General features: G+C 43.5%; 4 non-coding genes across 4 annotated transcripts; all 4 read left to right on the top strand.

Annotated features, from left to right (window-relative positions):
• Positions 1 to 21,190: 21,190 nt before the first annotated feature.
• Positions 21,191 to 21,272, top strand: trnas-uga (transfer RNA serine (anticodon UGA)). Its single transcript has one exon. It is a non-coding gene; the product is annotated as a tRNA-Ser (tRNA).
• A 22,811-nt stretch (positions 21,273 to 44,083) lies between these two features.
• On the top strand, positions 44,084 to 44,165 carry trnaf-aaa (transfer RNA phenylalanine (anticodon AAA)). The gene has a single exon. It is a non-coding gene; the product is annotated as a tRNA-Phe (tRNA).
• Positions 44,166 to 45,865: 1,700 nt separating this feature from the next.
• Positions 45,866 to 45,938, top strand: trnar-ucg (transfer RNA arginine (anticodon UCG)). Its single transcript has one exon. It is a non-coding gene; the product is annotated as a tRNA-Arg (tRNA).
• A 1,411-nt stretch (positions 45,939 to 47,349) lies between these two features.
• On the top strand, positions 47,350 to 47,431 carry trnas-aga (transfer RNA serine (anticodon AGA)). Its single transcript has one exon. It is a non-coding gene; the product is annotated as a tRNA-Ser (tRNA).
• Positions 47,432 to 72,089: the final 24,658 nt, after the last annotated feature.

Below are 72,089 nucleotides of genomic sequence, written 5' to 3'. Positions count from 1 at the left end.
GTCCACAAGAAACACGTGAAATTTATATAATGTTTAACATGAAAATACTTAGCTCTTATCGTAATAATCAGAAATATAGAAATGTTAGCATTGAAATGAAATACAATCAATACTAGAACGCAAAAAACTGTGGATACTGGAAACAAAAATAGCTGATAACAAATTTAAGAATGATGAGAAAACTCTTATTGCAATGTAATGGTGCAATATGTTTGAAAGAACTGAAATATTGATGTGAAAACTAGTTAGCCATCTCTTAATTGATAAGACTGATTAATAATCCTTTAATTAACATGAGAATTCAAATGAAAGAGAATGAGATAGTTACTATGAGTGTTGGGTGAGAAAACTTTGCTGGATCGCAGGTGTGTTGACCTGAAACGAGTGTAAATATTTCATCATAATACTGACACTAAGAAATAATAGATTCAACTCTCATAATGATGTGATAATTGAAATTACAATTAAAGAATAATTAATGTTAGAACTCAACACTTAAAATGATTCAATATTTTCAAAGCAGTTTGTACTGGATATTCATTAAGATCAGTAAACTGAGAATTAAAATATTGGGTTAATTTCAAAACAAAAATCACACCTTCAGAGATTATTCATCAGAATAGTTTTGTCATTGAAAGAAACCTCATTTATTCAAGAATCATGCATTTTCCTCATTTTCTGTCTTTTTCCCACAGGGATCTGCACTGGAACCCTTCTGATGCGGGACAAATACATGTAAGTGACATGGATTAAAATGTAATTTGGTGAGTTAATAAATTGGCAGACGATACAAAGTTCAGTGCAGTTGTGGATAATGTAGAGGGTTGTCAAAGACTGCAGCAAGAAAAAAGATAAATTGCAGATATGGGCAGATGAATTAAAGGCAAAGTTTAATCCATACAACTGTGAGGTATTTCACTTTGGGAGCTCAAATATTAAGGAGAAGTAGGTAATGGCAGGATCCTGAACAGCTTTGTTGTTCGAAGGGATCTTGGCGTTCAAGACCATGGCTCCCTGAAAGTGACCATGCAAGTAGATACGGTGGGAAGGAAGGCAAATGGCATACTTGCCTTTATTGGTCAGGGAACTGGTTACAAGAGTCAGGATGGCATGTTGCAACTTTATAAGACTTTGGTTAAGGCATACTTAAAGTATTGTATACACTTCTGTTCGCCACATTATAGGAAGAGTAAGGAGGCTTTGGAGAGGGTACGGCGGGCGTTTACCAGGATACTGCCTGGATTTGGAGACGTGCAAAAACTCAGGTTGCTTTTTTGTGGAGTGGCGGAAGATGGAGGAAGAATTGATGTAAGTCGATACAATCAGGAGATACGTAAATAGGGTTGACAGTCAGAATGTTTTTCCCAGAGTTGAAACGTCAAAAGTATGTGACATGCGTTTAAGGTTAGGGGAGACAGTTCAAGGGGCATGTGAGGGGCAATTTGTTTTTTACAAAGGGTGTGGTAGGTGTCTGGAATGAACTTCCAGGGTTGGTGGTAGAGGCAGATACATTAGGACTTTTTAAATGTTAATTTAGATAATTTGGAAGGATATGGACCAAGGGTAGACAGAAGGGGTGAGTTTATTTTGCATCATGTTCAGCTCAACGTTATGGGCCAAAGGGCCCATTCCTGTGTTGCACAGATCTTTGAGAGAAAACTCATGTCTAACACATATGACATTTAATCTAATCAATATTTAGTCACTGGTGTCAAAAATAGGAATAAAATAACTAGAGAATGAACTTGACTCTAATCTAAAGATATAGTTTGACATTTACACAGGTAATACTTTGGTATTTTTTTCTGAATTATCAGATTTGATGGAGATGTGTTAAAAATGTTTGCAGTTACTGATCTGCTGAACCAAAATTACCCCTTTTAAACTGATGATTGGACTAGAAACCTTTTCGAAAACTTGAAAATATTTGGTAAAGTGAGATGCACATCATAATTTAATCCTATATTTCTTATTGCCAATACTCCAATAAAAAAATTTTTCACGGCTATACCAAAAAGATTGATTTTCCATCCAATGTTCATTGGAAATATCTGAATGCCACTCATTTCAACAATCAAAGTAACCATAGCCTCATCGAGTAATAGATATCTAATGACATTTCACCAATAATTACTGTTTATTTCGGCACTTTGTATGTTCAAACAGCTATTGCTAATATCTAATAACTGATCAATCCAGTAAGGGATATAAAAGTGGAATTATGGCTCAGTACATCAGCTGATGGAAAGATATTGCAGTGTTCAATCTTCCAATTATTGTGAATATCGATGTACATTTTGATTTGATTTGATTATATTTTTCTTCCACGTGAAGGTTTATTGTATTTCTGATCTCAGCAAGTGTTAAATATTTTAAAGCTAAAAAAATTCAAATTTGTGACTTTTTTTGTTAACACGAGAAAAAACTTACATGTGTTTGTTCTTCCCTTTATCAATCAGAGTACATTTTGAATTGTTGAAAGTTGTACATTTGTGTAAGGAAGGGGAGCTGCCTGCAGCTGAATTTTCACAGTGAATAACTTTTTTTTTTGGTGATTACATCTGCTGCTAAGCATTGTAATTATCTTTTCATTATCAGAAAAATTGCTTTAAACATATTCAGCTGTTGTATTTTTCATGAATTTAAAATAAGCGCATGATATGTCTGTTTATTTTTCCTTCAATTGTCACGATATTAATTTTTACATAAGAGCCTATATACTTTGTACCATCATTATTGTGAATTACCATTTCATTCTCAGTCAATTGCATAGAAACAGACGAGTTAATTCCCAGCCCAATTATCAGAGTGAACACTGGTTAGTTTTCATTTGAGTAATCACAATTAATTATAATCCCACCCTTCCTTGGTGGGATGAAAAAAACCTTTGGAGCTCCAGTAGAGTGTCTCCCACGAGACCAGGAAGTGTGGGTTGAGTTCCCATCTTCAACAGAGATGCGCCAAAGCAGCTTAGAATGGTGATTAGAAAATATCTAAGCAGAGTTTGAATTGCTTTTCAATCCAATTTTGGATTTGCTCTGTCTGTTGTTCATTCCAATAATCACAGAATCTGCAATTTATTATCTTCAGGTCATTAATAAATGTATGTATCACATTACATTGTCTCTAAATTTTAGATTTGAGGACACTGTAGTTTTTCAAATTTAAAATATCTAAATAATGACATTCATTTTATTTAATCAAAATACCTTGCTACTTCCACTTTGTGTATAATGGCTTCAATGCATTTTGATAAGCAATTCTACTAAACATAAAGATTTTGTTGACTTTGAATAGTATCTTTAGCACTCGCTTATCAATCTATTCCTAAACCAAAGAATCATAGAGTCATAGAATCCCTACAGTGTTGAAACAGGCTACTTGGCTCAACAAGTCCACACCGACCCTCCAAAGAGTAACCCACTCAGACACATTCCCTTGCTCTATTACTCGACATTTCCCCTGACTAATGCACCTAACCTAAACATTCATGAACACTATGGGAAATTTTGCATGGCCAACTCACCTAACCTGCAGACTTGTAGACTACCAGAATGTTATTGAAATCAATGCTCACACAAAACACTATTCATAAAGCCAGGCAATGGTCTCATGATCATTTAATTACTGTTCAGTGGAATAATCTGAGTAACTGTCTTATTGTTCCTGAGATCAATCACCACAGTAAGCATCTGATTATCATCCCCTCCAGTAAATACAATGAGTGTCTTCTGAGATTTCTGTTCTGTAATTATCCAAGATACGTATTGCTCACAGCAGTGTTTATTCTTCATTACGAGTAGCCAAGGATTCTAACAGCCATTGATCTTGATCTTATTGTTACTGAGTGCAGTAACCACAGTAAACATTTGGTTACCATTCTTGCCAATAAATACAAGAGCTATCCTCTTACTTTTCAGCCCAGCAATTACACATGATAGTTGTTACTCAAAGTAGTATTTATTCTTTATTACGATTGGCCAAGAGCACTAACAGCCAGACTTGTCGATAGTCCTGATTTGTTCATGTTTTCAAACAGGTTTTCAGTCTAATTATTTCAAAAAAAGAGTCATTTGACTTAGTTCAAATGTAGATGTAAACATTTTCGGATCATTTCCATTCAAAGTACTTATTTGCTTATTCGGATCAAACTTGAATTTGCTTCTGTAAATTCAATTTACTGTGTTTTCCATTCATGGAAGTACTCGTTAATTGGTCCTTATTTTCATCTTAAATCTGATGCAAATTTGAAATACTGATTACAGTGAAAATTATATGAATTGTGGGTGGCATGGTGGTACTGCTGTCTCACAGCGCCAGGGGCCCTGGTTCAATTTCCACCTCAGGCAACTGTCTGTGTAAAATTTGCACATTCTCCCCCGTGTCTGTCTGGTTTTCTTCCGGGTGCTCCGGTTTCCTCCCGCAATCCGAAAAATGTACAGGTTAGGTGAATTGACCATACTAAATTGCCCGTAGTGTTAGGTGAAGGGGTAAATGTAGGGAAATGCGTCTGGGTGGGTTGCTCTTCGGAGGGTCAGTGTGGACTTGTTGGGCCAAAGGGCCTGTTTCCACACTGTAAGTAATCTAATCTAATCTAATCTCTAAGTGTGTGGTCTCTAAAGGAAAACCATGGAAGGCTAGATAGAATTCTTGAACAGCCTGTATATTTGAATGAAAAAAACAATTCCTTCCAAAAAACAAAGTTAAAAAATCACACAAAAGCAGATTATAGTCCAACAGGTTTATTTGGAAGCGCTGGCTTTCAGAGTGCTGCTCCTTCAACCAACTGATGAAGGAGCAGCGCTCTGAAAGCTAGTTCTTCAAAATAAACCTGTTGGTTCATAACCTGGTGGTGCTTGTTTTTTTGAACTTTGTACAGCTCAATCCAACACTGGCACCACCAAATCATTCCAAAAACACTCCACGTATGCACCTTTTAACAATTCAACAATCCTGCAACTGGATTACAATTCTCAGTTTATCTATTTTAATAAATATCTAATCAATATCTAACAACTACTGGAAAACATAAATCATTTTATTTGTTAAAACACAAAATTTAATTATCAATTCATTGTTATCACTGTATGTGAACTATATTTTCACTCTCCAGTGATGTGAAGTGACCCTTGGGCAGAAATTGTACGTTCTAAACTCACCTACAACCAGATAAATCGGGACAAACACAAAATTAATCAAACTAAGTCAAACAGCTGCGAGAATCAATCAGTTCCAGGATGACCCAAATTTTCTTACACCTTGACTTCCAGCCAATGCCTGAGCATTATATACCTCTCTTGGAAATGTCAACAATGACGGGTTTTTGCACCAACACATTGAATGCTTTGAATCCAGCTATTGACCACATGTAGACATTTGTCACAAAGCTATCATTCATTGGGCGGCACGGTGGCACAGTGGTTAGCACTGCTGCCTCACAGCGCCAGAGACCCGCGTTCAGTGCCCGCCTCAAGTGACTGACTGTGTGAAGCTTGCACATTCGTCCCGTGTCTGCGTGGGTTTCCTTCGGGTGCTGCGTTTTCTTCGCACAATTGTTTCCTGATACACTTCCTCCACATATGGCTTTCCTGCACCAAAGTTTTTTTTTTTCATTTCTTGGTGGGCGGACTCGAATCTCGACTTTACTGCTGCCTGCAAAATTGTTCCTTCTCAATGATTCCCTGCCCCTATTCTTCCAATTCGAGGTGTACTGCTCAAATTCTTTAATGAACAGGCAATTTGTACTAATTTTCCAATGTAATGCCACTGTGCAACAATTCTCCCATTTACTGATACCCAACAATTCTCCCACTGCCTGACACCCTGACACCTGTCATGGAAATTTAATCGACTCTAATCAACTGCTAGCAAGAGCAAAGGAAAGGCTTTATTTTTCAACCTCTGCATGCAGGGCGGCCAACATACTTGGCAAAAGTGCCTTATGTAAGAGCTGTGAGCAAAATTCACATATTCTTTTTATACTATTCTTATCTCATGCTCAATGACAAGTGTTGTGAAACATTCGAGCTCATATTTTCTCATTCCCATGCCTTGGACATAATTGTCTTTATGATTTCCAAAGCTTTTTTTATGAACTCGGCTGCTCGCAAGGCCAGGTGAAATGTTTGCAAAGTTCCACAAAGACAAGCTGACTCCTCGACGCAGAATTCAGCAAAGTATTTGCATATTTCAGCGAAGTATTAAATTTTGCAAATCATTCTCTGACAGATTCCACAGTAAATGTTAATTTTGTTAATTTTCCATTACATTTTCCAATTTTTTGTCATTTTTCAAAAAGGACAGCAACCAGAAAAAAAGCCAGATCGTCATACATCAAAAATAATTTATGAACACCAGGCATTTCCTCAGACACTCTAACAAAGCTTTGTGGTGGTTTTGCCACTTCCCTGGTTTGCCCGATACACCAGCCCATCTTCACACGTCACATTCGTCAACGTCGCTGTAGGGTGTGGACAAGCAATCGGATCTTCCTTCTTTCGGGCCACAATAGTTTAACATTTCGTATCCTACTGCATTCATAAGCAAGTGGTGTCGGCAGGTACACAACTAGGTTCTTATTCAAAGCAGTATGAGTAAGACCAGTCCAACAACGAGTAGAATGATATGCGTCCAATACCCCCATCCTCCATAAGGGACGTGAACCATCGGGGGCAGGAGTCATCTGCTCGTGGAGGCGGTCATATAGCTGCCTTCATATCATTTATTAAACCAGTAATATTTTGGGACGCATCAGAAACATTAATACAGCATGAGGTACCTAACGTTTTGCAGACGCCCCCTCTCTCAGCCGGCAGGATGACTCGTACTAATCGATTTTGTGTCACTGCTTCCTAACCACCATTAACTCAGTGTTAATGAGTGCTAGGTCTTCGTCCGTCTCATTTGCGAATACACCATATGAGAGGATGTTCTGCGAGTGTGTACCCATTCCAATGCAGAGGGATGCCCCTTCGAGTTCGGCAATTGCTGCCTTTTAGGGAGAACACTGTTGTGTTGGTGGACTGTATCGCGTTGTAGCAACACCCCTTTCTCCCCGGGAGAGTGGTGGTACCCTTTCTCGCCACCTGGCCAGTTTATACCTGCCATCCTGATTAGATTAGATTACTTACAGTGTGGAAACAGGCTTTTCGGCCCAACAAGTCCACACACACCAGCCGAAGCGCAACCCACCCATACATTTACCTAACACCTAACACTACGGGCAATTTAGCATGGCCCATTCACCCGACCTGCACATCTTGGTGACTGTGGGAGGAAACTCACGCAGACACAGGGAGAATGTGCAAACTGCACACTGTCAGTCGCCTGAGGCGGGAATTAAACAGGGGTCTCTGGCGCTGTGAGGCAGCAATGCTAACCACTGTGCCACCGTGCCGCTCATGGTCTGACCATTGATAAAGGAAAAAGCAATGTTTATGGTCGTATCATTTGCATATGTTGCTGTACAAGAATCATTGTTCAAATACAGCATCAAGGTACACTGGGAGACACCCAACATGAGTCGCCCCCGATTGGTGCAAATATACGTTTCTCCCCTGCAATCCACTGTCTGGAATACTGTGGTCAGTAGCGTGTCAGGCGTGGGGCTGTAGATATCCTGGAGTTCGGGTGGTGATACGAGATTTGCCGAAATTGCCCCCCACTATCAGGGCCAGGCTAGTCGCCTCCCGTGGAAGCAGACAGCTGGCATTTCTCGCCAGGCTCTCAGTAATTTGCTGGGCAGTCTATCTTTGAGCTGTGTGCAAACATCCAACAAGTGTAGCCAACGTCTAATCTCTCGTTTTGTCTTATGACCAAAGCACATGCTCTGTTCCCTTCACATCTAGCAATGACTCTTCGCAGCTCCCAACCTACTCGCGTCGCATTTATGCCATTTATCTCCAGCAGGCAAATTCCCCTCCTGCGTTAAATTCGGTCTCTCGCCACGCCCGTCTCCCTTCGGGTTCGGGTGTGTCATTAATGACCTTTTCCCGGCTTGGGGTTAGGTCCATGATCTTGTACGATTGGTTGCCATGCCCCATTGCTCCTATGATCTGTAATACATTCTGCACTGCATCTCGGAGGGCGGGGTGGGGCGACTGCTCCACTATATTCACCTGTCTACTGATGTCGGAGAAGGATATATCTATTCCACACCTCGAGACTCCCTCATTGCTCTTCTGAGTCTTACTATGATCATAGAATATGTATTTCCCATGACAGGTGCCCCTTTTGCCGTGGTGGCTACTACTAAGTGCCAGTCACCGGCGCACCATGGATCCCTGCATAAATCTTAATTATCGAATTTATAGTCGTCCTTGTTACTGAACGGCTATGGGTCGCATGCAAAGATCCACTTCGTCCTATCAGTTAAGATTACCGTCAGCTGCTGCATCCCAGACGCCCCTGCCCTTATGAATAGTCCTACCAGGGCGCTTGCCAACAGTTTGAACTGGGGCAGTCCCACATTTGCTTAAGTCTTCTAATAAATACTTGCTCTAAATTGGTTTTGGTGTTGTGCGATGTCTCCTCAGTCCCAGCTGCAAGTTTGTAATGGCTGGCGTGTATCCATGTGGCTGTTCCGGCGATCTTAACAGCTGTCTGTGCTGAAAGGCGTACTTGCAACGTTCCCAGCCACCTCTTCGCCTTTCTGTTTTCCCTCCTGAAGTCTTTCACCACTATTCAGGCTCCAGGTTATAGATAGTACATCTACTACAAACCAACCGACTCCCACAGCTACCTGGACTACACCTCCTCCCATCCTGCCCCCTGTAAAAACGCCATCCCATTCTCCCAATTCCTTCGTCTCCACCGCATCTGCTCCCAGGAGGACCAGTTCAAAATACGTACAACACAGATGGCCTCCTTCTTCAAGAACCGCAATTTCCCCCCCCGACGTGGTCGACGGTGCCCTCCACCGCATCTCCTCCACTTCCCGCTCCTCCGCCCTTGAGCCCCGCCCCTCCAACCGCCACCAGGACAGAACCCCACTGGTCCTCACCTACCACCCCACCAATCTCCATGTACAGCGCATCATCCGCCGTCACTTCCGCCACCTCCAAACAGACCCCAGCACCAAGGATATATTTCCCTCCCCTCCCCTATCAGCTTTCCGTAGAGACCACTCCCTCCGCGACTCCCTTGTCAGATCCACACCCCCCACCGACCCAACCTCCACTCCCGGCACCTTCCCTTGCAACCGCAGGAGGTGCAACACTTGCACCCACACCTCCCCCCTCACTTCTCTCCAAGGCCCCAAAGGAAACTTCCATATCCGCCACAGATTCACCTGCACCTCCACCCACATCATCTACTGCATCCGCTGCAGCCGGTGTGGCCTCCTCTATATTGGGGAAACAGGCCGCCTACTTGCGGAGCGATTCAGAGAGCACCTCTGGGCCACCCGGACGAACCAACCCAAACAACCTGTAGCACAGCATTTCAACTCCCCCTCCCACTCCACCGAGGATATGCAGGTCATTGGACTCATCCACCGCCAAACCACAACAACCCGACGGTCGGAGGAGGAGCGTCTTATCTTTCGACTGGGAACCCTCCAACCGCAGGGGATGAACTTGGACTTCACCAGTTTCTTCATCCCCCCTCCCCCCACCTTGTCTCAGCCGGATCCCTCCAGCCCGGCACCGCCTTCCTGACCTGCAGTCTTCTTCTTGACCTCTCCGCCTCCATCCTACTCCGATCTATCACCCTCACCTTGACCTCTTTCCACCTATCACATTTCCAACGCCCCTCCTCCAAGTCCCTCCTCCCTACTTTTTATCTTCTCCTGCTGAACACTCTCTGCTCATTCCTGAAGAAGGGCCTGTGCCCGAAACGTCGAATCTCCTGTTCCCTGGATGCTGCCTGACCTGCTGTGCTGTTGCAGCAATAAAGTTTCAACTTTGATCTCCAGCATCTGCAGACCTCACTTTCTCCTTATAGATAGTACATCTTCCCTTCTGCTGATTGGGGTAGTGCTGTCTTCACTTGATTCTGTATTTGGGACAGAAGAGTTTCATGCAGTAACACAACATCTCATCCTCACAGTGGCCTGTTATTTGGCTTCCCTTCCATCTCGGGACAATTCCTGTGTTTGGGGCCAACCAAACAAAATCTCAAACGGGCTAAGATGAGCTCTCCCTCTCCTCCTAGATCTCATACACATTAGCACAACTGGAAGTGCCTTTGTCCATGCCATCCCTAGTTCCTCACAGCATTTTGTCAATTTATTTTTTAAGGTAGAATTTTCTCTTTCCGCTGCCCTACCGCTCGTTTGGTGGTAGGCACAGTGTTATCTCATGTTTATTCCCAAATACTCACTAATCTGCTGTAGGGCATTATGGAAAAATGGTGTCCCACTGTCACGACTAAGCCTAGAGTGCAGGTTTGCTCGCTGAGCTGTAGGTTTGACATCCAGACGTTTCATTACCTGGCATATGGAGGTTGGTGGGCTAGTGTAGTTTAGGTGGGCTTGGATCAGTGCAACATCGAGGGCCAAAGGGCCTGTACTGCGCTGTATTTTTCTATGTTCTTTGTTCTAGGTAACATCATCAGTGATGAACTCCAAGTGAAGAGAAGCTGTTATCTCCTGCTTTCTAGTTATATGTTTGTCCAGGATGGGGTTCCTGGGTTTTGCGGTGATGCCATTTCCTATTCGTTTTCTGAGGGGTTGATCGATACTATCTAGATATATGTCTTTTTTATGGCGTTGTGGTTGGAGTGCTATGTCTCAAAGAATTCTCTGGCATGTCTTTGCTTAGCCTGTCCCAGGATAGATGTGTTGTCCCAGACGAAATGGTGTTTTCTTTCATCCGTGTAAAGGGCTACGAGGGAGAGAGGGTCGTGTCTTTTTGTGGCTCGCTGGTGTTCTGTATCCTGGTGGCTAACTTTCTTCCTGTTTGTCCTATGTAGTGTTTGTAGCAGTTATTGCATGGAATTTTGTATATGAGGTTGATTTTGTCCATGGGTTGTACTGGGTCTTTTAAATTTGTTAGTTTTGTTTGAGACTGTTGGTGGGATTCCGAGGGGACTTAGTAGTCTGGCTGCCACTTCTGAGACTTCATTGATGTATGGAAACGTCGATAGGGTTTCTGGCTGTGTTAGGCCTACTTGTCATGGTTTGTTCCTGAGGAATCTGTGGACTGTATTTTTGAAGTATCCATTCTTCTTGAATACGTTGTATAGGTGGTTCTCCTCTGTTTTCCGAAATTTGTCTGTGCTGAAATGTGTGGTGGTTCGTTGGAATAGTGTTCTGATACAGCTTCCTTTTTGCGTGTTGGTTTGGTTGCTGGTGTAGTTAAGTATTTGGTCAGTGTTTGTCGGTTTGCTGTATATGCAGACACACCAGAGAATTCCGAGAGGCCTCACACTCCAAACACAACGCCATAAACAAACACATAAATCGATTTACCATCTGTCAACCCCTCAGAAACGAATAGGAAATGACATCACCACGAACCCCAGGAACCCCATCCAGGACAAACATATAAATAAAAAGCAGGAGACAACATCTTCACTTCTCTTGGAGGTCGCCACTGATGATGTTACCTAGCCAGGTAATGAAACGTGTGGATAACAAACGTACAGCTCAGCGAGCAAACCTACACCCTAAACCTCAACCGGAGCTATAAACCTTCACAAACCTTGGGACTACTAAGCCTCTCAGGGATGCTCCATCTCGGAAGTATTTCAGTTAGGAAAGCTTTGGTTACGGCACTGGCATTCTGTTTTTCCGTGAGGAACGCTTGCACCCATTTGGAAAACATATCAACTATTACCAGACAATACCTTTTTCCTTCGCAGGGTGTTAGTTTGGTAAAATCCAGTTGTAAATGTTCAAATTGTTTTTGGGGTTTCGGAAGTGCTACATGACTCATCTGTACTCCCCTCCCCACATTATTGTGTCACAGATAACACATCGTTCACAATATTTCTGGAAGTAATGAGTAAATCCCTCAATGGACCACTGTGCTGAAATGCTGTCATATCTCCCCTCTTTTGACACATGTTCCTTACCGTGTGTCAGTTTGGCATTGAATGGAAATAATGATCGTGGTAGAAAAGGTTTAACATTGGGGCCACACCATACCCCTTACCTCAAACTGCACTCTGCCTTTTCCCACTCAAACGTGTCTTCAAGCCTGGACTTCGACTGTGACTCCCGTACGTCTGCTGTTGGGGTAAGGATTTTTGTCATTCCCATGTCAAACCGATCATTTACCGGCTGCTGGGCTGCCGTCCTTGCCAATGAGTCTGCCCTTGCATTTCCTTGAGAAACGGAATCGTTATTTTTCCTGTGGGCATCATATTTACACACAGCGATTGATTTAGGCAATACGGCTGCTTCCAAGAGGTCAGAAATCTGACCACGGTGTGTGATGGGCTTTCCGGTGAAGGTCAAGATGTCCCTGTATTTCCACAGGGTTCCAACATCATGTGCAACTCCGAATCCGTATCTGCTATCGGTTAAATATTTGCTGTGTTTCCCTTAGCCAATTTACATGCCTCAGTCAAGGTAATCAGCTCCGCTGCTTGCGCTGACAGTTGAGAAGCGAGTGATCCCGCTTTGAATACCTCATGGGAAGTTACGACAGCATGCCCAATAAAATTCTGGCCTATCTCCTTGCTCCTGAATGATGACCCATCCACAAAAAACACCATATTTAGATTCTGAAGTGGTGAATTCTGCAAGTCTTGTCTAGGCAGCACATTTCATTAATTACAGCGATACAATCATGTGGGTCTCTGTCTCCTTCTCTAGTGAGAGGATTAGCAGCATTCAGGACGTTACATCGTTTTATTGCAATGTTAGGCTTCTCCAATAACACAGTATTGTATCTGAGTCAACGTGCTGCCGACGTATGTGCTGTCTTTTGCTCGGAAAGCAGTAAGGATACTGCATGTGTGATCAGTTTGGTTAAGTCGCCATAGCCGATTATATCCCTGGACACTGCAACAGCCTTTTCAGCTGCAACCACAGCTCACAGGCATTTACGCAATACTGCCGCTACGAGGTCTCGCTTAGCCGAAAAATAAGCTGCCAGCCGGAATTTTCCCCCATGATCCTGCAACAACACAGATGTCATGCAGCCATGTTTCGCATGTACTGTTTGACAGAAGGCTTGTTTGGATTCGGAATCCCCAGTAGAGGTGTACTTTGAAACGTCTTTTTCAATTCAACTCGGCCGCTGGGATCCATTGCAACGGACCTTGGTTCTGCTACCCTTTTCATGGGCCATGTCACTTCAGGGCGCCTCAAGATTTGTGTAATGTGGGATAAACGTCCTTCAGTAGGAGCGTATGCCCAAAAAGGATAGTAATTGTTTCTTCATGTGAGGCCTTGGAATTTGAGGAACTACTTGCACTCTGTCTTGACCAATGGCCTTCCCTTGTTCAGATATTAAGTGACTGAAGAACTTCACCTGTTGTTGCTTAAATCGGAGCTTTGCGAGACTGACTTTGTGCCCTTCCCTCGTGCAATGCAAGGGAATCCTTCTCACATTGTTCCTCTGTCGGTGCTACTGTTAAGTAATCGTCTACAGATTGCAGAAGCGCAGACCCAAGGGTTAAAACAAGAGTCTCAGACTCCTGCGTAGAGCCTCATTATATATAGTGGGTGACTCACAGTAACATTGACATAGTAGTGTGAACTCATAAGATTTCCCTTTGAATGAAAAAGCGAACCAGAATTGACTATCTGGATGACCGTTACACTAAAGAATGTATTTGCTAAATCCACAGCAGGGAGCCATTTACTGTACGGTGGAAATTGAACTAATACAGAATAGGGTTTGGGAACGTTTGATACGTGCGGGACAACACTGTTATTGACTGCCTGCAGGTCTTGAACAAACCTCCATTCCTCCGGTTCACTTGCAATTTTTGCCTTTTTGAGCAGAAAAATAGGAGTTCTCACCGGTGAGTTTACATAGGGGATTATCTCTCTCGCCTTTGGGAAGGATGGAAAGACTGGAGTAACTACGTCCATGGCCTCGGGTTTTAACGGGTATTGTGACCTGCAAGGACGATACTCCGACTTCGTGGTTACTCGTATTGGTTCACAACTTCGTATAAGCCCCAAATCATGTTTGCCTTTTACGCATAATTCAGTAGGGACCGTTATTAATCTTGGGTCTGAGAAGTTTATCTTAGGGAAACGCCAGGTCAGCCTTCTCGGCTCTTCATCGTCCCAGAACACCCAACATTTCGTTCTTTATGCCTTTAGTACCCATGGCCCCAAATCCTGCCACCAGTCACTGGACACCTTCGCCAGTGACACATGAGGAGCGTAGCCTTCCACATCAAAAATATAGAGTTTACTTGCCATCACAGGTACTTGACATAAGTTCACACTGACTGCACATCTGCCATCCCTTCAATAAAATTCGCACAATAACAACTGACCTGGTTTAACCAATCTCCTGAACCAATACATCTCTTATTGTTCCTCAGGGCCATCGTGGTGTATATGCGCTGTGCAGTGCAGCATATTCCCGCAAACAAAATCGGTGTTAATAGGATTAACATGGCTACCTGCTTCCAGGGCGAGTGAATTGCTCAATGAACTCATTGCTCTCTGGCTTAATCGCCACTCACAGACATACACCAGGGGTCGTGGATTGTATTTTGCAGTTTACACTTGTGAATCTTCCCTTTGAATTCGCTGAAAGCCCGTCGGAGTACTGAGAAAATACAACCCCAGTCTCACTATGAGATCGCGAGCCATCAAATGTAAAGGACAGAATTCCGCTAACAAAATTGAGAATTAGAATGTATACACATTACTGATATCACACAATATGCATGCGGTAAAAGTCTCTCATATCACGATGCCTGATGCCTCCATTGAGTTCAGGAACATTCCACTCATCTTTATTGGCGTCAACTCTCTGAACTGTCTTGATTTGAGGAGTGAATGTGCTGGCCATGTATCTACCAAAAAGGTAACTGGTGTACCTTCCATATATAACATAGAGGTAGGCATCGACATATACGCATCATTGTTATATTGAATATATTGTCCACATTTCGCAATCTCAATGTTCAATATAGAGTTGGGACACATCTCAGTGCCCGTTAGGTTAGTACAAGTGATTAGCATAAGGGATTCTTCGTTGCCAAGTATAAAGGAAAGAGGTTTACCTGTACCTTGTGGCCTGCCCACCTTAACCTCAGTCGTCCCCTGTCAGTCACTATGCTGTCCAGCCTCCAGGACCGATTGAGGCTGTCTGTGCGGGCACTGTCTCGACCAGTGTTCCATTGCTCCGCAAACAAAGCACCAGCCAGATCTATCTGGGCAAGCGCACTTCCGCGATCCCTTCCTCTTTTGCGAACTCCACCTGTGCCTCTCGCTTGTCCCGCAGTTCCTCCCTCGAACGGCTGAACGACCATTTGCATCATAATAAGCTGAGGTATTTGTGATTGCTGTTCCATCTTTAATTTCCGGTTATGGTTCTCTTGAGCCAGCAATTTTTCAGCATGTATCACATATTGTTCTATCTAATTCAGCTTTCCTGTGTCCCAGGTAATACACGGATATTATTACCTATTTTGTTGTTTCGTACTTCATTCCATTGATGAAGCTGCTCCTCAGGTGTGCCTCATACGGTGTGATCTCTGCCATCGTTATGTCCTTGCATGGTATCAGTCCACAATAGACGTTATCGACTTTCGTGAGGCGCTTAAGGTACTGGGACATTGTCTCGACTTCTTTAGGGATTCTTTTCAATTGATTGTGGGTACGATATGCTATTGGGGATTCAGCAGAACCTGAGGCGTCGACCGTTGACTTGGAATCTTCGCGAAATGGATCTTGAAGGGGGGCTGGAGCTCTTCGAGGGCACCCATTAAGGTCAGGATCTGATCCAGTCTTAAGACACTGTACAGCTTCATTAGGTTGTTTTCCGTGTGTGTGTGTGCATGTGCGCTGGTGTTTGTACCTGTACTTGATCTATCTTTTATTCGAGATTTTCTTTCCCTTAAATCAGGCTCAGCCTTCAACATGTTATAAGCACTCCAATTCACAGGTTCTATTTTACCCTTCCGTTTCTCCTTCTCTCTCTCTCCTCCAACTGTGACCTCAACATTTGCAACTGCATGTTACTAAAACTTCCTTCCTCCAGAAAAACACATTCCTTGATTTACATTTTTAACTGCTTTACAGAAACTGGGCCATAATTATTTAGCATATATTGTATTTTTTCTTGACCATTCTGAGTTGTCTGTCGACCCTCTTTTTGTTCGCTCTTGCTGGAGCCAATTTTCATGGATATTGGAAAAGTGTTCATCTCTCTCTGTCTGTCTCTCTGTCTGTATATCTGTCTATCTCTCTCTCTCTCTCTCTCTCACACGATACCATAATCTTCTCTTTGCCAATATAACTTGTTTTTACCTCAGGAGGTCCCCTCTCATTGGGCGCGACGTCTCATTGCCTTGGTTTTCACAAACCAAGAACCCACGTAACAGGTACAGCTTTGGCGACTCCAACGCTGCCCATGGTGGCTCCAAGTCTCAAACCACTGTTAATCTTGCTACCTCTTAAACCCTCGAGAGACGGCAATCCTTTCCCTTGAGTTTTACTCGAATACCGCGCGAGAGTTCACTGGTCCCTCTTCCTGCTTCATTTATTCTCTTCGAACGAGTCTCTATGTCGGATTACTTTAGCCACAACTTTTACCTTGACCCTATTCGATTCGGAACGCGACTCTGGGGCGATCCATTTACCCCAGTCCTCTCACGCAAAGGGGCCAATTCAGCGCTGGAGATGAAGTGAAAGACATTCAAGGCAGTGGCGCGTACACCTCCTGGGAATCTTCGAAATCTTACCCAGTCGCAGGGTCCCAGGCGAGCCCCCTAGTTTACTGCCGTGGAATTTCAATCGACTCAACGCAAATGCTACCAAGAGCAAAGAAAAAGTTTATTTTTGAAATTTGCAGAGTGGACCCGACACATTTGCAAGACGCCTCATGAAATGGACGCCTGACGGTTTTCATATATTCCCTTTATACTGTATATTGCCTTGCCTTATCACACCTCAAGCCAGGAACCTGGATCAGTCGAGTTCCTTTCCACACATGGAGTTGCTTTTCCTAATTCATTGACTGCTGATATAATAGATTATTGGCCTTGAGAGTCAGCTGTAAATTAGTTTGAACTTTACATTTTTTCTGTCTTTTTGCAAAGTTAGGTCCATACTTCTTTGTTTCAACCATGGTTTCATAGATTTCACAATAAATGATAATTTTCAATTACAGGGGATCAGGCTGACAGTGACTCAATAAGTGTGATGGAGTGAAGATGATAGTGACACAATGAGGGTGAGGTGTCAGCGTGGTAGTGACGCAGACTGTGTGAGTGGATCAGTCCGATAGTTACGCAGTGAGGGGGGTCAGAGTGATAGTGATGCAGTAAGTGTGAAGTGGTCAAGGTGACAGTGAAACACTTCGTGTGAGGGGTCAGTGTGACAGTGACGCAATAAGAGTGAGTGGTCAGGCTGATAGTGACGCAGTAATTGGAAGGAGATCAGGCTGATAGTGATGCAGTAAGTGTTACTGTGTCAGACTAATCCTGACGCATAAGGTGGAAGGGGCCATGGTGACAGTGACGCAGTAAGTGTGATGGGATCAGGCAGAGACTGACGCAGTGAGTGTGAGACAGTCAGGGTGATAGTGAGGGAGTAAGTGTGTGCGTTCAGGCTGGTAGTGACACAGTAAGTTGAGACCGTCAGCCTGATCGTGGCCAATAAAAGTGAGGTGTTAGGGGAATAGTGACGCAGTAAGTGTGAGATGTCAGGCTGTTAGGGATGCGGTAAGTGTGAGGGGTTAGTCTGATAGTGAAGCAGTAGGTGTGAGGGGGTCAGGCTGATAGAGACGCAGCAGGTGTGGTGGGGTCAGGCTGTTAGGGATGTCTGGCTGTTAGGGATGCGGTAAGTGTGAGGGGTCAGTCTGATAGTGTCACAGTATGTGTGAGGGGTCAGGCTGATAGTGATGCAGTAAGTGTCCGTGAGTGAGAGTGATCCTAATGCAGGAAGTGAGAGGGGACAGGGTGATAGTGACGCAGTGAGTGTGAGGGGGTCAGCGTGATGGTGACGGAGTAAGTGTGAGTGTTTAGGCTGATATTGATGCAGTAAGTTGAGGTCGTCAGGCTAATACTGGCCAGTAAGTGTTAAGTGACAGGGTGACAGTGATGCAGGAAATGTGAGGAGTCAGACTGATAGACACGGTGAAATTGTGAGGGGTCAGGCTGATAGTGATGCGGGAATTTTGCGAGTGTCAGGGTGATAGTGATGCAGTGAGTGTGTTGGGAGCAGAGTGACAGGAACGCAATAAGTGTGAGCGGCTCTAGATGATAGTGACAGGTCAGTATGAGGGGGAGGATGGTAGTGATGCAGTGAGTGTTAGGTGTCATGATGACACTGAAGCAGACTGTGTGAATGTGTCATTGTGATGGTGACATGGCAAGTGTGATGGGGTCAGGGTGACAGTGACGCAGATGTTTTCAGGGGGTCAGGTTGTAGTGATGCAGTAAATGTGAGGGGTCAGGGTGATAGTGACGCAGTGAGTGTGAAATGTCAGTGTGATAGTGAATCAGAACATTTGAGGGGCCAGGCTTATAGTGACGCAGTATGGGCAAGGGGTCAGGGTAACAGTGATATAGATGCACTCACAGGGCCAGGTTGTAGTAAACCTGTAAGTATGAGTGTCTCAGGCTGATAGTGATGAAGTAAATGCGAGGGGCTAAGGCGGATAGGGATGTAGTAAGTGGGCAGGGGTAGTGTTAGAAGTGACGCAGTAAATGTGAGAGTTGAAGCTGATAGTGACGCATTACGTTTGAGGGGATCAGGCTGATCTTGACGCAGTAAGTGTGACGTTGTCAGGATGGTAGTTACGCTGTAAGTATATGGGGGCACAATGATCTTGACGCAGTAAGAGTGGGGAGTCAGGGTGATAGTGACGCAGTAAGCATGAGTGGGTAAGTCTGATAGTGACGCAGTATATGTGAGAGAGTCAGCCTGGTAGTGGCGCAGTATGTGTGAGATGGTCAGGCTGATATTGATGCAGTTCGTGTGTTGGGGTCAAAGTGATAGTGACGCAATAGGTGTAAGCGGTTCAGGATGATAGTGACACAGTGGGTGTGAGACCACAGTGTGATAGTGACACAGTAAGTGTAAGGGGTCAGGATGACAGTGACACTAAGTGTAAGGCCCTCAATGTGATAGTGCCGCAGCAAGTCTGGGGTGTCAGGGTGTAAATGACGTCATAAGTGAGAGAGGGGCATTGCGATAGAAAAGCAGTAAGTGTGAGGGGGTCAGCCTGATAGTGACACAGTCAATGTGACGGGACAGTGTTTTTGTGACAAGATAAGAGTGAGGCGTCAGTCTGATACTGACACGATAAATGTGATGGAGTCAGGCTGATAGTGACACAGTAAGTGTAAGGAGTCAGGGTGATAGTAACATAGGAAGTGTAAGGGCGTGACTTATAGTGACAAAGTAAGTGTTTGGCAGTCAGGCTGATAGTGACACAGTCAAAATGAGGGTATCGAAATGAAAGTGGCGCAGTAAATGTGAGGGCGCCAGATGGATAGTGATGCAGTAAGTTTGAGGGGTTCACGCTGATATTAAGGTGGGAAGTGTGAGGGGTCAGGTCTATAGTGATGCAGTAAGTGTCGGCGGGTCAGGCTGATAGTGATGCATTCAAAGTCCAAATATCCAAGTCTCACTGTCGTGCTGAATAGCGAGACTCCTCAAGGCTAAGACAAAAATCAATAGTTCTCATCCTGGTCATAAATCACAGTGCTTCATTTTAAAATTGTCCTCTACTGCTTCTAGATTCACCAATGAGGGAACAAAATTTAATTGCACCACCCTGTTTATCTCTTCAAATATTTTGCAACTCTCAATGAGATTACCTCTCTTGTTTTGAAACTGTTAAAAAAATTTCAATTCAGAGGACTAACGTTCATCCATGATATCAAGGCTAATCACGATTCGTGGTATTCCTCATATGGCATTAGTATCTTTCCTAAATTGAGGATTATAATTCCTCATACTGTAGTCCAAGTGCGGTCGAACTGAGCCACCATACATTGGAAATAATGCTTCGTTCTCGTGCCCTGAAATCCTTCTGCAGCTTTCACAACAGACTTCTACATCTGCTACTAGACTTCAATGACTTGTTAAAAACTTCTCCAAGATGCATTTCTAAACATCTGTACATTAGACTTTCTACTTCAAACCTTCGACAAATAATCTCCACATATTTCCCTCCTGACAACTATGATAAAGTCAAATCGTTGCTATTTATTAATCATGAGGAACATGGATAGGTTCATTCGTCAAGGTGTTTTTCGGCTGGTGAGGAAGTCAAAATTTAGAAAACATCGGTTTAAAATTAATGGGTAAGGAATTAAAAGGGACGTCAGGGGCAACTTTTTCAGACGCGTCCAGAATGAGCTGCCAGAGAAATTGTTGGAGACTGGTACAACTGTAACATTTAATGGAATCTGGATGGATATATGAGTAACAAGGTTTAGAGGGATGTGGGTCAAATGTTGGCAAATGGGACCTATTAATTTAGGACCTATTAATTGGCCCTTCTTTCCAACCATGGTCATGTTGGAAAGAAGGGCCAATTTCCGTGTTGTATTTTTCAAGGACTTGATGACTCTAGAACTACCGCAAAAGCCTTGCAAATAATTCCGTCAAGACGATTTCAAGTTCCAAATCTTCGGTTAATCTTCCTCTCTTGTGCTCACAAGTTCATTACCTGATGTCAGAACATACGGATTAGTTGCTGGATCCATTCCTGTAAATTGGTTCTGCATTCTTTCTAATTATGATATTTTTTTTTACGAATGTAGCTGGTGTTTATGGACTATGAATATTAAAACACAACAGCACATCTAATTTGGCATCAGATGATGAGCAATTGAGTCAAAATCGATCGGACGCAGTGAGACAATGACCCTGTGTTCGTGGTGTACATCCGTGACTCTATAATTCGACGAAGAATCATTCCCACAACTTCAGCTGTGTCAGAATCTCGTTTGCGGTGAAAGCCTGTCAATCTGCTAAGGTAACGTTCGTCTGGGTCTCTGCAAAGGAGTTGGCGAAATCTTTGGGTCTTGACAATTTGTTCTTCCAACAAATGAATTCAGTTGTTTTACTATTAAAATTGACCAAATTCCCGCAACTGTGATGGCCGAGAGGTTAAGGCGTTGGATATGAAATCCAATGGGGTTTCCCTGCGCAGGTTCGAATCCTGTTCACAGCGCAGAATCTCTTGAAAGTCATTGATTGTTTTGCAGGATTTGGATTTCGTGGAGCTTGAGCTTTGCATTCAATCGAAAGTAAATTTTCAACAGTGAAGAATCCGAAGTAGTTTCAAGACTGACTCAGTCATCTAATTGAATAAATTATATGTCGAGACACAAAAAGCTACCAACTTCCAACACGAATCAGTTTCAACACATTTGTCGAACTATCGTGAAATTTGGATGTTTGGGGTGGGGAGGGGGGGGGGGGGTGGAATTAAGTAAAACAAGAAGCAATGCAATACATTTACCTGCAGGTGATGAATTTTCTTTAGGATCAGTTGAAAGTCAAGCTGAGAAAGTTCGACCTAATTTACAGCTGACTCTCAAGGCCAATAATCTTTTATATCAGCAGTCAATGAATTAGAAAAAAACAACTCCATGTGTGGAAAGGAACTCGACTGATCCAGGTTCCTGGCTTGCGATGTGAAAAGGCAAGGCGATATCAGCGGAGTAGAATTTTCTGGAAATATTAGAAATGGAATGTTTACGGTCTTCTGCTGTCCACATTCGTTAGAAACTGTGCATTAAGAACTGAAATTGAAAATTAACGATGAAAATCAGACTTAGCCCTCTGCTTGTGGTGTAGCATTGTTCAGAACAAAAGGTTGTTGTTGAGGTTAAAATTGACCAAAATAATCGATGGGGATCTTATCCACGGCCTTCGTTGGGGCAGTTGGTGTGGAGAGCTCAGCTTGAAAAACCAAATGCCAATTATTCATCCTGGCTGTCTGAATTGCTTAGTTAAACATACTCCCAGTTTAATGAAAAAAACCTTTGCTATCAGAGTTAGATGTTTTCATGTCAGCATGTTCCGATATGCGAAGACCCTTATGAGTAGATGTGACTTACATTTTGACTCTAACGTCAGAGATGTTGACACATTTCTGCACCAAAATAAGCACTACCATTGGTATCAAATCAAACTGAACAAAGGACTAGTCACTTAGACATTTCCTGTCTGCAGACTCTGCCAATGGATCGTTCAGGCCCGATGTAGGAATAGGGCGTGGTGACATCTGTTCACAAGTGGATCACTTTATTCTTGCTCACGATCCATAAACCGTAATTCATTTTGAACTTCTTAGCCATCAGCATGATAAGTGGTACATAATGCACAGGTTTGCTTCACGAAACAAAGAGCGAAATCTTATTCAATGCAGACGCAAATTCAAGTTGTCCCTAGTCGAGCCAGAAGACAGATATCGCGAAACAAAGTGAATACAGAAAACAATCAATGTGTTCTTGGAGTCAAAAAGATGTACTGGAAGAACGGAAACATATATTTGGAACTAAAGTCACATACCACTTCCACAGACTAAATGTTCTTGAACCGTTATCTTAATTTGACCTTCATGTCCACCATTGCTGCAAAAATTATCTTAACAACTCAGAACTTTGTGTTCTTTGATATTCTCTCCTTCACGTTTCTCTTGATTTTGAAACTAAAACCGAGCAATAGTAATGCACCCTATTTCACTTGCAAAGATCAGAAGAAGATCAATTTATAAAAGAACAGAAATAAACCTACGTCTGTCTTTCGAGAGAAAACACAGTTACCATTTCGACTCCAAAAAGTCTTCTTCAGAAGTCTGCGCAATGAATTCGAAATAGTAGACTGAAAATTAAAAAAAAGAAGCCAAAATGCCGCGAATACACCACCCGCAAGTGCCTCAAGTCCTACTCGAATATGCCGGATTACTACTATCCACATCAGTGGAGAACGGAACAAAGCTCATTCTGCAGTTGTCAACCTGTTATGGCATAGTTTGTAAAGTCAGAAATATGATTAGGTAAGAATCGGGATGAAAGCGGGATATAGGAAGTCTGAAAAAAGCAAGTGCGTGCTTTGCTTTGAAGAAGGTTGGCAGTGATGAAAATGGAAATTAACTACAGTAAGGGGGGCTTAATTAATACTCAGAATCGTTGCAACACACAGGGACGCAATTCCTTTTGCTAGGTTTCTGTTCTGCCATTTTATAATCACGACTGCTGTCGGGTTTGTTTTCCATTCCAGGCTTAGGTGAGTGCCTGATGGAAGTTTGCACATTCACCCAATTTCTGTGTGGTTGCTTTGGTTTTCTGCCACATTCTAAACATTTGCAGGTTATTTGGAATCGCCATTGAACGCACACGGTTACAGAGACAGTGATGTCTCTTTCATAGGAGTGTCTGGATAGGACGTACTTCAGAGGGTTTTTGAGAACTTAAATAGACAGAGTGGGGTTAGTCTGCTGTTTCCTGGGTGAGCTACATGGACAGAGAGGGGTCAGGTTATTCTTCCCTGAGGGAGATACATTGACAGAGTTTGGTTAGTTGCTCTTACCCGTGTCAGTCACGCAGATACAGTAGGGTCAGTCTGCCCTTCCCTGGGCGAATTTCTTTCACAGAGTGGTGACAGTCTGCTCTTCCCTGCCTGAGTGAAACAGAAAGAGAGGGTTCAGTATTCTCTTCCCTAGATAATTTATATTGACAGTCTGGCTTCAGTCTGCTCTTCCCTGGCGAGTTACATTGGTAGAGTGGGGTTAGTGTTCATTCATTGGGTGAGTGCCATAGACAGAATGGGATCAGTCTGCTATTCCCTGAGTGAATAACATTTACAGAGTGGGGTCAGACTGCTCTTCAGTCAATGACTTCTTTTGACCGTGTGGGATCAGTCTGCTGAGTGACACTGAGAGTGTGGGGTCAGTCTGCCTTTCCCTGGGTGAGTAACACTGACTGAGTGGCGTCAGTTTTCTCTTCCCTCGGTGAGTTACATTGACAGAGTGGCGCCAGTCTACTCTTTCCTGTGCGAGTTACATTGGCAGAGTGGCGTCAGTCTGCTGTTCACGGAGTGAGTTTTTTGGATAGTGTGGGATCAGTCTGTTCTTCCCTGGGTGAGTTGCATTGACAGAATGCGGTCAGTCTGCAATTTCCAAGTTGTGTTAAAGTGATGGCGCGAAGTCAGAGTGCTCTTCCCTGACTGAGTCACATTGACAGATTGGGCTTCATCTGCTCTTCCCTGGGAGAGTCATATTAACAGAATGGGGTCAGTCTGCTCCTTTCTGAGTGAGTAATATCACAGAGTGCACTCAGTCTGCTCTTCCCTGGGTGAGCTACGTTAAGAGAGTGGTGTCAGTCTGCTCCTCCACGGGCGTGTTACTTTCTCAGAGTCGTGACAGTCTGCTCTTCTCTGTCTGAGTTTAACAGCAAGTATGGTTTCATTACTGTCTTCGCTGAATGATTCACATAGACAGAATGGAATAAGTCTTCTCTTCTCTGAGTGAGTTACTTTGACAGAGTGGGGTCAGGCTTGTCTTCCTGCTTGTGTTTCATTGACAGAATCAGATCAGTCTGCTCTTTCCTGGATGAGTGACAGAGACAGAATGGGTACAGCCTGCTCTTCTCTGAGTGAGTTACGTTGACAGAGTGGCATCAGTCTGCTCTTTCTTGGGTAAATTATACTGACTGAGTGGTGTCAGTCTGGCAAATGCTGGGTGAGTTACATAAAAAGTGTTGGGTCAGTCTGCTCTTCCCTGGATGACTAACATTGACAGAGTGGCGTCAGTCTACTCTTCCCTGGGTGAGTTACATTAACAGAGTGCGGTCAGGTCATAATTTCCTCGTTGAGTTACATTGATCGTGTGCTGTCAGACTTCTGTCCCCTGGTTGAGTAACATTGACAGAGTGGGGTACATCTGTTCTTCCCTGGGTGAGTTATGTCAGCAATTTGGGGTCGGTCTGCTTTCCGCAATCCAGGAACTGCATCTCTCGCGGTTTCTTGTCAGTACCTCCATACTAAGGATTTGAGGAGTTAACAAAAGTAACTCGTCCCCTACATCCTTGGGATAATTAGGGATGGGCAGTGAATCTTATGTCATTGAATGACAACTGTGTCCCAGAAATGCATTTCTAATAATTGCATGCACTAATTCGACACTGAAAGCGGTCGGGAATAATTTGAGGAGAGGTGCAGGTAGAATAATTAAAGTCAAATGCACTGATGCCGAGGAGACATGACACAAGATGTGAGTGTGGAGCTGATGGTGCAAGGCTCAGTGTCAGTGCTATTGGTTCAGCATTTATTTCTCACTGTTCGCAATGACTCACACACCACTGCTGTCAATTCACAACAATGAGCCTGTTCATCTTGGTTTGAAAATCCCTGCGTGTGTATTAACGTGGTTAATGGGACGCGAGAGGAGATGAGCACATCCTCTTTCTTCTGTCAGTTTAAACAGATGAAAATATCTGTTGGATGTCAATGCAAGAGGATACTGTCTTTTTCTGTGCCTTTTCAGTGGGGCATGCTCAGCATTGAAATGTCTGTTTTTGCACAAGCAGAGTTTGATTGCCATTCATACTGAGCAATGCTAATACAGAAAACGCGTTTTCGAATTCCTGTGATCAAGTGGTTCAGACATTGCACATATGGACGACAAATCTGGCTTTTATCGTGGCGCCGTGGATTAGCTGGTGAAAGCAGCTCCCATCACACTTGTGCCTGCTCATTGTATTGAAAGCTCGTTATTTCTCGCAAGTATTGTGTTGCTGATCGAGAAACTCAGTGTCCTGTTTGAATTGCTTTATATTCTGATTTCTCGTTCAGGCTTCATTTTCCAGGTTTAAATCCAGTAGCGTATGTTGCTCTATTTAACTACTATTTTAACCTGGAGATTCTTCCCGCAGTTCCACAAGCACTTCTGCTTCCCATTATCTTCTTCTCATTCCTTAATTTCCAGTTTTCTGGAAATTAAGTGGTGAGGCAGAAGACACTGCAGCGTTCCCGGGAATGTTGTGGTAATGGCACTGACACCACGACATGATCACCCTCATTCTCTGCTGTCACCATTCATTCGTTGTATTCCAACAGTAAATGCATCCTTGTTCTTCTTCAGCTATCATGTAATTACTTTCTTTTTCTGTTGGATAAGGAATTCAACTTTAACTTCGAAAGGGTCTTGAGATTTTGAGGAAGAAATGTCTCCTTGCCTCAGGTCGAAGTGACAGACGCATTATCCAGAGAATGTGAGACTACTTCGACCGACTCCAGTCAGGCGTCAGAAAGCCTCTCAGCAGTTCGAATCTCAAACTGTCTCTGAATGTCACGCTTTTCAAGAGCAGAAATGGGAAATGAGGGATATGGAGAGCCAGAGAGTCGGAGAATGTGAAAAAGGCCTAGGAGGATACAGAGACAAATATAGAAAAAACAAAGACACATATTGAGGCAGACACTAAAAGAAATAATTCTCCATTCGGCGTGACTGCTAAGTAACAGAAAGCAAAAGGAAATGTAGCCATTAAAACATAGCCTTCTACCAGCTCAGGAAAATGAAAGTAGCATGACAGCTGATTAACTCCTTTTAAGATTGTAAATTCGACGTTTGTAAGCTCAAGAGTGAATTTGATAAATATCCTGATTCGACAGGTAAGATTATCATTTTCCCAACAGTATAATCTAGAAATCTATAACTAACCTGTTTGCTGTCCATCGAAAAAAATCTGTTTCTCTCCACAGATGTTGCCAGGTGTAGCGGGTTTCTCTATCAATTCTCGTTTTTAGTTCAGATTACCAAAACCTGCATCTTTTTGATTTTTGATAACCTGGCACAAAACCAAGCATTACCAGGTTCGGACCAGTGGTCAGAAATACTGCTACCACGATATACTTGCACTATAAAACAGTCATTCCCTGTCCGAAAATAGAACTAATGCATGGCAGTTCTAGTTCCAAATCCTACCTACGAGATTACACTGAATGAAGACAGACGCTCTTGCACTTATTCTCAATGAAATGGCTTTTCCCTTTCATTTCTGATCAGTTTCACTGCAGATTGTTTTCTACTCGTCTTCAAGTTTTGCAGAATGGAAAATCCCATTTGGCCCATGGTGCAGTCTGGTTTAAAGACATTCATCTATTCTATTCCCAGTTTCCAGCTTTGGTCCATAATCCTATGTGTTCTGATGTTTCCAGTGCAAATGGCAGTGAAGTTCTCGCTTTGATCTTAGATGACACAACAATGGGATTGAAGTTTGACATAGTCACACTGTGTTATTACCCACATCGTGTCTCCCACAGAAAGAGACGCACAGACTCATTCCCAGAGAGTGGCAGAGTTCTCAGGATTTGACCAGCTCCTTGTGCTTCACTTCAGCTGTCCGCTCTAACATGCAAGTTCAACCGCCAAAAGGCAGCTTTTGGTTAAACCAAAGCCAGTTCTACAGACAATGAGAGACGTTGCTCTGAGCTAGATTTGAAGTGGACGAAAGAAACTGTAAATTCGAAAACCCATTTCCTTCCGTTCCTGACAGACAACAGGAATGCACTAGCACGCTGCATCCTCATGATTTTAAATGCGAACCGACAATCCCCTAACTCGACATAAGGCGTGTTACCAATTCCGTCACTGACCCAAAGAACAGGTTTGGCTTTGACAGTTTGTCTATAGGTAATGTAAACGTCCACATCAGGGAAATAGCATCCACAAGGTGAAAAATCAGCAAATATAATCACCGTCACTGTTTCACTTGGAATTCCACACTCTGTGAACCATTTCCTTTCATTGTACTTTCATATTTGAAGTTTATTACATTCCAGAGCCTGCACGAATTCAGCGAGAAACCACTGGTCATTTCGAGCCCGTCATCCGGAATGAGGTGAGTTGAACGATGCCTTTCTTGCTGCCAACACATCAGCGCAGCTCAAAACGAGCTCGTGTTAGCATCAGTCTTCACTTAACTTGCTGCAGTATATCTGCTCAACAACATCAGATTATCACAGCATTGCATTCTTCACATTGAAACCAAGGGTGATAATATGAACCGACTTGGAAACTTGGAGAGAGAAATACTGCTGACGAAGACGATTATGACGTGAAGAGCAGGCTCTAGAGTTTTGGCAGGTCCCAAAGGCTACTGCAGTATCAATGGACATCCTTGCATACGAGTCTGATTTTGCAATGCCCAGAACAGGCTTTCATTCCCAGTCAGGAGATGTAGATTTAATTCTCTTCTTGTGAATTATCCGAATGAAAACTAAATCCTGGCTGCACCCAGAACACACACACGGATCCTGCCAGAACAATTCAGTGATCGATCAGCATCTGTCTGGATGGACAATGGCAGCAAATACAAGCGAAATCCATCACCGCAATTACCCCTCCAAGGTTCTCGCGTTTCCCAGTTGAAAATGTTTCGCTGTTCCTTCAATGTCACGAGGTCTAAATCCTTGCCTCATGGCATCATGCCTGTACCCCGCTATTGAGGGCATCCAGGGTTCTGCGGAGTAACTCAAAACCTCAATCTCTCGAGTAATTAGGGATTGACGGTGCATCCCATCACATTGAGTAATGACTTTATCCCAGTAATACGTTTCCTAAAGCTGCAGTTTCTAAGGGAACACGTGAAAGCTGTCGGGAATAAGTTGAGAAGTGGAACGGACGAGAGGAAAATGTGAAAGGCAATGATGACTGGGAGGCATGAGACAGCAAGTGAGTGAGGAGCTGGTGTTGCAACGTTCAATGTCAGTGTCAGTATTTAATGTCCACTATTCACTCTGACTCTCACACCGCTCTTTAACAATTCATCACAATGAGCCCACTCCTCTTAGTGTGAGTTTACCTTTTCGATTATTAACGCGGTTAAAGGTGCCCAAGAGGATGGATGGATCCGCGTTATCCTGTCACTTAAAACAGTCTAAGTTATCAGTTTACAACAAAAGCAATAAGAGATTGCCTCTTCCTGTGCATTTTCAGTGGAGAATATCCAGCTTTGAACTCTTCTGCACAACCAGAGGCTGTTTTAAATTTACACCGAGTAAGTGTGAAACACACAAAAAATGAGTCCGAGTTCCTGTATTCGAATAGCCAAGTAAATGCACGCATGGTTTTGAATCGTTGAGCTTGGGCAGTCCCTCAGCCTTAGTTAGTGAAAGTTCCTGTGAAAAAACAGCCGAATATGGGATCAAATCCTGACATCTCACTGATTATAGGTCTTTCATGAAAAACAGAGTTCACCTGTGGTTCTGGACGTGGTGGGAATTCAAATCAATGACTGGATCGAGGTTATAGTTTAAAGACAGCTCCTTCGACACCTCTGCCACGCTGCCACACAAACCCCCGCAACCACGTTTTTCATGATTAGTGTTTCAGCATCGCCTCACTTCAGGCACTTACCCACACGCACTTTCAATGGCGAACTTGGCGTAAGTTTGATAATATTTATGAGGATGTTGCAAGGCATGCAGTGTTTGGACTTGCGCGTAAAGCTGAATAGGATGTGAAAATTTTCCCTGGAGCTTGAGGGCTGATGGATGGGCTTACAGAGGTTTATATCAATATGAAGGAGACGGTAGAGTAAATGGTCAATGAATATTTCTTCCCAAGGCAGGCAAGTTCGAAACAAGGGAAGAATGTTTTAAGGGGAGAGTGGTAAAATTTAAAAGGGATCTGAAGGACATTTTTTTTTTAACACAGAAAAGTTTGCGTGTTTGGAATGAATTGTCAGATTTAGTGGTGGAGTCTGGTATACTCTCAACATTTCAAAGGCATATGGATCTGTATACAGACAGGAAAGTTGTAAAAGAATAAACGTGAAAATTTGGCAAATAGAGCGTTTGTTTACGGGCTCAGCCCCTCTGAGATGCTGCAGTGGCGAACACCAGTTTGAATAGGCACTCATCACTTGGTCAGTGCGTTGGGCTAGTTTTCTGGAAGATGGTTAGATTAGATTCCCTACAGTATGGAAACAGGCCCTTCAGCGCAACTAGTCCACACCGACCCTGCAAAGAGTAACCCACCCAGACCAATTTCCCTCGAACTAAAGCACTGATCATTATGGGCAAATTAGCATGTCAAATTCACCTGCCCTGCACGTCTTTGGAGTGTGAGAAGAAACCCAAACAGACGCAGGGAGAATGTGCAAACTACGCATAGGAATCAAACGTGGAACACTTGTGCTGTGAGGCAGCAGTGCTAACCACTAGCCACGGTGCCGCCCTAAAAGCGGATGGAGAACGCAGCTCGCAACCCCGCAATCTCTCGCATGCAAAGCGAGTACTCTCCCATTTGAGATAACTCCCATAGGCTGCTTCGGTTAAAACCAGCAACGAATCATTTTTTTCTGGTCTTAGGCTGCCAATGACCATCCTTCTTGACACATTCCCAACTTCTCAGTGGGAGGTTTTGGCTGCGGAAAATACCTCACAAATCATGTTGCCCGCGCAGCTCTCCAGCGAAACCAAAACCTGACATCTCAAGAACAGAAGCAGAACTGACAAAGAGAACCTATTTTCAGACACACCGACTCATGAATGCTGTCTGTGAGGCAGAGCGAGTCATCTGCGTCATGAGCTGCTCACACAAATTGCAGCGAGGCAATTCCAAATGGTGCTTTCAACGTACTGGCGCCTTAGTGCACCAATACTTCCAGGAAGGGCTCAAGTAACATGAATCAGAACTGACTAACAATGAACCATGAAAAGTGAAGATTACCAATGACAGTCTCGATTAGATGAGGTTAACAATTGGGCTGATGTCTCCACCGGATCGAGAGGACCAATCACCAGCCTCTCTCATCAGGACAGAAATTAAGGAAATTAGGGAAAAGTCACCAAGTTTTATATCGCAATTTCCGTCCTTTTTGCAACAAGAACAGAAAACTGCGAGCAGATTCAATGTAGAACCTAATTTCACATAAACAGGGAAATAAACATCTCCATTCACTTTCAGAGAAACGGTGAAAAATGCAAATTGTCTGGAATATGAAAGATTGGCGCAGCCTGTTTTTGAGTCGCATATTATGCTGGTGGCCTTTCGAGCTGGAGGGGAACGTGACAACTGCAGCAGAAGGGGAAAACATGGGCACTGACATGTTGGTTGTTTTCTGCTGTGCCACATCACAGCCGGGTTAGAAGAAATGACTGCTTTTTTTTCTGTTCAACTTACACAAAACTCATCCCTGCAAAACGTTGCCAGCTTGATCCATTAGCACACGTGGCCGCGCAGGGATGCAAACACAAGCCTTCTTAAGAAGTGGAATCTGAAATCAGAGTCTCAGGTTGCTCAGCCACGCGAGCACACAGGTCAAAACCGTAAACCCAAGAGCATGTACCTGATGATACCCTGCAGCATACTCACAGCAACTGCACCAGTTCTGCAGAATAAGCGGTGGGAAGGAATTGCTCTATCTGAGCGGTCGTGCTTGTTGTTCTCATCAGCAAATCTGGCTTTGAATTTGCTAGCCCATACCTTCTACCATGCTGAAACGGAATGCAATTCCGATTAGTCGCTGTGTGAAACTTTGTTCATTTTCTCTCCGCAGATGAAGTGATCACTGGAGATGATGAATTCTGCTCCTGCCAGAAATGCCGACTCTCCCGCATCTCGGATGAACTGAAAAACTGGTTTGGCACTGGAATCCGAGAATGGCAGAACACGTAGCAAGATTATTCGAAACCCAGACCCAATAAGAGTTCCAACTTTCCTTTTCTTTCTCCATAATAGTGCATTATCCAGCAGAGCCATGAGCAACTGCCACCTGGCTGCAAGCTGAGTTGGAAACCTATGTGGCAATCAAGGACATGCGACTCACTTATTGTCGGTAAATCCATCACTTCTCACTTTGAGGTGTACAAAAATTAGTTTCTATGCATATTCAGGGAAGGTCAAAGGTGATCTGAGATGTCAAAGAGGTGGTCACTGTTCGTGATTGCTCTTTGTTCGAGTTGTGAAAAAGTTTCCCGCTTTAGTCGCATTCACGTTTCTTGTTGATGACTGAATCAGACAGAAGGTGTTTCACCAGAGCAGCACTTGACTTGCATTCCTTTCCCTCGCTGTCATACTTTCCTGGAACTCTGTGAGAACAAGAAAATGCAATACATATTGTGTCATTCGGCAGCCTGAATGTGATTTCCTCATTTTCAGTTACAACATGGCTTAGACTTCAGGCCACACGGTAATATTAATAACAGTATGAAAACAAGAGTCGATAGTTCATCTGTGCCTGTAAATCTTTTCATTCCTGTTGTTGACTGAATGAAGTGTATCCGTGTCTGCTGCTTCGAAACTCGAATATGTGAACTGCTCCAAACTATGATTGAGGATTTCTGGTTTTGGTTGACACACGTTGAGAAACGCCAGACAGCGTTCAAATGAAGCTTTCAGAGCACATTTTCGGAAGCATTTGACAGAGACTAACATCATGAATCCAGTGTTCGCTGTGACAGAAGGAAATGAATGCTCTCCTTGTTACTAATCCAGGCCACCTTCGCTTGTCAAGCAAATGTGGTACTGTTGTTACAGAAAGGATCAGTGCCCGGTAACTGTGTCCTTAAAGAGGACATGATTGGAAAAATAAAGAATACCATGTTGAAATATCCAGAAATATTGGCTGAAAAGGCGCAGACAATTTTCCCTGCAGCGCCAAGACAGAGGAACACATGTAACGACACTCTTAAACAGGATGGCCAGCAGTGATATAGATATCGCCACATATGAAGGACCACTGCGAATAGAAATTTGAAAATGAATTTCACGCAGCAGGTATTCGGAATTATATTCTTTTCACCGCTACAGTAGTATTGGGCGAGTAAATTCAAAACAAGGTTTGCTGATGAGAATGCAATAAAACCCCATCGATCATGATATGAAAGACTGTCGTCCGGAAAGAGGGAACAACAATGTTTCTTCTAAGCTTTGTACTGGGCCACTTTCGCACAAACTGATACTGCTACTCTACAGAAAAGATCAGGGCCCGCGGCATGCACTCTTATAAATGGTGACCATCAGTGCTGGAAACATCCGTGCATATTTAAAACAAGGAAGAATACATATCGAATAAAAGCGTAGATGGCAATTAATTGGACTTGTGTTCCCTTTCACCACGACAGCGAGAATTTGCGGCGACATACGGAGTAAGGTTTACTGACCAGGTCAGAAAGCAATTACCTCCACATATCTTGACACACAAGCCTATCTTTCTTTCGGTCCTTTTTTTTTGAAGCGCCGATCCTTTCCGTAGGAGATGAAGATGATTACTGCTCCCACGCAGGATCACGGTGGGGCCAGAGACCCGATCGAGCTGCTCAGAACAGTTCGTGTTTGCTGAGAATCACTGAAACTGAGATTGATGACACGTAGACATGGTGTAATAGCTGCCAACACATGTGGAGGGTTTTGGGACGGATTAGGACCCACTCTGGGAAAAAGACTGGATCCTAAGACTGGGGAGTAAGTGTTCAGGTAGAGGACTGGAGAATGGGATTAAGAACGATATTAGCCAAGATCGAATGGCGAAGCAGACTAGATATTCTGAAAGTGCTAACCGCTCCTATGTCTTCCTATCTCTGGCCATCTGGTATCTAAGGAAATAGAAACAGAGTTATTTGTTCAGTTGGAAGTCCTGGGCAAAGTGAGATATAGAACAAGCATGATACAATTTTAGAGACTGGGAAAATGTTTGGAGAGGAAGCAATAGAAGTGAAGCTGAATATAAAGTTTGAAGTCAGGACATATTCAATAAAAAAGGAAGTTTGTAGAAAGGCAGAGAGACATGAAGATGGAAAAAGAAGTGTCACTAGTCCCGAAATCTCATTCGGTTTTTATTTTCAAGATGCAACCGGACCTGCTGAGATTTTCCAGCAATTTCATTTGTTGATTCTGAAACAGAAGATGGGAGTGATACTGGACCAATCAGCTCTCCCATGTTCTGGGAATATTTGACTTACCCGTTCGATCAGATCACGTCTGTCCCACACTGAAACCTCAGAATCCTTCCCCACCCCCATCCTCGTGACTGGCACTAAACTGTTCATTACATAAACTTACATGAGGACACAACAAGAACAATTGCAAAATGTACATCGAGAGCTCCGTTCTGTTCCATCAGCCCATTCTGAATCAGTTAATTTTTGTTCAGGACCCATGAGACATTAAGCCATCCCTGTCAGACCACTAACAAATTGCCATTCGCGTTCTGTGTCTTTGAACACTTTGGTTGGTGCACGGATGAAGTAGAATCTCACGTTTTGAAATGGACATCATTCATAGTATTTTCAGCTGCACTGATAAAGTTGTATCTGGCGCTTCCAGTAAAGTGCAGGCAGTTTTCACTCAGAAACCGACATGTGATCAAAGCAGGAGGACATATGTTTCAGCGAAAGCAACAAGAATGCTCCACCAGCGTTGGCTTGCAATTCTGCATGTGGAACGAAGAGCTGGAACTCTATTAAACAGTGAAAACGACTATTATGGGGCTTGGACGCACAACTCTCTGATTAAACAACTCACATTGCACCGAACTGAGATATCCAGGCTTGGCACACGATGAATTAGTTTGCAATTCCATTCTGAGCATAATTCACCTGGCACAGCAATTTGCAAAGATCCAGCTCATTCCTCCCAATCACAAAGAACATCATTCACATCTTTCACTTTTGTTATTTCTTCAAAACATTACAATCTATTTAACACTGGTCCCGGCATTTAAGATTCAACCCGAATATTTTCATATGAAGTGATTTCCAGTCACTCTGGCAGCAGTAAATCAGTCGGAAAATTACCTTAGGAAACCCAACCATTTCTGTTTACAGTATTGGGAATTTCCCATCTGCTGACAAGGCAGAGTCCTCACAATCAACATTTTCTTTGTTCTTCCGGCCTAAAACGTTTACCACTTCTTATTTTCAAGACAGGAGTTTTGTTTATACCACGTTCCAAGAACAGAAACAACCTTCCAATCTCCTGAATTTTCAATTTAAAATTTAAAATGGAAGTTTTGTTCCTTTCCCACGGGAAGAGCAGTTAATGAGAAAGGAGTTTCCACGAGCTGTGTCCCAGGGTTTGGCAGGAAGCCCTGATTGAAGCTGCAGTGGCCGCTTTCAGTTGGCATCGGTGGTTTGGAGAACATGGTGTCGTATTCTGCTGCGTGTAAGCGTCTTGCTCCCTGTGGACTCGGGGTGAATCATGGATGAGATTTCGGAACTACACTGCCTTCTAGTCTCTGGTCATCTGCTATCTAAGGAAATAGAAACAGAGTTATTTGTTCAGTTCGAAGTCCTGGGCAATGTGAAAGATGGAACAGTTCTGATACAAAATCGGAGATTGGGAAAATGGTTGGAGAGGAAGTATTAAAAGAGAAGCTGAATATAAAGTTGGAAGTCAGGAGACATTCAATAAAAAGGAAGAGTGTGCAAACGCAGGTGGAGATGCACATGGAAAAGGAGTGTCACTAGTCCCGAAGTCTTAAATCGATTTATATTTCCAAGATGCTACCAGCATTTTCCAATAATGTCATTTGTTGGTTTAGTAAGAGAGGATGGCAGTGATCCTGGACCAAACAGCTCTCCCGTGCTCTGGGGATATTTGACTTACTGTGTCTATGTCCCACAATGGAACCTCACGATCCTGCCGCACCTCCACCCTCGTTACTGACAATATATTGTTCATTACGTTAAACACAAGAAGAACAATTGCAAAACGTTGAGGGAGAGTTCCCTTCGGTTTCCATCAGAACAATCTGAATCACTAAAAATTGGTTCAGTACCCATGTGACATTGATCCGTTTCTGTCAGACCCCTAGCAAGTGCCCATTCGCTTTCCGTGCCTTTGAACACTTTGGGTGGTGCACGGTTGGTTTGGAACCTCACGTTTTGAAACGGACATCATTCATCGTATTTTCGGCTGCACTGATAAAGTTGTCTCTGGTGTCTCCAGTAAAATGGAAACAGTGTTCACTCAGAAACCGACGTGTGATCAAAAGCAGGCGGACAGATGTGTCAAAGAAAGCAGCAAGAACATTCCCCTGCGAAGGGTTGCAATACTGCACGTGGAACGAAGAGCCGGAATTGTATTAAGCAGTGAAAGCGCCCATTGTGAGGCTTGCACCCACCACCCTCAGATTAAGCATCTCACACTGCACCGACTGAGCTAACCAAGCACGGTGCACTGTGGATTAGTTTGATATTACATTGCGAGCATAATTCATCAGCACTTTGTTCGGATCCAGTTCATTCCTCTTAATCACAATATCATTCACACCTTTCACTTCAGTTGTTCCTTCAAAGCATTACAATCTATTCAGCACTTGTCCCGGGATTTAAGGTTCAACCTTAATATCTTCATATTTTTACCCTCATCTTTATATCGCTGATGTGATTTCCAATCACTCTGGCAGGCCGTAAATCAGTCGGGACGTTACCTAAGGAAATCCAATCATTTCCGTTTACAGTGTTGGGCATTTCCTATCTGCTGACGAGACAGAGTCGTCTCAATCAACACTTTCTTTGTTCTTTCTACCTAAAACGTTTTACCACTTCCTATTTTCAAGGCAGGAGTTTTATTTATAACACGTTCCAAGAACTGGAGCAACATTCCAATGTCCTGAAGCCCTTTCCAATTTAAAGTGAAAGTTTTTCTCCTTTCTCACGGAAAGAGCTGTTACTAAGGAAGGAGTTTGCACGAGTTGTTTCCCGTGGCTTGGCAGAAAGTCGCTGATTGAAGCTGCAGTGGCCGCTCTCTGTTGGCATCGGGAGCTTGGAGAAAGTGATGTCGTATTCTGCTGCGTGTAAACGTCTCACTCCCTGCGGACTTGGGGTGAATCATGGATGAGTTTACCCGGTTCCAATGTCAATATATGGTCGGGGTGAATGCTTGTGCTGAAATATTTGAGGCTTATTCCCTGGGTGGGCTCGAACCACCAACATTTCAGCCAACTGCGCTAATCATTTGAGATACAGAAACTGGCAACGCAGATATCCAAAAGCAAAGCTATCGACGGGATATGAGGATACTCGGACAGCAGGAACTTGCGTTGTTTTCAGAGACGGTCGCTGATTTTATCACCGAGAGGGTAAGCACACTGAGGAGCTGCAAACACTCAAATTAAAAGGCATCCACACATGCGCAGTTCTCTCGCATACATCTCCACATAGTAGCTCACTTACGATGCTGGTATTTGAAACCACGATTCGATAGAAACTGAAGCTTAAAATCCAGCATCTTAAAACCCTCGATCCCGCTACCACACAAAAGCCCACACTCAGAATTTTTATGACTAGTGTTTCAGCATCGATTCACTTCAGTCACTTAGACCTCAGATTATGTAATGAAATTGGCGTAATTTAAGAAGAAAGATCAAAGAAAATGTACAGACAAGGAACAGGCCCTTCATCCATTCAATCCTGAGCCGATCCAAATCTACTGTTTAAACCTGTCACCCAATTCCTAAGCACCTGTATCCCTCTGCTCCCCACCTACTCATGCATCTGTCCAGACGCATCTTAAATGTATCTACTGTGATTACCTCTCCCGTCTCTGCTGGGAACGCGTTCCAGACACCCACCACCCACTGTATCCCTCTTAAACTTTTCACCACTTATCTTGAAAGCGTGACCTCTCGGTATTTAATCCTTCAATCTGGGACATAAAACTTTTCTCTATCTATCCTGTCTGTACCCTTCATGATTTTGTAAACCTCAAAAAGGTCCCACTCAAACTCCTTTTTTCTAATGAAAACAAAACAACTCAACCTCTCTTCCTAGATTGCACCTTCCATACGAGGCAACATTCGCTTAAACCTTTTACGCGCCCTCTCCAAAGTGTCCACGTCCTTTTGGTAATGTGGCGACCAGAAATTTGCACAGTATTCTAAGTGTGGCCAGACCAATGTATTGTTCAATTTTAACATGACCTGCCAGCCATTTTATTCAATACCCCATCCAATGAAGCCAAGCATACTATATGCCTGCTTGACCACTCTATCCACCTGTGCAGCGATCTTCAGTGTATAATGGACCTGCACTCAAAGATCTCTCTGTCCATCAACTTTTTTTCCGGAAGCTCTTCCTTCATTGTATAACCCCATCTAGAATTAGACTGACCGAAATGCGTCACCTCACATTTGTTTGGTTTGAACTCCAGCTACCACTTTTCCGCCCAACTTACCAGCATCCTCCTGTATTCTTTAACAGTCACTTATACTTTTTGTTAGTCCAGAAATCTTCGTGTCATCTGCAAACTTTCTGATAATTCCAACAGTGCTCTCTTCCAGAACATTTATCTATATCACAAACAACAGTGGCCACAACATTGACCCCTGTGGAGCACTACTGGTCATCTTTCTCCATTTCCAGTACTCCATTCAACTGCCACTCTCTGTCTCCTATTGCTCAACTAATTCTTTATCCACCTGTCTAGAACACCCTGCACACCATGTTACTTTACGTTCTGTATTTGGTTACCATGGGGAACCCTATCTAACTCCTTACTGTAGTGCATGTATATGACATCAACAGCCTTTCCTTCATCTATCAACTTGGGCACTTTCCCAAAAAACTGTATGCCGCTCACTGATATGCACATTATTTTCTAAATATGAATAGATCCTATCTCTCAGTACCTTCTCCAGCAACTTTCCCAACACTGATGTTAGGCCCATTGTTCTGTAGTTATCCGGAATATCCCTATTATCCTTCTTGTACAGTGGACAATATGAGTAACGTTCCAGTCGGCCAGAACCTCAGCTGTGCTGAAGTTCGCCATGAAGATATCTGTCAGGGCCCCAGCTATTTCCTCTCTCACCTCACTCAGGAACCAGGGATAGATCCCATTCGTTCCTGGGGATTTGTCCACATTAATTACCCCTAGCCTGCCCAACACAGCTTCCCTACTTAAGTCAACATGATCCCGACTAATCAAATGTCTTACTCTAGACTCAATGTTCATCATATTCCTCTCTTCAGTGAACACTGATGCAAAATAATCATTCAGAATCATACCCAGTCTCTCAGATTCGACATACACCCTTCCTTCATTTTCCTTTAGTAGACCAATCCTTTCTCTGGTTACCCGCTTGCTTCTTATATATGAATAATAGGCTTTAGGATTCTCCATAATTGTGCTAGCGTGAAGTTGTTTAATGACCCCTTTTAACCCCATTGATTCCTCATTTAAGACTTGTCCTACTCTTCTCATGTTCCTCGAGAGACCATTATGTTCTTAGCTGCCGAGGCATTATGTATGCTTCCCTTTTCCTCTTGGCGAGTCGTACAATTGTCCTGTCATCAACAGTTCACGAATATTGTCTTTGAAATCCTATGCCTTCAACTGGACATGCCTATCCTGCACTATATTTAACCTATCTTTGAAAGCCTGCCACATATGAACTGTGGACTTTCCTACAAATAGCTGTGTCCAATCCACATTTCCGATCTCTTGCATAATTTTGATATAATTAGCTTTGGCCCAGGATAGTACTCTTTCCTCAGGACCACTCTCATCTTTGTCAATGAGTATTCTAAAACTTACAGAATATTGGACACTTCCCAAAGAAATCACCCACGGCAACTGCTATCACCAGCCCTGGCTTATTCCCCAATATCAGTCCCAATATGGCCTATTCCCTCGTCGGACTGTTGATATACCGCCGCAGAAAACTCACCTGGAGGCTTCTTACAAATGGTATACCATCCGGACCTCTGACGCTAAGAGTATCCCGGAAATCTCCAATCAACACTAATTAATTGCCTCTACGTCTTTCCATGATCTGTTTAACTATGTTTTTCTTACACCTCACACTCACACAAAAATCTAACCTCACCCTTCTTATTTCACTGCTCCATCCATAGTGTGTCACGACCCAAGCCTTACATGGTGTCTTCCTTTCGCACAGCCATGATATCATCCCTGACCAGCAATGCAATTCCTTCCCCTTTTTCTTCCCTCCCTGTCCCGTCTGAAGCTTCTATATCCTAGAAAATGTGGTTGCCAACCATGCCCTTCCTTCAACAAAATCTCTGTGATCGCAATAACGTCATATTCCGCGGCACCAACCTAAACCCTAAGTTCATCTGTCTATACTCCATGCATGTAAGTAGATGCATTTCAGCCCACCAGTTCTTTTGCATTCATCTGCTCTCTGCCTTCTCTTCCCATTTTTAATGTTATCTTCCTGATTCTTAGCGTTTCCAGTTTCCACCGCACTGCCGACTTGTTTAATCTTGTGGTTCCCAGCCCCCTGCCACATTCGTATAAAACCTCCCCAACAGCAGTAGCAAAAACTCCAGAAAGGACGTTCGTTCGCGTCTGGTTCAGATGTAGATCGTCAATTTTCTTATAGCCCTACATTGCCCAGATCTGGTCGCACAGTCCAACAAATCTGAAACCCGCCCTGCAGCACCTTTACGCAAGTCACGTGTTCATCGTGCCTTTTTTGTATTCATTTCTACGCTGGCAGTCACATGGCACCGGCAGTAATCCCGAGATTACTACCTTTGAGATCCTTTCTTTAATTTCTCTCCGAGCTCCCTGAATTCTCCCTGCAGGTCCTCATCTCCTTTTTTTTCGTTGGTGCCTGTATGCACCAAGACAACTGGCTGTTCACGATCCCCTTTTCGAACGATCTTCAACCGATGGATGACATCCCTGGCCTGAGCACCTGGGAGGCAACATAACTCTCCAGAATTGCTGATGCTCCACAGTGAGTCCACCCGCAGCTCCAGTGACCACGCGGTGAAACAAGTGCTGCAGCTTGACACACTTCTTGCAAGTGTAGGTTTAGAAAACCTTTACAAGGATTTGCAAGGTTTGCACTGCTTGGAAATGAGAACGAAACTGAATAGGCTTCGTCAGATTCCCAGGAGCTTCAGGGCTTAGATATGGCCTCACAGAAGCTTATAAAATCATGAGGAAGACAGACAAAGTAAATAGTCAGGGAGCACTTTTTCACAAGACACGCGAGTTCAAATCTACATAGCAAACATTTAATGTGAGAGAGGAAAAATTTAAAAGGGATGTGAGGGACACATGTTTTTCACACAGAACTTTTCTGTGTGTGGAATGAATTGCCACATTTAGTGGCAGAGTCTGGTGCACTCACAACATTTCAAAGGCATCTGAATGGGTGTATAGACAGGAAGACCTCGGAGAGACAAGGCACAAATATTGGCAGATATGTATGGATTAATTTCGATTATCTATTTAGCAAGGGCAAGTTGGATCGCGGGATTTGTTTCCATGCTCGACAACTCTGAGATGCTCCAGCCACCGGCAACGGTTTGAATACATCATTTGCAAAAAAAACGCATGATGTTTGTTACTCAGTCAGCGAGTTTGGCTATTTTGTTTGGAGGGTGGATGGGCCCAACCGATCCAGAGATGAAGGTTTTCCGGATATTTGCTGCCAATGACCATTCTTCTTGACACTTTCCCAAGTTCGCCATCAAAGATTTTGGCTAAAGAAAAATACCTCACGTATCGCATTACCCACTTTGCTCTCCAGCGAATCCAAAACCTGACAGCTCTTAACGTGGAACAGAATCAGAACTGAAAAGGCAGTACCATGATCAGACACACCGAAGCTTAAGTCCTGTCTGTGAGGCACTGTGAGTCGTCTCTGACATGAACTGCTCGCACAAATAATGCGCGAGGCAATTGCAAACCTACTGGAGATTTAGTTTATTGCCAAGTCCCAGAAAGTGCTCAAGTATCATAAAGCAAAACAGAACAACAACGAACCAATAAAAGTGAACATTTCCAATTGTATCCGTGATTAGATTAGGCCATCAATGCCCCGGTGATCACCTTTCTCCCTCGCCAGGACAGTAATGAAGGAAATGAAAGTATAGCAACGTTTCATATCGCGATTGCCCACCTTTTCGCCACAGCATCAAAAAACGGCGAACAGATTCAATGCAGGATCTTCTTTCGAAATAACGGTGAAATAACTATGTCTATTCACTTTCAGAGTAAACGGGGAACAACACAAGTTGTCTGGAATATGAATAGCCAACATAGACTACTTGGGTCCCAGATTCTACTGATGCACAGACTTTCATATGAAAAGGTACCTTGGGTGATTGTCCTACACCCAGAAATCTTCTGGCTGCCTTCTGTTTGCCCTGTCACATTAACCTTGTGCTGCTCTAACCGAATTTGTAGTTCTTGCCATTTGTCCGTATTGTGTACTAGGGATAGCTGGTCGTGGCAACTCGTGACTGCCACACAAATTCTTTGCCAAAATTGGATAGTCCCGCAAAGTGATTCGCAGTGCACGAACTTCGCAACGAGGATATGCCACGTGGCAAGTTAAAAAGCACGCTTCCATTTATTAAAGTAAGTTTCTGGGAACTGACAACCAGATTTCTCCTTACACTCGGACTTATGACAACACATAAACCAACAGCCTCTCTTAGAGACAAGTGACCAATGCCCATCTTGTGCTGGACAAACGTAGTTGACAAGATTGCACGCAGGGACCGCACAGAAAACTATAGAGGAGAAGCAGACAGACGACCATCGAGCTGCATTCATGCAGTTCAGTTACCCTGTAAACCCCATGCACAGCTGTTCCTTCTCGGTACACACAGGGCACTGAGTCTCTCTGACTCCGGGACTTGGGACTCGGATTATATGACCGTCTGCAGCACTGATTACTTCCTTGTGTGAGGAACTCCCGATGGAACATATGTAAAACACGATAGCTCATTGAGAAATACGTCCAAAATAGTACCCAAGAGACGTATTTCTGTTGTGTTTCTGGTCCTGTTCCTGACATGACATCCAGCATTGTACTTATTATGTGCTTCCTGACGGTTCGGAGCATGCTTCCGTGATCGCATTGTGTGCAGAAATCTGCGTTTTAGCTGCAATTACGTGCGTTTGAAACCCAGTACCACCTGCCTCTATTCTGTTTTCTTCTTCTCATGCTCAATTGCAACACAGTAAACTATCAATTAATATTGGAAAATGACATACACAGGCGTGTGAAAAGCCCAGTTTCCGTGGCAATTATGCAATGGTAAGAGATTACATTGATTCAGGAGATAAGGATGGAAAATGTGTTTGTGTAGAGATGAGGAACATTGAGGAAAGAGGAAACCAGCCGGTGTAGCTTACAAGAACGCTAACAGTAACCACAGTGTAAAAAAAAAGTACAGGAAAAATACCGCCTGTGAATGCTAAAAGAAGGCAAGAATTATGGGAGACATTCATTTCCCTTCTTACACTCCCGTTTGAATTGTAAAGAAACTTTGAAGAAAAACAATCGAAAAGTCATATATGCACCATCGAACAACGTGCGCCATACCTTGGCCATTGATTACCGTAGATTAGAATACTTACAATATGTAAACAGATCCTTCTGCCCAGCAACTCCACACCGACCCGCCCCAGCCCAAATGCATTCCTCTCCATTCACCCCGTCAATTTAGCACGGCCATTTCACCTAACCGGTACATTTTTGGACTATGGGAGAAAACCAGAGCAAGTGCACGCAGCCACGGGGAGAATGTGCAAACTACACACATTCAGTTGCATGAGGCGGGAATTGACCCTGACTCTGTGGCATTGTGAAACAGCAGCGCTCACGATGGTGTCAGGGTGAGATGGGACTTATTTGCCGTCTTTTATTGGGAAAAATCTCTTTCATTGTGAGCATCTGGAAAGACCAGCTCCTTCGCCAGAAAAAGAAATAAATATGTCACTAACCTTGGATTGTTTCATCTCCAAGAACACTCAGGTCAATACCTCTCTTGATCAACTCTGCTGATCATGTTCGCAAAGAGATCTAGCAAATTGCCAAAGTGGGATTGTCCTTTCAATCAATAATTTTGACTCAGTTTGGCTGCAAATGTCTTTTCCTAACTTTGTGTTTTTCTTCCTTTACATTGGTGTCTCGCACCTAACAATTGACAGCAGAGGTGGGAGAGGACATGGAAGCATTTCGCTCATCAAGTCAACGGTAGCTTTCAATGAGATCACGGCTGATTTGGTCAATGCTCAACACACCTGAGCTGTTTGTAGTCATGGCCGAGTGGTTAAGGCGATGGATTAAAAATCCATTGGGGTTTCACCATGTAGGTTCGAATCCTGCTGACTACGTTATGAATGCATTCCTGCTGGTACAAATTCCGCTCAAAGTTCAGAAAACCTGCTTTATGAACCAGGCTGGTAATTTGATTAGACTTGGGAAACTCGAGTTCTTCATCAGAAATGTTCCATATTTAAAGCATTATCTCTGTTTCTCTTTCCAGATACACTGCTCGACACATCGGGTTTCTGCAGCTGTTATTGAACATCCTGAGCAGAAGTGCTGCTTTTCATTAGATTCCTTTCATCCCTGTCCACTGTTCTCTGACTCGGGTCAGTGGCAACACTTCCTCCTGCTCGTCAAAGTGCTCATTCCCCACCGCTCCCTCTCCCACCATTAGAAACAACCGCAGGAAATCGCCACTATAGATGAGTCAGTTTTTGCCCAGTGTGTGCAGGAGGGCTTCCTGACACAGTACGTAGACATGCCTTCAAGGGACGAAGTCACTTTCGATTTAGTAATGGGTAACGAGCCTGGCCAGGTTTTAGATTCGGAAGTAGGTGAGCACTTTGGAGACAGCGATCACAATTCTCTCAGGTTTACTTTCGTGATTGAAAGGGATAGGTGTACTGCACGGAGCAAGAGTTTCAGCTGGTGGAAGGGAAATTACGATACAATGAGGTAAGATTTAGGAAGCGTAGAATGGGGTAGGAAACTGCAGGGGGTGAGCACATTAAAATGTGGAGCTTTTTCAATGAAAAGCTCCTGTATGTCCTAGATAAGTATGTAACTGTCAGGCAGGGACGAAGATATAGAACGCGTGAGCCGTGGTTTACTAAGGAAGTGGAATCCCTGGTCAAGAAGAACAAGAAGTCTTATGTTAGGACAAAATGTGAAAACTCAGTTAGAGCGCTCGAGGGTTCCAACGATATCAGGAGACACCTACAAAGAGAGCTGAGAAGATCTAGGAGGAGACATGAGAAGTTGTTGGCAGATAGGATCAGGGTTAACCCTAAGGCTTTCCATAGGTATGTCAGGAATAAAAGAATGACGAGAGTTAAATTTAGGACAATCAAGGATAATAGTGGGAAGTTGTGTGTGGAGTCAGAGGAGATAGGGGAAGCACTAAATAAATATTTTTCGACAGTGTTCGCTATAGAAAATGAAAATGTTGGCGAGGAAGATACAGAGCTACTTGCGTCTAGACGAGAAGAGATTGAGGTTCACAAGAAAGAGATATTAGAAATACTGCAGAGTGTGAAAATAGATAAGTCAGCTGGGCCGGATGGGAGCGATCTGATTTTGTTTAGCAAATGCACTGCAGGAAGGTACAAATCAAGCTGATGCTTACAACGGCTCGTTTTGAGCCGCTAATTTCAGTGAAGTGGCGGCGCCAATAAAAGGTGTCACGCATCTCGTCTAATTCCACATCCTGAGCTCGAAATGACCAGAGGTTTCTCGCTGAGTTTTTGCAGGGTCTTGTCTGGACGACACCATGACACTTTTTCACTGGAGTGGATCATGAAATCGCGTCATGACTATGAATAAAACGATGGAAACGTCCAGCCGAGAAGGACGCGACCCTGAAGCAGGCAACTGAGGACAAATGTTTCTCCTTTGCCAGTGAAAAGCACTGCTTCACAAATTGGAAACTTCGAAGTGAAGCAATGTTGGTGATTATCTTCGGTGCTTGTTCACCTTTTTAATTCTGATTCCGTGAAAGCCCATGGCATTACATATCGACATTCTGCCAGGTGCAGGCTTGTCTCTTGGGCCAGTGGCGTAATGGATAACGCGTCTGACTTCGGATCAGAAGATTGTAGGTTCGAGTCCTACCTGGCTGGAGGGGGGATGTTTCGCTTTAACCGTGGTATACGTTGACGCTCCCCTGTAAAGTTCTCTCGGGACATCTCCTCTGTGCTTCCGCATGTAAAGCTTGCATTTGTCCTATTGTCCATTTCAAATTTCAGTTTGGCGGTATCTTCTGGTGTGTCTCCCTCTGTGGGTGAAAATGAGCATGAGTTCCTCAAAAGAGTTACAATTCGTTATACTTCTGTCCCATTATTGTGCAATGTAAGAACATAGGATAACCTCATTGACATTTGACCTGGAAACATTAGAACACACGAGGCTTTGGGCCAAAGTTCAAAACTGCGACTGGAATACATGGCTCTCTGATTAGCCGCAATGCACACGGGCGGAATGGCCTTTTCCCACTTTGTAAATCTTCGAAGACAATTTGAAAAAAATCTGCAACGAAAATGTTCAGAAAGGGTGTTTTAGTTACACCAAATACGATAGTATCTATCGCCTTGTCTTGTTATTTACTTGTGAGGATTCGGTACTCTCAGCACCGTGGCCCGGATCGTATTCCTGCTCATGGAATGGTTGTATTGTTCAGCAAACATACCGGTGTACCAGTACTTCTGCCGATTTTCCGATGCTGGCAGGTCATTGGTTTTGTCTAAAACATTATGAAGGTTAACATAAAACAAATAGCTGCAGGTGCTGGAAATCTGAGCCATAAACGAAAATTGTTTGTGCAGCGGAGCATGACTGGCAACAGAAACGTCGACTCTCCTGCTCCTCGGATGCAGCCTGACCTGCTGTGCTTTTCCAGCATCACTCTGATCTAAAGTCAGGTTTCCAGCATCTGCAGTCCTCACTTTTGCCTAGTTTCTTCAGTGTCTCTGGTTCCCAATTCAAGAAGTCCATCTCTAGCGGTTTCATGTTTGTACCTCCGTGCTGAGGAGTTGAAGAGTGAAGAAAAGTAACTCACCTCCTCCATCTCTGGGGTAATTAGGGACTGAAAATGAATCGTGTCACATTGAAATATATCTACATGCGAATTAATCTCTGTCTTTTATTGGGAACCATCTCTTTCATTGTAACCATCAGGAAAGATCATTTCGTTCGCCAGAAAAATAAATGAATATGTTACTAAACTTTGTTTGCTTCAGGTCCGAGAATACTCAGATCAATAGCTCCCTTGCTTACTTCTGCTGGTCATGTTCGCAAAGAGATATGGCAAATTGCCAAGTGTGATTTTCCTTTCAATAAATAATTTTGACTCAGTTTGCCTGCAAATATCTTTTCCTACCTTTGTGCTTTTCTTCTTTTACATTGGTGTCTCGCAGCTTACAAATGACAGCAAAGGTATGAAAGGAGATGGGAGCATTTCGCTCATCAAGTCAACGGTAGCTTTCAATGAGATCACGGCTGATTTGGTCAATGCTCAACGCACGTGAGCCGTCTGTAGTCATGGCCGAGTGGTTAAGGCGATGGATTAGAAATCCATTGGGGTTTCCCCACGTAGGTTCGAATCCTGCTGACTACGTTATGAATGCTTTCCTGCTGGTACAATTTTCGCTCAAAGTTCAGAAAAACTATTTTGTGAACCAGGCCGGTAATTTGATTAGACTTGGGAAACTCGAGTTCTACATCAGAAATGTTCCATATTTAAAGCATTATCTCTGTTTCTCTTTCCAGATACACTGCTCGACACATCGGGTTTCTGCAGCTGTTATTGAACGTCCTGAGCAGAAGTGCTGCTTTTCATTAGATTCCTTTAATCCCTGTCCACTGTTCTCTGACTCGGGTCAGTGGCAACACTTCCTCCTGCTCGTCAAAGTGCTCATTCCCCACCGCTCCCTCTCCCATCATTAGAAACAACCGCAGGAAATCGCCACTTAACCATCTTTGTTCCAAAGTGAAACTCATCAGCCTCGGGAATCTCTCCACCAAACGGGACTTCTCATCCCTGGACATGGTGCAAGCCAGAGGATTGTGAAGATACTGTGAAAATATTGTCAGTTGGCAGTTGAAAAAATGTTTTGGAAGCAAACCATATAATTTAGGCTCCAGCTTTGTAAATCTTGAGAAACTCTTTGGGAAATGGAATCAGAGGAGAATGAAGAAGTGTGAACTGTCGGACCGAGTAGAGGACGGGACATTGACTCTGATGTTCTCGGGACAGGAACTGATTTGAGACATTGAAATCATTCTCTCTCACGTACGTGAGGAATGCAAACTTCATCTGGACTCTGGGACAATGAAAAACTCTGGAACACTCAAGACAATGATGTGTTTCTGTTCGCCGAGCTGGAAGGTTTTGTTGGAAATGTCCCCTGTCTCGGTGGCATCCTCAGTGCTTGGGAGCCTCCTGTGAAGCGCTTCTGTGTTGTTTCCTGCGTCATTTATAGTGGCCTGTCCTTGCCGCTTCCTGTTGTCAGTTTCAGCTCTCCGCTGCAGTGGCTGGTATATTGGGTCCAAGTCGATGTGGTTGTTGATGGAGTTTGTGGATGACTGCCATGCTTCTCGGAATTCCCTGGCTGTTCTTTGTTTGGCTTGCCCTATAATAGTAGTGTTGTCCCACTCGAATTCATGTTGCTTGTCGTCTGTGTGTGTGGCGATTACGCATAGTTGGTCGCATCGTTTCGTGGCTAGTTGGTGTTCCTGGATGCGGATCGTTAGCTGTCTTCCTGTTTGTCCTATATAGTGTTTTGTGCAGTCCTTGCATGGGATTTTGTATACTACATTAGTTTTTCTCATGTTGGGTATCGGGTCCATAGTTCTGGTAAGCTGTTGTCTGAGTGTGGCTGTTGGTTTGTGTGCTGTTAAGAGTCCTAGTGGTCGCAGTATTCTGGCTGTCAGTTCGGAGATGTTCTTGATGTGTGGTAGTGTGGCTAGTCCTTTGGGTTGTGGCATGTCCTCATTCCGTGGTCTATCCCTTAGGCATCTGTTGATAAAATTGCGAGGATATCCGTTTTCGGCGAATACCTTGTATAGGTGTTCCTCTTCCTCTTTTTGCAGTTCTGGTGTGCTACAGTGTGTTGTGCCCCTTTTGAATAGTGTCTTGATGCAACTTCGTTTGTGTATGTTGGGGTGGTTGCTCTCATAATTCAGGACTTGGTCTGTGTGTGTGGCTTTCTTGTGTACCTTTGTGGTGAATTCTCCGTTAGTTGTTCTCTGTACCATCACGATTAGGAATGGGAGTTGGTTGCCCTATTCTTCCTCTCTGGTGAATCGGATTCCTGTGAGTGTGGAGTTGATGATCCTGTGTGTTTTCTCTATTTCCGTGTTTTTAATGATTACAAAGGTGTCATCCACGTATCTGAACCAGTGTTTGAGTTGAATTTGCGATAAGACTGCTCTGTCCTTTGCTTTACTGCTTCTGCTATGAGTCCCGAGATCGGTAAGCCCATGGGTGTTCCGTTGATTTGTTCGTATATCTGGTTGTTGAATGTGAAGTGTGTTGTGAGGCACAAGTCCCAAGATTTAGGAAGATTAGGTAAGATTTAGGAAGCGTAGAATGGGGTAGGAAACTGCAGGGGGTGAGCACATTAAAATGTGGAGCTTATTCAAGGAAAAGCTCCTGTGTGTCCAAGATAAGTATGTACCTGTCAGGCAGGGAGGAAGATATAGAACGCATGAGCCGTGGTTTACTAAGGAAGTGGAATCCCTGGTCAAGAAGAACAAGAAGTCTTATGTTAGGACAAAATGTGAAAACTCAGTTAGAGCTCTCGAGGGTTCCAACGATATCAGGAAAGATCTAAACAGAGAGCTGAGAAGAGCCAGGAGGAGACATGAGAAGTTGTTGGCAGATAGGATCAGGGTTAACCCTAAGGTTTTCCATAGGTATGTCAGGATTAAAAGAATGACGAGAGTTAAATTTGGGACAATCAAGGATAATAATGGGAAGTTGTGTGTGGAGTCAGAGGAGATTGGGGAAGCGCTAAATAAATATTTTTCGACAGTGTTCGCTATAGAAAATGAAAATGTTGGCGAGGAAGATACTGAGATACTTGCGTCCAGAGTACGAGAGATTGAGGTTCACAAGGATTAGGTGATAGAAATACTGCAGAGTGTGACAACAGACAAGTCCCCTGGTCTGGATGGGATCTGTCCTAGTATCCTCTGGGAAGCAAGGGAAGAGATTGATGAGCCTTTGGCGTCGATCGTCAAATCAATGTTGTCTACAGGAATAGTTCCTGTGGAATGGAGCATAGCATACGTTGTTCCCGTGTTCAAAAAGTGTCGTAGAGACAACCCTGTTAATTACAGACCAGTGAGTCTCACTGCAGTTGTTGGTAACGTGTTGGAAAAGGTTATTATAGATAGGATTTAGGACCATCTAGAAAAGAATAATCTGATCAGGGACAGTCAGCACGGTTTTGTGATGGGTATGCCTTGCCTAACGAATCGTATTGATTTTTTTGACAAAGTGACCAAACAGGGAGATGACAGTAAACCGGTTGATGTGATGTATATGGGTTTCAGAAAGTTGTTCGATAAGTTTCCCCACAATAGGCTATTATACAAAATGCGGTGGACTGGAATTGTGGGAGAGATTGCAGCTTTGATCAGTAATTGGCTTGCCAATAGAAAACAGTGTTGTAGTTAATGGAATATGTTCTTCTTGGTGTCCAGGTCCTGGCGGCGTACCACAAGGGTCGGTGTTAGGTCCACTGCTGTTACATGAGATCTAACCTTGCCAATCAGTCTCCCATGGGGAACATTGTTGAACGCCTTACTGAAGTCCATATAGATCACATTTACTGCTCTGCCCTCATCAATCCTCTTTGTTACTTCTTCAAAAAACTCAATCAAATTTGTGAGACATGATTTTCCACGCACAAAGCCATGTTAACTGTCCCGAATCAGTCCTTGTCTTTCCAAATACATGTACATTCTGTTCCTCAGGATTCCCGCCAACAATTGGAGTATTCTTGGCAGATGCAGTTTCATGTCGGGAATGCGAGATCATATACTTTGTTGGGAAGAATCAAAAGACACGCTACTATTAAAATCGATAGAAACGCAAACGATGTGCAGAAAATTAAAGAGATGGTTTCCAAGAAAATACGAAAATTAAGTCACCAGTGGAGTAATCAATTACCAAGATATCCCTCGTGATGTTTTATGGGACATGTGGGATTTTTTTGATGTTTCTCCAAACGTTTTTCTGATGGAACCGAGAGTTTTAGATGGGAAGTTAACATCATGCATGACTATTGCCATTTTTGTTACTCACACACAATATTTTTTCCTTGTACGATTTATTTCGCTTTGTGGTTTCTGCAAGTGGGCTTGTAAACTACACATGCTTGTGAGTTCATTCCTCACTGTTCCTCAACTCCAGCCAAACAGACTTTACATCCTTATTTCCTGAATCAAGGTAATCGCTAACCATTGCATAAATGTCATTAAAACTTCGGTATTTCACAGGCCTCTGTATATCATCTTACAATATTAATTAATCCTTTACTGTATTGCAGTTGCGCATAAGAAGAGAAAAATAGAATCGAGAATGGTGGACCTCCGCTTCGCACAACCGTTATTGAAGCGAAAATGCAGATTACTGCCCATAATACGATCGTGGAAGCATGTGCTGAACCCTCAGGAAACACAGAATAAGTGCAGTGTCACAGGGCATGTCAGGGACAGCACCAGAAAGACAACAGAAATGCTGCTATGAACTCCTATTTTGGATGTATTTCTCAATGAGCAATAGAGTGTTACATGTGTTCCATCAGGGGTTACCTCACACAAAGAAGTAACCAGTGCTGCAGACGGTCATATCATCCGAGTTCCAAGCCCTGGAATCAGAGACATTCAATATTCTGTGCATAACTGCAAGGAACAGCTGTCCGAGGCGTTTACAGTCCAGGTGAAATTACGAATGCAGCTCTCTAGTTGTCAGCCTCTTTCTCCTATGTCGTGTTTCGTGCAGTCCCTGCATGGAATCTCGTCAACCACGTTTGACCTGCACATGATGCGGATTGGGCCTTGTTTTCTCGTGAGTTGTTGTCTGAATGAGGCTCTCGGTTTCTGTGCTGTCATAAGTCCGAGTGTTCAGAAAAGTCTGGATATCGTTTTCCAGAATTTGTTTTTCATACAGGGAAGCATGATTTAAAAATTACATCAAAGCATATCCTCGCTGCGAACTTTGTGTGCCATGCATCTGCGAATGAAGGTGTGTGGGTATTGGTTCTTGGCAAAGAATTTGTGTGGGCGTCAGTCCAGCAGTCCCGAGTAGCAATACGTACAAACGGCAAGGGCCACACATTCGACTCGAATAGCACAACAATAATAGGACAGGGCAAGCAGAAGACAGCCAGACAATTCCTGGAAGCAGGGCACTCATCTACGGATTCCATCCGTTGGACCCAATCTGCAATCCCAACAAACGGAAGCAGCGAGAATGAAACCAAATGAATTCGTACCAAAACATGAGAGCAGCGCTTCACAGGAACCTCTGTAGCGCTGAGAATGTCACCCAGACAGGTGACATCTTCCTCGAGTCACCGAACTTTTCAACAAGAACTCCAGAAGCATCCGAACTTCACATCTTTCTGCTCCAAAACACTCCGCTTTTCCACAATAGAGAATTGCACACTCAACTACCGCGTGTAAGATGAGAATACCAGCCCCTACACTACCAAGGGCGGCAGTAAGAGCGAGGGGAAACAGCTGCCACTGTCATTGCACAGCTACAAACGCTCTTTTTGAAAGGTACATTTTCGTATGAATGTCGGGGCAGCAGTAGAATATGGGAACTTAACAGCCCGCCCTGTGTATTCATATTCTGGACAATGTGAGTTGTTCACAGTTTTCCCTAAAAGTGAGTGGACGTCGTTATTTCACCGCTGTTGTGAAGCCAGATCCTGCACTAAATCTGCTCCCTCGTTTTTTGTTGTTGTGGCTAAAAGTTGGGCAATCGCAACGTAAAACGTTGTTATATTTCTCTCATTTCCTTAATTACTGTTCTGGTGAGGGAGGCTGGAGATTAGCTCGCTCGATCAGGTGGAGGCACCAACGCATTGTTGAGCTAACTTAATCGAGAATATAATTGGTAATATTCACTTTGCATGGTACATTTTTCTGTTTTGTTTTATGTTACTTGAGCACATTCTGTTACTGGGCAATGCACTAAATCTCCAGAATGTCGGGAAGCTCCGTTTGGAATTGCTTCGGTGCTATTTGTGTGAGCAGTTCTGGACATACACGTCTCGCACTGCCTCAGACAGAAGTAATGAGTTTGTGTGTCTGATAATGACTCTGCCTTTTGAGTTTTGCACCTGGTCCACGTTAAGAGCTGTCAGTTTTTGGATTCACTGGAGAGTTGAGGGGACAACACGATTTGTGAGGTTTTTTTTAGTCAACGAAATTATTTGATGGAGAACTTGGGAATGTATCAAGGAGAATGGTCATTGTCTGTAAATGTCTGGAAAACATTCCTCTCTGTGTCATTTCAAAACATTACGCCTCAAGAAAAAATAAAATTCAAACACGCTGACTTAGTAACAAACAGCATGCGTTTTTGCAAGTGGTCTATTCAAACTGTTGTCAGGTACTGGAGTGTCACAGAATTGCCGAGCACGGAAGCAAACCTTCCGATCCAACTTGCACCTGCTGAACAGATGACCGTAACTAATCTAAACATATTTGCCAATATTTGTCCCTTATCTCTCCGAACACTTCCTGTCTGTATACCCATTTAGATGCCTTTGGAGTATTGTGAGTGCACCAATCTCTGCCACTAAATTTGGCAATTTATTCGACATGCACAAAAATGTCTGTATTAAAAACAAGTGTCGCTCACATCCCTTTCAAATTGTACTGCTCTCACATTAAACCTATGCTATCTCGCTTTAAACTCACGTGACTTCTGAAAAAGTGTAGATTGACTATGTTCTCTGCTCGTCTACCTCATGATTTTGTAAACTTTTCCAAGTACATCCCTCAGGCCTGAAGCTCCGTGGAAAACTGTCGAAGAATATTCAGCTTCTCGCTAATGTCCACACTGTGCAAACCTTTCAAATCGTTGTAATTTTTTTTTAATTATGCGAAGGTATTCAAAGAAAGTGCCAGGGGAAATTGCCCGAAGTGAAGAGATGCTGAAACATTAGTCTTGATAGGTTTGGCGCTTAGTTATCGTCAGGGAGCGTCGCTGAGTGGTTTAATGTAGGTAAAAACAATGAATACAGATGCTGGAGACCAGATTCAGGATTAGTGGTGCTGAAGAGCGCAGCAGTTCAGGGAGCATCCGAGGAGCAGTAAAATCGACGTTTCGGGCGAAACCCTGGATTCCCTGAAGGGCTTTTGCCTGAAACGTCGATTTTACTGCTCCTTGGAAGTTGCCTGAACTGCTGTGCTCTTCCAGCACCGCTAATCAGAGAGGTTAAATGTGCTGGGTTTAGGGTCCAATGTCTATTGCGTCGTGGGTTTGAAACCCAACTTTGCAATAGAACAACAGCAGGCAGCTTTTTATGACAGAACTACACAGGTCCTGATATTGTTTTATGGGTGTGTTTGTTACTCCTCGGGTCTCTCACCCTCTCTGCGGTAAACACGGGTACATGAGCAACTGATTCTTAAAATAATGAGAACTACTGCTGTCCACATTATTCCTGTCCGTTGGACCCAATCTGCAATCCCAACAAACGGAAGCAGCGGGAATGAAACCAAATGAATTCGTACCAAAATATGAGAGCAGCGCTTCACAGGAACCTCTGCAGCGCTGAGAATGTCACCCAGACAGGTGAGGAAAAGTCTGCAAACCATCTTCCTCGCGTCACCGAACTTTTCAACAAGAACTTTTGCTGTCCTCTCGAGCGCTGTGCGTTTGGATGTGTACACGCACAATTTTGCTGCCAGTTGCTGTGTCTCAAATGGTCAAAGCATTTCGTCGAAATGTTGGTTCTACTAGCCGATTAACAGCACAGAGCTGAACATCTCTATAACTCTATGACTCTAAGTATTGAGACCGACCATCTTCTGACAATACAACCACGAGAACCCATCCATGATTGACCCTGAGTCCGCAGTGAGTGAAACGGTCACGTGCGGCAGAATGTCACCCCACTCTCTACAAGCCCCCGCTGCCAACAGAAAGGGGCCACTGCGGTTTCAGTCAGCGGCTTCCTGCCCATACCTGGGACATAGCTCATGGAAACTCCTTCCTCAGGAACGGCTGTTACCGTGTGAAAAGGTAAAACATTCTAATTCAAATTGGAAATGGCTTCAGAAGATTGTTCCTGTTTTTAAAACATTTTATAGTCAGAATTCCTGCCTCGAATATGAGAAGTGGTAAACTTTGTAGGCAGGTAGAACAAAGAAATTGTTGATGGTGAGGACTGTATCTCTTCAGCAGATGGGATTCCCTACACTCTAATCAGAAATGATTTGGTTTCCTGAGGTATTTTCCCGATTGATTTGCAGTCTGCCAGATTGTCTGGGAATCATTCGGCGACCTAAGGATCAGGGTCAAAATATGAAAATATTAACAGAGAATCGTAAATCCCGGGGCAAGGCCTAAATGGATTGTAATGGTCTGAAGGAATAAATCTGAAAATTGATAGACTTGAAAAATGTTATTTGCAATGGGGAGGAATGAACGAGATTTTTGAAAATTGCCGTTTCAGCTGAATTAAACTCAGTATGAAATGATAAATTAACCAACATCAATCCTGTCCTGGCTCGCTCAGTCGGTAGAGCTTGAGACCTTAATCTCAATGGTGTGGGGTCGAGACCCACGCAGGGCGCTGTTGTTTGTTAATAGGTATGCCGCTCTCCATTAATGTTGCAAGAGCGAATTCGCTCGCTGAGGCAGGTTTTGTTAACACATTTTTCCTCCGTTTTTGATCATCTCTTGGTTTCTGAGTGAAAACTGTCTCCACTGTACTGCAGGTGCAAGAGACAAGGTTATCAGTTCAGCCGAATATTCTTTAAACGATGTCCCTTCCAAAACGTAAGGTACCTTTCCAAAGGTGCCCCAACCAAAATGTCCAGAGACGTCGAATGCGAATGGCCACATGACAGTGACAGCTGCATGTCAAATGGTGCTGCAATAGAATTAACTGAATGAGAATGCTCTGATGGAAACCGAATGGAACTCTCCCTGAAATTTTCCCAATTCACTCGGTAAATGATGCTGTTGTGTACCCATATGGGTTTACGTCATGAACAGCTTATTGTCAGTAACACGGGTGGGGGTGATGCAGGATAGTGAGGTTTCCGTGTGGGTCAGAAGTGATTTGTTCAAACAGGGAATTCAAACGTCCACAGAGCAGACATAGCTGATTGGTCCAGGATCACACTTCTCCCTTCTGTTTCAGTACCAACAAAAGAAATTGCGGGAAAATCTCAGCAGGTCTGGTAGAATCTTGGAATGGAAAACCGAGTTAAGTCTTCAAGGCCAGTGACACTTATTTCTCCATGTCCATCTCCGTCTACCTTTTTATTGAATATCTCCTGACTCTCAACTTTATACTCAGTTTATCTTTTATTACTCCGTTTCCAAACATTCTCCCAGCCTCCAAATTTAATAGCAGAATTGTTTCATCTCTCACCTCGCCGAGTTATGAGAGGAGGACTTCGAATTGCACGATTAACTCTGTTTCTATTTCCTTAGATACTGGATGGCCAGAGACCAGAATGCATTGGAGGACAGTTAGAGCTTTCAGCCCATCTGGTCTGCCGCCGTTCGATCATGACTCATATCATTCCCAAACCAATTTTCAGCCTTCTATCTGTGACACTTAGCTCCCCTGAATTTAGGATCCAGTCTTTTTCCCAGAGTGCGAATGAAACCATCCCAACCGTCTCCACATCTGCTGGCAGCTGTTACACCGTATCTGTGTGTGATCGAGCTCAGTTTCAGTCCCACACAGCAAACACATCTGTTCTGAGCAATGCAATCCCCGCTGCATTAGAGATCGATCGGGTCTCTGACCCCACGGTTTTTCTGCGAGGCAGTAGTTAGCTCCTTCACCACCCACGGCAAGGACCGGTGTTTCAAAATGTGGGGACAAAGAACGATAGGCACAAGAGTTTGTACAGGTTCGGTCGAAAGGGTTGTTGTCAACTTCAGTGGAGTCCCTGCTTCAGAGTCTGGGTTTGAATCACCCAGGCCTTTCACACGGATGATCCCTGGAATGACAGGTCTAACATATGAGGAACGGCTGAGGATACTGGGATTGTATTCGTTGGAGTTTAGAAGATTAAGGGGAGACTTAATAGAGACGTACAAAATAATACATGGCTTGGAAAAGGTGGATGCTAGGAAATTGTTTCAGTTAAACGAGGAGACTAGGACCCGTGGACACAGCCTTAGAATTAGAGGGGGTCATTTCAGAACAGAAATGCGGAGACATTTCTTCAGCCAGAGAGTGGTGGGCCTGTGGAATTCATTGCCACGGAGTGCAGTGGAAGCCGGGACGCTAAATGTCTTCAAGGCCGAGATTGATAGATTCTTGTTGTCTCGAGGAATTAAGGGCTACGGGGAGAACGCTGGTAAGTGGAGCTGAAATGCGCATCAGCCATGATTGAATGGCGGAGTGGACTCGACAGGCCGAATGGCCTTACTTCCACTCCTATGTCTTATGGTCTTATGGTCTTATGGCCTGGATAAAATTCCAAGTCAGGAAATGAAGATTTATTTCTCCTCTTCTTGTGGCTAATCTGAATGAAAACCATTTTCTGCTTCCACAGAGAGCACAGACCCGGTTCTGCCAGAAGGAATCCAGTGATTGATTGCATCCAACTGGAATCATAGAGACATAGAGATGCACTGCAGGGAAACAGACCCTTCGTTCAAACCTGTCCATGCTGACCGGAAATTCCAACCCAATTTGGTCCCTCTTGCGAGCACATGGCCCATATCCCTCCAAACCCTTCCTACTCATCTACCATTTCAAATGCCTCTTAAATGTTGCAATTGTACGAGCCTTCACCTCATCCTCTGGCAGCCATGGCAGCACATACACGAATAGATTATCACTGCAAATCCCCTCTAAGGATCTCGCCTTTCAGAGCTGAAACTATCTTGCTGTTGATTCAATGTCGCTAAATCTAATTCTTGGAACTCCATCCCTATCGACATCATGACTGTATCACTGTGTTGAGCACTTCGAGGACGAAGTAAAGTAACTTACCATCTCAATCTCTTGAGTAATTATTTTTTGGGCAGTGAAGCCTATCCCAAAGACGTGCATTCTCCAGAATTTCGTTTGAAAAAGTTTCAGTTTCCAAGTGGATACCCGAAAGTGATCCGGTACAAGTGTAAGGTTTCGAAGGGAAAGTAGGATAAACTGAAAGTCAATGATGACTGTGATGAATGAGGCAGAAAGTGAGTGAGGAGCTGTTGGTACAAGGATCAATTCCAGTGCTAATGGTTTAGCCCTTACTGCCCACTGTTAACACCGACTCACACACCACTCCTGGTAAATTCACCACAATTACCCTGGTCTCTTGGTATGAGTTTTCCTCTGTGCATATTCACGCGGTAAATCGGCCCAGGGATGATGAACGCATACTGTTTATCCTGTCAGGTTAAAGAGGTGAAGGCATCCGTTTGAAATCAAAGCAAGAAGAGATTGCCTCTTCCTGTACATTTTCAGTGGAGAGTCACCAGCTGTGAACTTCTTTCCTGCACAAGCAGACGTTGATATAAATTCTCATCGAGCAGCTTTATTACAGAAAGGTGGTCCGATTAACTGTGATCAAATACTTCATTAAATGCCCTTATTGATTTGAAGAACAGTGTCTGTAGATTCGTCAGTTAAAGCATATGGTAATAACCAGGCGTTAATGGTGTCAAATGCTGTCAAATGTTCTGTACATTGAAAGTTAATTGTTTAAACATCTTGTAAAAGCCGTATTGTTTATCCAACATCGCGAAAGTGATGGTTCAGCATGCTTCTTGTGTTTGAGCTCAGTCCGTTGTTATTTCGTGCTACCAAGCCCTACCGCCTGATGTGGACCCATTAATCTATGTTCTATCCTACTAATTCAACGCAGAGTTCTTTTTACTCTGTTCGACAAGGATTTGTCTATCTCTTCTACTATTATTCTCCATCCGTCTTTTCAAGTTTTTTTTGGGAATAATGAAGAGACGCAGGAGACACTGCAGATTTGCAGGACAATGTTTTAGTAATAATGCATCCAATGAGATAATGGCTCTCATTGTCTGCTGTCACCATTCATTGATTTTAGGCAAACGGCAATGGCATCATAGAAATCCTATAATTGGAGTGAAACTGCTTTTTTTTTCTGTTCTATTATGAATACTATTTAGAATTGTAAAAGATCATAACGTTTTGAGTGAACAAATGTCACCTGATCTCAGACCTAAGTAACAGAGACATTACTTAGAGACTGTGAGCCCAGTTCTACACACTCTGGCCGGGCGGGGCGGAGAAAGCCACGGAACAGACTCCGATTTTAACACTTTTCCAAGAGTAGAAATGAAAAATGAGGGATATTGACAGACAGAGAGTGGGAGAATGTAGAAGAGAGTGAGATGGTACAGAGAGACAAAGGGAGACAAACAGAAATCCTCCATTCACCATGGCTGCTCATCGACATAAAGGAGAAGAAAAAGGTCATGAAGGCCAGCCTTTCACCAACTCAGGGCAACAGCAACAGCATTACAGCCGATAAAGGAATTTTGCATTTTTACAGATGACGTCTGTCAGCTAATGAGAGATTCTGGTAAGTATGCTGTTTCACGAAGTGAAATTGACAATTACCCAGGCAATAAAACAATAAAAAGCATAAGTAGCCTGAATCTGTGATATGATACATTAAATCTCTTTGTCTCCACAGATGCTGTCAGGCCTGCAGTGTTTCTCTGTCAATTCCTGTTGTTGATTCAGATTTCCAGGATTCACACTTCTTTGTTTTATGCTAGTCTGAATCCTGTTTGTGACAATACTCGATTAATTGCCAGTTCCATACAAAATCCCCTGCTTTGGGAAGGTTGTCAACAACATAAACGGTCAGAGGAAATCCCCCATTGCTACAACAGTGAGAGCACTGAGTCCTTAACAGTAGACTTCCACGGAAAGTGAAATATGGCGCTGTATGTTTTCTCAATGAATCCACTTTTAATTTCTTCATTTGTGATCATTTTAGCTGCACATCAGTTTCTTTCTTTCTTCCATTTCTGTCAGCTTGGAAAAGGCCTTTCCGCCCATGTGCAGTGCGGGTCATTGGACATTCATCTTTTCGAGTCCAGGAGCTACTATTTCTTGGAGGACCTTCTGCACTTCATCTCGGGTGGGGTGGGTGTGAGGCTGTACCACTATATTCACCTGTCAATAGATATCGGAGAAGGGTCTATCTATTCCACACCACCAGGCTTCCTCATCGCTCTCCTGAATCTTGGTTATTATTACCCTTGCCATGGCACCTCCTTCTTTGATAACAGGAAACCGATATCCCGTGTCAGGTGTACCTGTGGCCGTGGTGGATACTACTCAGTGCCAGTAACTGGGGACACAAGGATCTCTGCATAAATATTTATTGCCTTATTTATAGTCGTCCTGGTTACCAAACGGGCATGGGTGGCATGTAAAGGTCAACTTAACATCCTCGGTTAAGATTACCGTCTGCGGTTGTACCCCAGACACCCCTGCCTTCACGACTCGTCCTGCCATGCAGCCCCATATTTCTATGAGTCTTCTAATCACTACTTACACTTATTTGGATCCGGTGTTGTCCGATGTCTCCTCAAGGTCAGCTACACGTTTGCAATGGCTGGCGTGTATCAACGTGGCTCTTTCGGCGATCTTAACAGCTGTCTGTGTTGTCGGGAGCCCTTGGAACGGTCCCAGCCAGCTCTTCGCCTTCATGCTTTTGCTCCTGAAGTCTTTCACCACTATCCAGTCTTCAGGTTCTAGATTATGCATCTTCCCTTCTGCTGATTGGGCGCCCTTCGTTTGATTCTGTATTTGAGACAGAAGTGTGGAGAGTTTTATACCGTAACATAACATATCGTCCTCACAGTGGTCTGTTATCTGTCTTACAATCGGTCTTGGGCCAATTCCTGTATTGGGACACCTTCCAAACAAAATCTCAAACGTCCTAAGATTTACTCTTCTTTTCCTTCATATACATTAGCACAATTGGAAATGCCTTTGTCTATGTCACCTTTAGTTCCTCACAACATTTTGTCAATTTATTTTTAAGGGTAGTTTTCTCTCTTTCCACTACCCCACCGCTCGCTGGGTGGTAGGCACAATGTTGCCTCACCTTTATTCACAAGTAATCACTGATCTGCTGTCGGGCAATATTTATAAATGGCTTTCCATTGTCGCTGCTTAGACTTTCAGGGATGCCTTTTCCCTTCGCTGGGTATTAGTTCAATAAACTCCATCTGTAAATGTTCAAAGTGTCTTTGGGATTGGGGGTGTTCTGCCTGATTCATTTGTATTCCCCTCCCCACATTATTAGTGGCACAGATAACAGATTATTCACATTTTTATTATGAGCAATGAGTAAATCCCTTTCTGTACCAGTGTGTTGAAATATTGTCGTACATCCCCACTTTTGACACATGGTCCTTACCGTGTGTTACTTTGGCATAGAAAGGGAATAAAGATCGTGGTAGACATGGTTTACTATTGGGGCCACACTGCACCCATTCCCTCATTCTGCACCCTGCCCTTGTCCATTCACGCTTCTCCTTCGTTGTGGCCTGCGACTGTAAGTCCCATAAGTCTGCTTTGGATTATAAATATTTGACATACACATGTCAAACTGATCACTTGGCGGCTGATTGACTGCCGTCCTTGCCGCTGAGTCTACATTTTCATTGCCTTGAGAAATTGAATCATAATTTTTCCTGTGGGCTTTACATGGACACACAGTGATTGATTTAGGCAATCGGACTGCTTTCAGGAGGTCAGAGATCAGGCCATTCTCTGTGATTGGCTTTCCAGTGGAGGTCAGAAAGCCCTTGTATTTCCACAAGGATCCAAAATTATGTACAACCCCGAATGCATATCTGCTGTCGATGTAAAAATTCACTGTTTTGCCTTCGGTCAATTTACATGCCTCATTCAAGGCAATCAGCTCTGCTGCTTGCGCTGACAGATGAGAAGGAAATGATCCCGCTTTGACTACCTCGTGGGTAGTTGCTACATCATACCAGACACTGGCCTATCTCTTTGCTTCTGAATGCTGACCTATCCACAATAAAACGCCGTATCCAGATTCTAAATTGGCGAATCCTACACGTCTGGTCTCGGGTTTCAAACCTAAGAACTTCAACTGTTGTTCCACAAGTTGTAGTTTTGCGAGACTAGATGGCAGAGCATCGCAAGCCTACCTTTCTCACATTGTTTCTCTGTTGATGCTGCGATTAAGCATTCGCTTACATACTGCAGAAGCGCTGATCCCCCAGGTTAAAACACGAGTCTCCAGACTCCTGTGGAGAGCCTCTTTAATTATGGCGGGGACTCACAGTAATCTTGAAAATGTCACGTGAAAGTATACTATTTGCCTTTGAATGAAAAAGTGAACCAGAATTGACTGTCGGCGTGTAACGGTACACAAAACAAGGCATTTGCTAAATCCACAATAGAGAGCCATTTACATCCGGTGGAATTTGAGCCAATATAATATAGGGGTTGGGAACATTTGGGGTGTGCGGAACAACAGCGTTCTTGATAACCTGCAGGTCATGAACAAACCTCTATTCCCCCGATTCACCTGGAATGTTTGCCTTTTTGAACGAAAAAACTGGGTGTTCTCACCAGTGATTATTCATTGGGGATTATCACTCCAGCCTATAAGAGAGATTCAAAGACTGGGGTAATTCCTTACACAGCCTCGGGTTTTGACGGCTCTTTTGCTTTGCAAGGACGATACTCAGACTTCGGGGTTATTCTTAAGGGTTCGTATGAGCCCCACATCGTGTTTGCCTTTTGCCCTGAAATCAGTTGGGACCCTTCTTAATCTTGGGTCCGAGACATCTACCATAGGTAAACGCCAGACGACACTCCTGGCGGGGATTACCTGGACTGCCCTGTCTGCCTGAGTTAGCCGACTTAGTATCTTCCTATACGTCCTTTTAACTGCATTGAAGCAGATACCCACACCGACTCTGAAGATACAATCTTTCGTTTTTTGTGCCTGTCGTACCCATGGTCCCAAATTCTGACACCTGTCGCTGGATGCCTTCGTCAATGATCCGTGAGGAATAAAGTCTTCCACATCAAAAAAACAGGGTCTACTTACCGTCACAGATACTTAAAAACGTTTAAAGTGACAGCACATCTGTGATCATTCCAATAAAATTCGCACAATAACAACTGATCTGGTTTAACCAATCTCCTGAACCAATCCTTCTCTTATGACTTGTCAGGACCATCGCGGTGTATGTGTGCTGTGCAGTGCAGCATATCTCCAGCAAGAAAATCGGTGTTAATGGGATTAACATGGCTACTTGCTTCCTGGGTGAGTGAATCGCACATGGAACCTATCGCTCTCTGACATGCATCAGGAGTCGTGATTCGTATTTTCCAGCCTGCACTGTTAAATCTTCTTTTTGTATTACCTGCAAGCCCGTCGGGGTACTGCGCAAATCCGACACCAGTCTCACTATGAGATCCCGAGACATCAGATTTAAAGAACAGAATTCCGATAACAGAAATGAGAATTGGAATGTTTCCCCATTACTGGTTTTGCACAATAGGGGTGCGGTAAAACTCTCGTGTCACGACTCCTGATGCACCGATTAAGTTCAGGAAGCTTCCGTTCATCTTTATTTGCGTCGACTCTCTGAACTGCCTTGATTTATGACCTGAATATGTTGCCCTTGTATCTTCCAAAAAATTAAGAGGTGCACCTTCCACATATAACATAGATGTAAGCATTGACTTATATGCATCATCATTGTACTGAAAATATCGTTCATGCTTCGCAAACTCAATGCTCAGTGTAGAGGTGGGACATGTTTCAGTGCCAATAAGGTTAGTAGTAGAGATGAGCATAAGCGATTATTCGTTTGCAAGCATAAAGCAAAGAGGTTTACCTGTAACTTTGGGGCTGCCCACCTCCACCTCAACCTTCCTCCATTAGTCACCCTGCTGCCCAGCCTCCACGGCCGATTGAGACTGTCTGGGCGTGCACTGTCTCACTCATTGCTCTGCAAACAAAGCACCCGCCAGATTTACCTCTGCCAGCCCTTCTTTTCACGCAGCACCTCCTTCCAACGGCTGGGCGACCATTTGCATCATAGTCAGCTGAGCTTTATGTGTTTGCTGTTCCATCTTTAATTTCCGTTTTTCCTTCTCTTGGGCCAGAAAGTTTTCAGCATGTAGCGCGTGGAGTTCCATCAAATTCAGGTTTTCCCGTGTCCCAGGTAATACATTGGCAAGACGCCTCATGTAATGGGTGCCTGATAGCTTTCACATATTCCCTTTAAAGCACAATTCGCTTCTTCTTAACAACACTTCAAGGTCAGTGGCCTGAAACATTCGAGATCCTTTCTAGATATGGAGTTGTTTTTTTTTCTAATTCCTTGGCTGTTGATATGGTAGTTTGCTGGCCTTGTAAGTCTGCTATTAGTTCGGTTTAAATATACATAGATTCTCTTTCTGTCTGCAACACTTGCCCTCTGAAAAGTCAGGCCCTTACTTTTTTTGTTTCCCTGTGCTTTTATTGGTTTCAAAAGAAATGTTAATTTTCCATTATAATGGACATCACATTATTTTCACAGTTCGGTGCACCATCGGGGGCCGACGTGCCTGTACTGCACTGTAACGTTCTCTGTTGTAAGATACATTTCCTGCTGGTTTCCGATGTCTCTCCTCACTGTGGAAACTTCCAGACACATCTTCCAGTGATTTGTCTGCACTTCATTCAATCCAGAAAACTGTAGTTTCTGCTGAGAATGTGATCTCTCGACAATGGAGAGAGGAAAACAGAGTCGGTGACAAAGCTGAGATCACTTAAGTTCTGTCCAGAATCAACAAAAATTACCCCGGTCTTCCACTGTCCTGTCACTTTAACATTGCATTGTGTACCCAAGCCATCATACCAGTCTCTGGTCTGCTGCAGTTCTTCTTCCAGGCACAGCGCAAGCTGGAAAATCGGCAATTCATTTTCTACTGAAAGACCATGCAGATTTCAGGACCCAACATCGAGTTCAATCATTTTGGATCCTGTCCGCCCTCTTCCACATTTTTCACCGACCTATACATCCCATCAGTTCCCAACACGAATCATTGGACTCGAAGCGTTCACTGTCCTTTCTCATCATAGATGGACAAGAGCCGCTGATTTTGTTCAGACATTTTGGCATTTCTTCAAAGAACATTTATTGTTCAGTTGTAATCGCAAGACTGCAGGAACCGTTTGATTGCAGGCGGAGAAGTTCACAGGAGATGAAAATAATGCCAAGGGCTGGACCATTCCCATTGTGAAGGTAGATGAGCTAAGCTGGGGCTGTGTAACTAAGCACAGAGAAGGCTGAGTGAGAAACTGATTAACATGCACATATTATGAAGCGGATAGATATGTATGACAGGAATAAGGCTTTTCGGGAAGGAATAATAACCAGTGACATAGATAAAAAGCAGGAGAAAAGCGGTTTAGAGGAGATTTAGGAAAAACGCTTTCACCCATAGAGTGTTGTTCATCTGGAATTTCTTATTTGAACGTGTGGTAATGCGAAGTGTTATGATGACATTTCAGCAGTATGTAGCGGAACACTTGAAGATCCAGAGCACACGCGGATAAGGACCAGATTCTGGAAAGTGTGACGAGGTCAGATGGACGTGAGGTGGGTGTCCCGAACGAAATCGTTCTAAGGCAAACTTTTCTGCTGAAAACTGGGTGAGACCGCGACTCTGTGGTGCAATGGAAAGCGCGTTGAATTTCTACGCCTTTCTTAAGACTGCCATTCAAAAGTTGTGGATGCAAATCTCATCAGAGTCGAGTTTTAGTTTATGGTTTGAAAGGTGTTCAGACCAGACTCGGCTGCTCATCTGCAAAACCAATAACATTCATGCAAAAATCCAACTGTCTTGAAATGCAACATTTTCCTCTCAGCGATGAATAACCTCGATGTGTATTTATGGTAGAGATCGATAAATATGTGTTAGCCACTTGGCAACACGATGATATGGATACGCTGGAAAAAGACATAAAAGTGCTGTGTGAGCTATGATGGTACAGAATGGCGTGGCCGGGCAGGAGCGGTGTCAAGAATGGCCTACTTTTGCTCCATTCTGCTTGAGTCTTTTCTGGCCCAGGTTTTTAAACAATCACAATGAGAACAATGTGAATCTACACCAATTAATATTTTCTGTCTCACCTCCACTTCGCTACCCTCCAAGCTGGAATAGATAGCTCCTGTTTCAGCTTTAGGTCAGACAGTGGAGGATTCTCACAAGTTCTCTGTCAGGCTGAACATCCCTTCACATAGGTTTCCAAGTGGACACATGGAGCAAGCGATTACATGGATGCTGGGGATTGAGGGACAGATTTCCCTCTTGCTGGGCTAGAATTCTGGCCAAGGTAATGAACGTAAATTTCTGACATTTTGGAACTTACTCTGGATTCTTGCGACTTTACTGATTAAACTAAAATTCAATTTGCCCGTTTATAACATGATTAATTTTTCACTATTTATAAAAAAAGCCATGCGACGTGCCCTTGGATGTAGTAATGCAGAAGATTGTTGACGTTGTGTACAGTGTGGGTCATTTAGCCGTATGAACATTCCAAAGGATACTGGTGAAGTACCAGTGAATCGAATTCTCTGACGAATTGATACCGATAGAAGGAAACTCCCAGTACAGTAGCGACATGACATTGCCTGTGATCAACGCAGGAAGCCATGGTAAACGAACACAGAATTCAATTATGCCTATTTTCACCAAATTTTACTATGTCATTTTCCTGAACCTGATGCTCCATAATCGAAAATCCATCATCAGTATAACTTTCTCTTCGCTGTGTTTCATTTCAGATCTTCAGCAAAAAAGGAGTAATTGGTTTGAGGGGCCCAGTGGTAAGATCAGTAGCCATTGGTCACCAGTACACGGCAGCTCCAGTGGTGCAATTCGTCAGTTTGATGTAATTGCACGACAGACTGGAAGTGCGTAAGGTGCCAAAGTTGCACATTCGGTTCTCGCCAGGTGTTGGTTTCACTGATAGTGACCAGAGATGATTGCAACTTCAAGCTGAAGAACAGTTCAAAGACCGAATATTACACCGCAATAAAGTTCACTTTGGCCCTAACGTTGCACCGACCTGTGATACCAATCTGACTAGTATTTTACCATCATAATCCGCAAGTTTATACAATGACCATTTAATTGCCCTGAAAGTTGTTGAGTCTACGAGTGTTGAAGACAAGGCATTCAGCACCCTTTCTACTCACTGATAAAGGAACCTACCTCGGTATCTATCACCCTCAATTTACATCGATGTGCTCTTGTGCCAAAATTACCATTTGAAGAAAAATGCCTTCACTGTCCACCTTATGGCAACCTCTGATCATCTTCTATGTCTCTCTAAATTCAGCCCTCAAACTTCTTGTCGCTATCAAAAACCGCCTCAAGTTCCTCAAACTTTCCTCGTAAGACCATCTCTCCATAGAAGGCAACATCCCAGAAAATGTCCTCTGCACCCTTTCCAATGCTTTCACATCCATCGTATAATGTGGCGACCAGAAATGCACGCAACTCTACGAGTGCGGCCACACCAGTTAATTTCTGGAGTTGCAAAGTGATAATGTCGCTCTGAAACTGAATCAATCTCCCAAGAAAAACTAACTCCTTGCAAACAAACCTGTCAACGTGGGTGATAACTTTCCGAGTTTTATATACATGGGCACCGAGATCACTCTGCACATCTACACTTCCAAGAATATTACAATTAGCCAAAATCTCTTTATTCTTGTTGCTCCTTCCGAAGTAAATTATCTCACACTTTTCCACATTAAAATCCATTTGCCACTTCTGAGGTCAGCTCTGCAGATTATCCATGCCCCTCTGTAACCGTCAGCAGATATTGGCACTATTGACAACATCGTCGATCTTAATATCATCTGCAAACTTACGAATCCATCATTCCATGCCCTAATCCAGGTCATTTATAAAAATGACAAACAACAGCGGACACAAAAATGAACCCTGTAGTACACCATCAGTTACTGAACTCCAGGATTATCATTTCCCATGAACTGCCACACTCTGTCTTCTTTCAGCGAGCCAATTTCTGATCCAAACCGCTAAACCATCCTCAATCCCATGACTCTGTATTTCATGCAACGGCCGACAGTGCCTTACTGAAAACCATATCCACCACATCAACCACTTTACTCTCATCCACCTGTTTGCTCACCTTCTCAAAGACCTCAATAAGGTTTGTGAGGCACAACCTGCTATTCATAAAATCGTACTCACTATCCCGAATCAACTTCTTCCTTTTTCGGTGATCATAAATCCTATCTCTCATAATCTGTTCCAAAAGGTTAGCTGCAAGAAAGCTAAGGATCACTGTTCTATAATTACCAGCATTGTCTCTACTCCCCTTCGCGAAGAAGGGGACAATATTTGCTAAACTCGGGTCTTCTAGCACTAATGACATAAACACTGACGAAATAAAGCTTATAGTCAAACGTTCTGCAATCTCCTCCCACGATTCGCAGAGAATCCTCGGATACATCCCATCAAGTCCTGGGGACAAACCTATTTTTAGACTTTCATAAATTGCTAACAACTCCTCTTTATGAATGTCAATTTCGTTTCTTCTAATAGGTTGCATCTCAATACTCTCTTCGACAACATTGTCTTTTTCATTTTTGATATGATAAAAAATACATTCAGTGTCTCTGCTATCCTTGGACACCGCTGACAACTTCGTACTTCTGTTCTTGACAGGCCATAATCATATCCTAGACATTCTTTTATTCTTGAACTATTAATTGAAAGCTTCAGGATTGTTCCTGCCAGACAAAGACTTTTCATGCCTCCTCTTCGCTCGAAGTAGCTCTTTCTTTAGGCCCTTCCTGGTTAGCTTTTAATTCCCAAGCGTCCTACCTCAGCTTTCATATCTCATGTTTTTACGTACGCCTCCTTCTCCTTCTTCTCAAGAGATTCAACTTCTTCAATAAACCCAGCTCCCTGTGTCCACCTCATATTCCCTGCATGACGCTTGCATACCTACCAAGGACATGCAGTAGCTTTTCCCTGACCAAGCTCCATATTTCAGGTGTGCACAACCCTTGAAGTTACTTTCCACATCCGGTGCATCTTAACTCTTACCTAATCGTTTCATAATGGCCTTTCTCCCCTCGATACCTCATGCTCTACAATAAATACCTATTCCTATCCATCACTAAATAAATATAACCGAATTTTGGTCACTATCAACAAAGTGCTCACTTACCTCCAAACAGCTGGCTGAGTTCATTACCCATAAGCAAATCCAATGTAGCTTTCCGTCTTGTAACTTACAACCAGCAGAAATACTCCCTGAGTGAATATCCATCTCGCAATAGAGATACAGAGGTGACGTTTGAAGAATTTGACGTTTCTCATATCGCTGATCCTGTGCTATGTTAAATTCTGGAAAGGTTCAAAGTTTGTGCGAAGATTTGTAGCTCGGGTGCTCGTTGTTGTGGTTCTGTTCGCTGAGCTGGAAGTTTTTGTCGCAAACGCTTCGTCCCCTGGCTAGGCGACATCATCAGTGCTTCTGGAAAGGATGTTTAGTTCGTTTCATGTTACTGATTTTGTTGCAACCTCGCACAGGCCATTAAAACAATCCAAAAATTATTAGATTTATCTCATTGGACAATATTGTCGGCAAAACTGGAACCGAAATGAAAAAGATATTTGAAGTACTGCTTTAAAGATTATAGGATTCAATTAGTAACATTTTTCGAGTCTTGTCACTGGATATTTTCGGGGGAGATGGGTGAGCAGCAAATGGTCTCACTCCCTTTTCTGTGATTGCAGCCAAATGTCCAAGGCAATAGATGAAAAAAATGGTGCATTCCATCGACAGGTCAGTTCCCACTCACGATAGTATAATTTCGCTTTGATTGTCGCCATCGTATAAAGGATTAGGTGAGTGGGTAGATCGGGATTCTGATGATAAACTGAGACATTGCGATAATTAATCCCACACTGTTGGCATCACTTTATATCATAAACCAATTATGCAGCGGACTGAGCTTACCGACTTCCCTTTAATGCTGAGCTAACAGAAACATTTCAGTTCTTTTACAATTTATGGAAGTTCACGTAGAACAAGCTGCTACATCTTTCTTCATAACCAGCACTTTGTACACTTAGTCGTACTCAGTTGAAGGTGATATGTGGTATATTTCCAATTAACGTTAACCAATTAGAAATTGTGCACCTAACACTTACCCGACCCGGCCGACTAGACTCCCTGTCTTGGTGAAATTCACTCATTATGTTTCTGCACGCATTTTGACAAATACTTTAGAATCAGCTTCTGACACATTTTTCCTGAAAAATAATCATTTTCGATTTCAGTTACTGCAGAATGAAAAAAAAAATGCTCCAAACTTGTCCTAATCATTCACCGCTGGTTTTGAAGTTCGAAAGTCTAGTCATAGATCCATCTGAATGAAGGAGTTTCCCTCCTGTTTACTCTCAGCAAATTCACATCATCAGGGAAACTTCCATATGGACGCAACTCAGTTTTACCTGGTTTCACGCCACATGATCTCTTGATCTGTTCCACCATCCCATGAAACCCCGCCTTGTCTTTTCTAATGGTGTTTTGCCCCCGAACTTCGTTGGCTTCCTTTCCATTCTTTTTTGTGTCCCAGTAGACGCTTTCCATTCTTCCTGACGTCTTTTGATTCCAGTCATCGGCATCCATGTCTTTTATCATCTCTTTTATATCCCAGGAAAGTCCATCTTGAGAAAGAATGCTGTTCCAATGCAACACATGAAAACCCGCTCGAATGGTGTATACTGTCATTACCAGGATAGGGAAGATGGGAGCTAGTTCAGTCACAGGTGAATCGGTTGGTTGTCACACAATGGATCAACCACTGACTGGGAAATGACTGTTTTTCTTCACTTTTCTCCCCTCTCTGAACATGTACCAAAACAACACAGTAAGGTATCATAGAATGCCGACAGTTAAGAAACTGGCCATTTGATCCAACAAATTCACACCGATCCTCCAGGGATTAACCCTCACAGAACAATTCCTTACCCTATTACTCTTCATTTGTTCCTGAATAAGGCACCTTACTGACAGTCGACCCATTTGGATTCATGCCATGTCTCAGGCTCTGTGAGGCAGCAGTGCTAACCAGTGAGCCACCTTGCGGCCCTGCAGCAATATTTCAAGGCACATGCGAATGCGTGTAAAATGCGTTTCCTGCCAAAGATGCTCCGATTTTGTTGTTGTCCTTATTAGGAACAATAATCCTGCTTCCCTGACCAGGCATTGAAACCAAACCACAGCGGTGATAGTGCTGAATTGTAACCACTAGCTGACATTTAGGACGGCAGGTGCAATTGCACCTTCTCTTAACAGCATAGTATTTTTTCCAGCGATGAGACGTTTCTTCCAAAATACTATTCGTGTCACCGAGCTTTTACAGCACAGAGTAATGTATTATGTCAATGCCAGTCCATCAAACATCCATCCATTCTCATTTTTAGCTTCCAGTAGCCCGCAGCCTGACTTCTGAAGTGTTCATCTCAAAGAGACGTTCTCTGCAAAGGTTTAATCTTAAATGAAGAAGCGAATGAGACTCAAGTCAGATACTATTAAATTTGATCATGAGCTGCGGGAGTACTGAACCGCATTTTCAACCAAAGAGGGAAATATACAGACACATCTTGTGAGAATGACAAAGGTCTTAGGAGAGGCCAACATTCAGAAAATGGGGAATTGAACTGTTTGCCTCTTCTTTCTTCACATCGGGCTTTAAAACCCGATTCTGTTTGCATAAGCAAAGCGGTAAACCGGCAGGCGACTGTCCTTCGAGAACTGGCACAGTCGGGAATAATTGGTACATGCTAATCGTTGAATTCTCCACCTGTTGAGGTAGCCTGGCTAGCTGTGCTCTTCCAGCCTCCTACCTGTTTCATTTGGATTCCAGCAGATTCCTGCCTCGACAAAAGGAATGGAAGCATTCAGCCGCTTCGCTGTACGTTTTCCTCCCCCACTATTTCACCTTTACTTTACTGCTTCGACTG

This window comes from Chiloscyllium plagiosum, unplaced genomic scaffold (assembly GCF_037043375.1).
Source record: "Chiloscyllium plagiosum isolate Xiang-an unplaced genomic scaffold, Cpla_swu_hap1 HiC_scaffold_21, whole genome shotgun sequence".
NCBI lineage: Eukaryota > Metazoa > Chordata > Chondrichthyes > Orectolobiformes > Hemiscylliidae > Chiloscyllium > Chiloscyllium plagiosum.
This window is presented reverse-complemented; position numbering and strand designations above follow the sequence as displayed.